This window comes from Phyllostomus discolor, chromosome 2, assembly GCF_004126475.2.
Source record: "Phyllostomus discolor isolate MPI-MPIP mPhyDis1 chromosome 2, mPhyDis1.pri.v3, whole genome shotgun sequence".
NCBI classification, from domain to species: Eukaryota; Metazoa; Chordata; class Mammalia; order Chiroptera; family Phyllostomidae; genus Phyllostomus; species Phyllostomus discolor.
The window spans coordinates 49,946,003-50,018,091 of NC_040904.2; positions in this window are offsets into that span (position 1 = coordinate 49,946,003).

The following is a 72,089-nucleotide window of genomic DNA, read 5'->3' on the forward strand; positions in this document are numbered from 1 at the left end:
AAAGCACCAATTCCCTTCCTGGCCTCCATGGCTTACAGACCAGTGAATAAGAAAGTAGGTCCTCCACCCTGGCTGGCGTAGCTCAGTGGATTGAGCATGGACTGGGAACCAAGTGTCCCAGGTTCGATTCCCAGCCAGGGTACATGCCTGGGTTGCAGGCCATAACCCCCAGCAACCGCACATTGACGTTTCTCTCTCTCTCTCTCTCATCTCTCTCTCTCCTCTCCTCTCTCTCTCTATCTCCTCTCCTTCCCTCTCTAAAAATAAATAAATAAAATCTAAAAACAAAAAAGAAAGTAGGTCCTCCAACAGCAGTTAAAAGAGACTACTCCCACTCATCATTCTCTCTACCACTTCTTGTTTCACATTTTTCCTTCTCCTTTATCACTTTGTTTTTTCTGTATGTCTCTTTATAATGATCATTCTCTTTGCCGCCATCTTTCTTTTGTCCTCTCCTCCTGGTTTTCCCCCAAATGCTTGGCTTCTGTTCTAAACTATAGCCATGCAGACATACATATATTAGGCATAGTGTCTAAGAGTTACCAGTCATTAAATGCTGTATAGGCCAGACACAGTCCCTAGTAGTTTTGTGTGTATTTATTATTTTATTCTTACAGCATTCCTATGAAGAAGTACTATTATTTTCACATTTCCATCCAGGAGAAAACATGTTTGGTCACATGCAGGTTTGGTCACTATTCAAGGTCATAAAACTAGGGAAATAGCAGAACTTTGCCGTTCTGTATTTTTAACCTCCACATTCATTCACTATACCATAATGCCATTTGTAGTTTACATTGTAATTTTTACCATAATAACATTGATGTTCGTTCTTGATAATTTCAATCTTGGTTAATATCTCAATAGGCTGCAAAATATTATGTCAGCTTGACCCACATACATAAACAAATAGATTTTTATATCTATATAACTAAGGTTTTATCCAACTTTTTCATCTTTTGTCTATTATTATATTCTATTTTAAATAACTTTTAACCCTTGAAAATTTCTAAAGTTTATTTACAAACAATACTTTACACTTTGTTTTAAAAGACCAGATGTTAATGGTAGCTAAGATTTCATGTGAATTGGTTGAAACAAAACTCTCTGAATCAAAGACAGCTGTAGGTTTGTGCCTGGGACTTTATGACTAAGTACACAGCTGAGGGTTGGGGATGGAGGGAAGCTGTTTATCACCCTGACTGTAAAACTCCTCATCTCGTACTAGTACCTCTAGTTTTCTGAGCATTTGTAAGAGATTGAGTAGATTACACTGGGAAAGAGTGGTTAGTTTTCTGCCTAAGAGTAAAAATAAGGTGGTCTACTTGACATTATCACCATAGCCAAGGTAGCTGCTGTGATGAAGAAGTCCCGGATCACAACCATTACATGTAGATTTAAATAATCCCCATCCCACTTACAAATCATGTAAACTAGATCAACTCTTATCATAATTTTTGTCTTTGATTTGTACATCTATGTCAGGAGCAAAACCTCTGATAATATTTATGTAAAATACAAATTTTAAATTTGATCTCCAAACACAAATAGTGACCTACTTACTCTCTTCCACAGAGTTTGAGAAACAATAACTTTAATTTATCTTGAGTTAAGTTTTCCATTGTCATTATATTATTGACAATTATCTTGGGTAAACAGTTATTCTCATTCAAATAACAGGGAAAAAAATTACTTGTCCAAATGCCCTGATGCTTAAGTTATTTTCTTATGACAGAATTTCTTTACTGAAATATAAAAAGTCAGCATATTTTAGTAATATATTGTGAATTCAAAACAAATTGGATTAGAAGGCCTTAAGGCAGTTTTAATTAAACAGAGCAGGGACACTTTCAAAACCTAAATTCAGGGTTATGCTCCCCTTCAACTTCCTCTTCTTCTGGTAGAGACCTGACTCTGAGAAGATACAATAATTTCTGAGATATAAAACACCAGCAGCAACCAATCTAGGGAGTCTTCTCCAGGAATGCAAAACCTCAGATAGGGGTCATCATAACCCTTTGCAAGAGCAGAAAATAATTTACTGTTCTGTCTAGAACCTCAGAATGCTGGAATAAGAGAAACCAGTCTTTTGTTGGCAGGGCTCAGGCACATGCTTAGAAGCCCAGGAGGATAGGTATGAGCCCCCCGAAACCCTAGGAAATGGAGTCCAGGGAGCTTATATGACACACCGTGAGTCTGGCAGCTATGCTGGGTCTCCACCAGGTAGGGACAATATGCTTTACTATGGACCCTTTCTATAGCCTGATCTATTCAAAATTTTCAAAGTGGGGGAATAAAAATGTTAATTTTCCCTTTCTCCCTTCTCTGGCTTTTTATTTTTTTACCTGTGCTTAAATACCTCCAGGGACTAAAGACTCCCATCTATTAAAATAGCAAGTCTAAAATAGGATCCTTCTTGTTATTCAAAAGTGTTTCTTCATTCTGAGAATATCTACATATAGGGGTGGGTTCTAAATACTGGAAGCCTTAAAGGCCTAGGAGAAGGACCTGAGAACAAGGTTAAAATTATTGGCATTTAATTTACAGAGAAAGGATGAAAGGATTCAAATGACAGAAACATTTAAACGTAGAGATCAGGTACTTGAAAACCAGCAGAAAAACATTTGTAACCTAACCATTTTACCAAGGATAGTCTTCATACAGTAGTCTCAAAAAGAATGCCCTTTGACTCTACTTCTCAGACTTCTCCAGCTGGTCAACCCTGCCTTTATTTATATATTACAAATATCTTCCAGGTTTGTACTGTGGTCAAATCATAGATGTATAAAAATTGATGAAAATTATTTAATATTCTTTGAAATTGAGTATCCTGATAAATCATTATAATTGCCCAACTAAAGGAAGACAGAAAAACCTGTCAAGTTATATCAGAGAAGGAAACATGGTGAGATATGGTGAAAGGAGGAAAATATCTAGAGTTAAGAGGTCTTAGTCCTCACTGCAGCTCTTCCAGCTACCAATTGCATGACCTAGCCAAGTTACTTCACTGCTCTGCACATCTGTTCCCTCACTTGTGAGATGGGTACCAGTCCACACAGGGTTGGTGAAAGCATTGCCGCATGGTATAGTCACGCCGGTAGTCACGCCAAAGCTCAGTGCAACCTACAAAGCTCAGTGCAACCTACGAAGCACAAATGTTAGTTATCCTTTTTTTACTTCTTATTTTCTTCCTTTTTTTATTTCTTTGTGACTTTTTCTCTCATTTCTTTATCAGTTATGTGTAATAAAGAAATGTACCTATGGGTTGGATCTTCTTCATTAAAACAGGTATTTCTGGATGCAAGTAAACAAAAAAAATCCTCCAATTAGCTCATGGAATAGGAAAAGAAAGTGTTTGGAAATGGGGAAACATGAGTACAAATATGAAATCATGTCAATCACTCAACTTTATTTTTACATTCATAAAATGTGATAAGACCTCAATGAGTTGTTATGAGTTTAAATAAAATGACATGCAACTACTTCCTGGTGTTGAGTCACATAAGTTCTTTATATGTTTTGGAAATTAAACCTTTGTCTGATGTATCATTGGCAAATATGTTTTCTTATATAGTCGGCTCCTTTTTCATTTTGATGACAATTTCTTTAGTCATGTAGAAGCTTTTTCATTTGATGTATCCCCATTTGTTTATTTTCATTGTTTCCCTTACCCTAGAAGACATATAGGTAAAAATATTGTTGTATGAGATATCTGAAATTTTACTATGTTTTCCTCTAGGATTTTTATGTTGTCACAACTTATATTTAAGTCTTTCATACATTTTGAGTTTATTCTGGTATATGGTGTAAGTTGGTGGTCTTGTTTTATTTTATTTTTGCATGTACCAGTCCAGTTTACCCAATACCATTTATTGAAGAGACTGTCTTTATTCCATTGTATGCTAGACAAATAACCCAATTAAAAATTGGGCAAAGAACCTGAACAGACACTTCTCCAAGGAGGATATACAGATGGCTCACAGAGATATGAAAAAATGCCCAATATCACTAGCCATCAGAAAAATGCAAATTAAAACCACAGTGAAATATTATTTCACACCTTCCAATGGCTATCATAAATTAACAAACAAGTGCTGACAAGGATTTGAAGAAAAGGGAACACTTCTGCACTGTTGGTGTGTTGCAGACTTGTGTGGTCAATGTAGAAAACAGCATGGAATTTCCTCAAAAAATTAAAAATAGAATTGCCTTATGACACAATGATCCTACTTCTAGTATATATCTGAAGAAATACAAAACACTAATTCAAAAGAATATATGCACCCCTATGTTCACTGCAGCATGATTAACAATATCCAAGCTATGGAAGCAATGCAAGTGTCCATCAGTAGATGAGCAGGTGCAAAAGCTGTGATACATTTACACAATGGGATACTATGTAACAGTTAAAAAAAAGAAACCCTGACTTTTTGTGACAGCATGGGTGGAACTGGAAACTATTATGATAAGTGAAATAGTCAGTATGTGAAGGACAAATATCATATGATCTCATGTATATGTGAAATTTAGTGAACAATGGTGTGGGATTGTCTGAGGGAGTGGAAGGGGGCTAGGTCGAGAAGAGCAAAGAGGGGAAAATTTGGCACAACTGTAGAAGCATAAACAATTAAATAGTGTAAAAATGACATAGAACTAGTATTTAGCATATGCTACATTTAATATTCCAGTTTATTTCTTTCTCATTTGGCTGAAAAAAAGATTAATATAACAATTATACCTTCAAAACCATATAGACCTCTAGTCAATGTTTTTAACTTTTTGGCTTTGAGCCATTCCCAAACCCTTAAAACTTAAAATAGATAGCAGAATATATATAGTAAAATAAAACTTTAAAACGACATAGCCTCATTAAAAAGCAATAGATATTTTATGACACAAATCAATAAAGTTTGTCCTGGTTCAAGATCTAAAATCGCAGTCAGCAGAAATTCTGCTCTTGAACTACTGTATCCAACAAAGCTCTCATTTAAAATGGAAGGTGAAATAAAGAGCTTTTAAGACAAAGGAAGGTTAAAAGAGTACATCTCCACCAAGCCAGCACTGCAAGAGATGCTAACGGGACTGCTTTAAGAAAAAGAAGAAAGACAGAGAGAGAGAGAGAAACAGAGAGATAGAGAGATAGAGATATAGAGATAGAGATAGATAGAGAGAGAGAGAAGAATACAGGTTCAAAGGGAAAAATTACAATAAAGTACCTATCAATAATAACCTTAAGTATAAATGGATTAAATGCTCTAATCAAAAAGGATAGAGTAGCTGAATAAATAAGAAAACAAAATCCATATATATGCTGTCTACAAGAAACCCACTTCAAAACAAAGGATTTACACAGGTTGAAAGTGATGGGATGGAAAAAAATTTTCTAAGCAAATGGACATTCAGAAAAGAAGCTGGGGTAATAATACATATATCAGACAAAATAGACTTCAAAACAAAGGCCATAATAAGAGACAAAGGTCACTACATAAAACTTAAGGGAGTGGTCCCACAAGAGGATATACTCTTGTAAACACATAGGCATCCAACATAGGAACACCTAAATACATAAAGGAAATCTTGGAGGACATTAAGAAGGAGATTGACAACAATACAGTCATCATAGGGAATTTTAACACCCCACTGTCAACAATGAATAGATCTTCCAAACAAAGAATCAACAAGAATATTGTGGCATTGAACAACATTCTAGATCAAATGGACTTAATAAATATTTATAGAACATTTCATCCCAAAGAAGTAAGGTATACATTCTTTTCAAATGCATTTGGATCATTTTCAAAGATAGACCTCAGGGTAGGACACAAACTAAGCCTTAGCAAACTCAAGAAAATTGAAATCATATGAAGCATCTTATGGGATAACAATGGCTTCAAACTAGAAACCAACCTCACGGGAAAAACTCAAAAACATTCAAATACATGGAGACTGAATAACTTGCTATTAATTAATGAATGGGTTAAAAATGAGATCAAGAATGAAATAAAAAAGTATGTGGAAACAAATTAAAATGAACACAACAATGACCCAGAACGTTTGGGAACAGTGAAGGCAGTTCTGAGAGGGAAGTTTTAACTAAGCAAAACAAGCTTAGTTACAGAAGACATAAAAATCCCAAATAAACAACGTAACCCTACATCTAAAAGAACTAGAGGAACAACAACAAACACAGCCCAGAACAAGCAAAAAAAGGAAATAATCAAGATCATAGCAGAATTAAATGACATAGAAACTAAAAAAACAATTCAAAGAATCAATGAATCCAGGAGTTGGTTCTTTGAGAGGGTAAACAAAATTAACAAACCTTTAACCTAACTCACCAAGAAAAACAGAGAGATGACCCAAATAAATAAAATCAGAAATGAAAGAGGAGAAGTAACTATTTGATACCACAGAAATACAAAAGATTGTAAGAAATTACTATAAACAACTACCTCTCAAGAAACTGGACAAACCAGGCAAAATGAAGCAATTTCTGGAAACATACAATCTCCCAAAACTGAGTCAAGAAGAGGCAGAAAGCCTGAACACACTGATAACAACTAGCAAAACTAAAGCAGTAATCAAAAAACTCCCAGCACACAAAAGCTCTGTATTGGATCACTCCAGAGGTGAATTTTACCAAACATTCAAAGAAAAACTAACACCTATCCTTCTCAACCTACTCAAAAAAACTCAAGAGGGAAGACTCCCAAACTCTTTTCACAAGGCCAGTGTTATTATAATTCCAAAACCAGGTAAAGATACAACAAAGAAGGAAAATTACAGGCCAATATGTCTGATGAACATAGGTGTTAAAATCCTCAATAAAATATTGGCAATCTGGATCCAGCAATACATTAAACAGATCATAGACCACAAGCAAATGGGATTTACCCAGGAATGCAAGGATGGTTTAATATTCACAAATCAATAAATGTAATACATCATATAAACCAGAGGTGACAAACACAAGGCCCATGGGCTGAATCTGGCCTTCCACCTTGTTTTATCTGGCCCAGCACCTTGTTTCTACCCAGCAGCAGCACCAAGCTCTCACTTAACTATTAAGGAATAGTTACATTTATACAGTCCTAAAATTACCTCTGGCCCTTTGAAGGGCAACCACGAGGTTGATGTGGCCCCTGGTGAAAATGAGTTTGACACCCCTGACATAAACACAATGAAAGACAAAAATCACATGATTAATTCAAAAGAGGCTGACAAAGCATGTGAAATAATCCAGCACCCATTTATGATAAAAACACTCAGCAAAGTGAAAATAGAGGGAGCATACCTCAACATAATATAAACCATATGTGGAAAACCTATAGCCAATATTATATTCAATAAAAAAAAAACTAAAAGCATTTCCCTTAAGATTAGGAACAAGGCAAGGGTGCCCACTTTCACTACTCTTATTCGACATAGTACTGGAAGTTCTAGCCACAATAATTAGACAAGAAAAAGAAATAAATGGCATCCAAATTGGAAAGGAGGAAGTAAAACTTTCATTGTTTGCCAATGACATGATAATGTACATAGAAAACCCTATAGTCTCCACCAAAAAACTATTCAACCCAATAAGTGAATTCAGCAAAGTAGCAGACACAAAGCCCATAATTAGAAATTGATGGTATTCTTACACACTGAAAATGAATTATCAGAAAGAAAAACTAAGAAAAAAAATTCCATTTAATATAACAACAAGAAAAATAAAGTTCTGAACAATAAATTTAACCAAGGATGTAAAATACCTGTGCTCAGGAAACTATAGAACACTGAAGAAAGAAACTGAGGGACATACCTATAAATAGAAGCATATAACATGTTCATGGATTGGAAGAATTAACATCTTTAAAATATTCATACTACCCAAAGCAATCTATAGATTCAATGCAATTCTTATTAAAATACCAATGGTACATTTCCAGATACAGAATAAATATTCCAAAATTTTATATGGAACCAAAGAAGATTCTGAATAGCCTCAGCAATCTTGAGGAAGAAGAACAAAGTTAAAAGGATCACAATACCTGATATTAAACTGTACTACAAAGCCACTATAATCAAAACAGCCTGGTACTGGCATAAAAATAGACACACAGATCAGTGGAACAGAACAGAGACACCAGAAATTAACTCATGTCTCTATGGCCAATTAATATTTGACAAAGGGGGCATGAGCATACAATGGAGTAAAAACAGTCTCTTCAAAAAATGGTGTTAGGAGAACTAGACTGCCACATGCAAAAAAGTGCAGCTAGACCATCGACTTACACCATACACCAGAATAAACTCAAATTAGATAAAGGACTTAAATATAAGTTGTGTTACCATAAAAGTCCTAGAGGAAACCATAGGCAGTAAAATTTCAGACATTCCACATAGCAATATTTTTGCCAATATAGGGCAAGGCAAATCAAGGGAAAAATAAACAAATGGAACTACATCAAATTAAAAAGCTTCTGCATGGCTAAAGAAACCATCATCAAAATGAAAATGGAACTGACTGTATGGGAAAACATATTTGACAATGATACATCAGACAAGGGTTTAACCTTCAAAAGATATAAAGGACTCCTATGACTCAACACCTGGAAAACAAATGATCCAATTTAAAAAAATGGGCAAAGGACCTGATTAGACACTTCTCCAAGGAAGACAGGCAGAGGGCCCATAGACAAATGAAAAAATGCTCAACATCACTAGCCATCAGAGAGATGAAAATTAAAACCACAATGAGATACCACCTCACACCTGCGCAAATAGCTACTATTAATAAATTAGAAAACAACAAGTACTGGTGAGGATGTGGAAAAAAGAAACCTTAGTGCACTGTTGGTGGGAATGCAGACTAATGCAACCACTCTGGAAAACAATATGGAGTTTCCTCACAAAATTAAACGTGGAACTGCCTTTTGAGCCAGTGATTCCACTTCTGGGAATATATCCAAAGAATCCTGAAACACCAATTCAAAAAAATACATGCACCTCACTGTTAATAACAAGGTTATTTGCAATAACCAAAATTTAAAAACAGCCTCAGTGTCTATCAGTAGATGAGTCCATAAAAAAGAAGTGGTACATTTATAAAAGGGAATACTATGTAGCAGTAAAAAAAGAATATCTTATCTTCTGTGATAGGACAGATAGAAATGGAGACTATTATGCTAAGTGAAATAAGCCATGAAATGAAAGACAAATACTATATGACCTCACTTATAACTGGAACCTAAGGAACAAAATATACTAATGAGGTAAGTAGAATCAGAGGCACAGAAACAAGGAACAGACTGATAGCTGTAAGAGGGGCAGAGAGAGGGTGAGACTGGTTGAAAGAAGGTCCAATGGATTGGACAATGAATATATGCCTCAACCGTAGACATGAGCAAAGTTGCAGGGATTGACTATGGGAAGGGGGCACTGGGTGAAGGGATACTAAGGGGAACAATTGAGGCAGCTATAATAGCATAGACAATAAAAGTTTTTAAAAATTGAGAAATATTTTATAAAAAGAGGCACAAAAAAAAGATGAGATATAAAAAACATACCTCTTAAAAAAAACTGATTCAAGTGATGAACTCTAGAATGGATATAGTAGTTGAGCAGACTTGAAGAAATAGGAGATAACATCAAGAAATTCACTCACAGGGCAGAGATAAAAGAGATTTTAGAAAATAGAAGAGCTTTTAAGAAATACTTAAGCAATATTATGAGTCTCTAACAGATATGTACTGTCATATATGTCACATATGTTTGTCAAAGGTGAGAGGATGGGGAAATAGAGAAAAGGTGAAGGGGATTAAGAAATACAAATAGGTAGTTACAGAATAGCCATGGGGATGTAAAGTACAGTATAGGAAATGGAGTAGCCAAAGAACATATATGCATGACCATGGGTATGAACAATGGCATGGGGATTGCCTGAGGAGTAGCGGGTGCTAGATGGAGGTAGGCAAAGATGGAGGTGGGCAAAGAGGGAAAGTACAACTGTAATAGCATACTCAACAAATGTAACTAAAAAAAAACAAATAAAAAATTAAAAGCTGTAAAAGTATGTAAACTACATTATTAGTCTCTAACAGATATGTAGATATGATATTCAATAATATGCATCACTAATTTTAATTAGAAAATCACATTGCAAACTTAAAATAGAAGGGAATTTCTGCAATATGATAAAAGTATCAAAGAAGAAAAACACCACAAATATGTAGTAATAAACCTTTAGAAACATTTACTTCAAAGACAAGGTCACCACCTATGACCCACTCCTTCTTTCAACTTTCATGGTATGATGTGACAATACATTTAAAAATAAACTGACATGATAATTGGATAGACAGAAATAAAAGTAACCTCACTTGAAGTGGATATAAGCAACTATATAGAAACCAAAAGAATCATGGGTGGAGAGGAAGGAAATAAATAATGGAGTTTGACAAGCTTCCTCAAAGCTATATTAATATACTCGAATCAATAATCCATTGGAAAATGTAATAGAACAAGTAACATGTAATTCAAAAGGCAACATTCAAATAATAATAATATTATAAACTTCTTAGGAATAAATCTTAATAAAAGGTGTTCAAAATATTTCTGAATATAATGTAACTTAGTTGAAGCAAAATAACACCTCAATAAAATATTCCTTCGATTAAAATACGTTAATTCTTAGCCCTGGCTGGCATAGCTCAGTGGATTGAGCGCGGGCTGTAAACCAAAGTGTCACAGGTTCGATTCCCAGTCAGGGCACATGCCTGGGTTGCAGGCCATGGCCCCCAGCAACCGCACATTGATGTTTCTCTCTCTCTCTTTCTCCCTCCCTTTCCTCTCTAAAAAAAAAAAAAAAGTTAATTCTTTAAAGATTAACTTATACATTTAATAAGTCATATAAAAATAGTAATGGAATTTATATGAAAAGGGCCAAGAGTCAAAAAAATTTCAAATAGCAAAATGCTGTGAGGAAGTTTTACCTACTTCAACATCAATATTTATTGCAAATATAAAATAATTTAAATAGTGTGTTTTATTGGTACAAATATACTTCCTTTTATACCTACCCTCTGAAGTAGCATGGGTTTCTCTTTTTTTTCTATATATATACATATAATTGCATATGATAAAAATGTCATTTTAGGTTAAAGGGAAGATAATACATACTTCATTTTGGGGGTCAATTTACTATCTATATTAGAAAATAGATTTATACCTCATTACCCTACACTACATGTATACATACACACACAGAATGACACAAACACAATTTCAAATAGATTAAATTGCTAAATGCTAAAAACAAATATTTAAGCATGTAAAAGGAAATAAAAGGATATCACTAGTTGTTCTACAAAGGTTTTCTTGTACTGACTTAAAAACCACTTATAATAAAGGAAATAGTTAATATATTTGAATAGATTAAAATTAACAAACTATATGACAAAGCATTGCATAAAAAAATAAAACTTGAAAAGAAATCCAGGCTAGGAGAGGTTATTTGCATAAATATCTGGAATAGATGAAAAAACTCCAGCAAATCAATTAGAAAAAAAACTAATCTAATAAAATTTGAGAAAGTAGAAAAACTAACAAATATCTGATTAGGATGCTTCAAAAGATATATTGATGAATATCAAGTTCCCCTAAAGTATAATTGCTTAAAACAAAAAGCATTTATTATGTCACTCTTTCCTTTGATCTGAAATTTGAGAGTATTCCAATTCAGGGTTTCTCATGAGCTTTCAGGTAAAATATCAACCAGGGCTACAATCAGAAGCTTGATTGGATCTGGAAGATCCATTTCCAAACCGGCTCACCTTTGGAAGAAGGCCTCAGTTCCTTGCTAAGTTGTTGACAGGGGCCATCAGTTGTTTGCTGCCTATTGTCGAAAGGCCTGTTTTTTTTTTTTTTACTACACAGACTTCTTCATAGGCTGCGTGAATGCACTCACCATGTGGCAGCTGGCTCTGCTCCCCTGCTCCAGCCCCGCAGCGAGAGATACAAAACAGCATGTAAGCAGGAAGCCACAGACTTTTATACCTGGCCTCTGAAGTAGCATAACATTTTCTTTTTATTTTTTTTTTCTGTTAGAAGTGATTCACAAAGTCTTTCCACATTTCAAGAATAAGGAAATTAGGTTTCATTTTTTAAAGGGTGTCAAAAAATGTGTCCACATATTTGAAACCACCTCTGAAGATGATGACTCAAAGCTCATATGATACCATCAATATTTAACTAATTATTAATGGGAAAGGGGAGCAAAGGGACTTAGACCTTGAACTTAATAAACTGGGAAGCATAAACCTGTTTGCTTTACTATGAAACTACAGCTTTTTGCACTCCAGGGACACACAGCTCCACCAAGGGGATTAACACTCCTCCCTCAGCCCCCTTTGATACTGGATTATTGGGGGGCATGGGAGGAGGTGCTGGACCATAGAGGTCTGCCAGTCTAACTAGGGGGTGGACCTATCCAAAACCTGAGAAAGCTTGGGCAGTTGATTGGTTCTTTTGAAAAAGCATCTGGTCTCCCCAAACCCAGGCTAATATAATCCCCAGGGGAACAAAGAAGCTCTCTCCCTCTCTCTCTCTCTTTCCCCTCTCTCCTCTCCTTTCTCTCTCTTGCCCAGGTGACCCATATTCAAATGTCCTCTCTCCATAGCCATGTGGCCTTAGCAGCCACATGGCCAACAGCGACATGGACTCTGCCACCAGAGCAGCTGGGAACAAGCTCAACTATCTGGATGGGGACTGAGATCACTTAGCAGCTGCCAGCAGGCTCCAAAGGACTCAGCTTTAATATGAAGCAAAAACTCTGGACATTGGCTTTTGCTTTGGCCTTGCTGAAGACAAGATTAGATCGTTTCCATGGCAAAATGATGAAAATGGGACATTGGAAAGTCAAGAGGGAAACCCCCTTAATCCCCTAACTTTATATCATTAATAAACCATACCACAGAGCCCCATCCTCTTATGTTGGTCTCAGGAAATTCTTTTCTCTCAGCACCATGAGAACTAATTTTCCCCTGATAACACATAGACTTGAGAAAACATGTACCACCTTAATGGTAATCAGGAAAAGAAAATCACACAAGACAACATCATTTCATATCCATCAGTTTGACATAAGTTTAAATTTCTAAAAAGAGCAATTGCTAAGAAGTATGTAGAGTATACTACTGTGAAGTGTTACAATTACTGGAGTTTAAACCCACATACCTTATGACCTACCAATCTCTCTTTTAGATATATACCTAAAACTCTAGCACAAGCATACCAAAATAATATGTATAGTATGTTTATCATGGCGTTATTTGTAATAGCAAAACTGAAATAACATAAATATCTAACAATGGGAGAGTAGATAAATTAATAGCAATGTACCCATGCATATTATTACTATACAAGTATAAGAATTAATTAATCTGAGCTACATTTATCAAGATGGACATAATTTAAAAATAAGATGTTAAAGTTTTTATTCTAAACCTAGATGCAGAATAGTATCCTCTAGTAAAGTTAAAACAGTCAAAACTACATATAAACATATATGAATTGGCATATATGTGTATGTACAACACAAAGGCATATAAAATATGTGTGATGTACATGTATACATACATATGATTCAACTCATACATGTGACATCAAATATAAAACACCAATGGAACTGATAGAGTCCAACTTCAGAAGAGTAGTTCCTTCTGGAAAGGAACTGTTTCTTCCTTCTGACAAATGGAATAAGTCAGTGAAGTTTATAAATAAATTTCAGGACTATCTGAAGTGGTTTCCTTCTTTAAAATTTAAATCCTAAAAATGTTAAATACAATAAATGTTGAAATCAGTACAGTCAAAACTACTTTTTTTAAGATTTTATTTATTTATTTTTAGAGAGGGAAGGGAGGGAGAAAGAGAGAGAGAGAAACATCAACGTGCGGTTGCTGGGGGCCGTGGCCTGCAACCCAGGCACGTGCCCTGACTGGGAATCGAACCTGAGACACATTGGTTCACAGTTCGTGCTCAAACCACTGAGCTATGCCAGCCAGGAAAACTCTACTTTTTTAAAATATTCATAATGCAAATGTTTTTTTAAATATTGAGGAGGAGAATGAGAAATTGTTGCCAGTCATACTACAAATTCAAGAAAGATAGGATTTGAATTTTGGATTTGTCACTATTTAGCTGTGTAAACCAGGGAACATTATTTTCTATCTTCAAACTGTAGGTTCTTCATTTTAAATATGGATCTTTTGTGATTATAAAATGACATAATATTTGCAGAGTATCCAATACATACTATATACTAAATAAATGTTTACTAATATTAATTTAACCCATGTCCATTTCTCTCCTCTTTAAGTGTCATTCATTTTTCTGTAGTATTGGCAAAGATTCAATTGGAATTTGATAATTCTAACTCCCTGAGTTATCTAGCTGACAATTGCTTCTCAGCATCATGCGTTCCACCAATCATGTCACCTATTAACTATCTGAAACTCATGATTGCAGTCATTCTCATGGACTGCTGCTGTACATGCATCTCAAGGTTTGCTGACTGGTTGGGATAACTAAATAACATAAAAAAGGTTAATCATAGCTGTATTATATTTAACTTTCCCATAATCAAAAGGAAAGTTATCAAGAGCATTAAACCTTTCACTGGGGGAATCTCACAGATGTCTCCAGTTCCTAGCCTGATCTTCTGTCGTTAGACACCATGTGGAAAGAACTCACACACAACTTCTAACTCCCTCACTATAAACCTCCCTCATCTTTCTAAGGAAGCCTACTGTGTGCACCCATTAGAACTGGTTTCCCTCTAGACCTTTTTTTCTTGAAAGTTTTATTTACGCATTAAAGAACACTGCATGGTTGTCACCAGGACGGTCTATGGTGGCCTTTGGCATTCCTAGACCCACGAGATAGTGCAGGATTGTGAGGTTGCTTGGATACCCCAAGACTCAGGGAGCATTCCAGAGCAGGCATGAACATGCCAAGTCTGCTCTTTTTGAAAGTGTGAACTGCACACAATTTTGGTTTTCTCTGTGGCCAGCAGGTAACCCATTTGCAAACATACATACTTACACATGAGTAGCTCGTTTCTCAAAAACATGTATAAGAATAACATTTAAATACGTTTTATGGCAAATATTTTCCTAAAATCCTCCCAAATATGTGAGCCATCTGCATCACAATAAGGTTGGTATTTCACATAAATGTTTAGATTGTTAGCATTTTGCATTTCTCTCACCCCTCCCATTCTCAAATTGCACACTCATGCCAGAATTAAGAAATAAGCCTTTTGCTGGGCCAAATACTACTTGGTGATTTCTATTTTAACTATGAAAATACCAAGCTGAAGATTTAAAGAGCTTATAAGAACACTTATAAGAGCTTAATTTGTTAGATAAAACTTCTCATACCTTCTGCTGGTGGTGGGGAAAAGAGAGAGGAATGCTGGGGTGGTGGAAGTACGTTCTTTAGTTGATTGTTATTACTGTTGTTTTTATGGTTGTCACTTATAAAATCAAGATACTTTCCATTTGGCTTTATGGAAAGATTTCTTATAAATATTATGCAATGACTTATATTCAAATTAGTATTTTATCTTTACATATGAATAGGCCTAGAACTCTGTATATGATGATCACTGAGTGGGATTAAAGAGATTTACATTCTAATTACTTGGCTTGGCAAATCAAAGGAAGAAAAAGTATTCTTATAATCTTCATGTACCTACAGTAAAAAAGAAGAGGGAGAAAATTAGAGAAAAACAAGGAGAGAGAATGAAATGCGAGGATTTGATGGGAAACAATGACATGTTCATTCTTAACCAAGCCAAGACCTGGTGTCAGTTTTAAAGCAAATTGCTATCAGCAAAGAGAATCTGTTCACCAAAAGGCAAACTAATGAAAATCTAATGGATTAGGTTGGACGAATGCCACCCTAACTTGGGCACTTCCAGTGCAGTTACTCAGGTACACCACCCAAAATATCACAGCGAGAGAGCAAGAGCTCAAAAATTAGACTCTGATTCTAGAAATTTTGGCACCTAATCATCCCTTTTTTAAAAAATAAGGTGTTCTCCTACTTAATAGTTTTTTTCCTGCAATTCACAAAACAAACATCTCTTTAAATTAAATTATTGTTTATCATGATAAAGTTAATTGAAAAACATGTTTTTCTAACTAAATGGAAGCCTGCATCATGCAGGCAATAAACATTCTTGCTTGAAAGGAATTCTTGCTCCTTCTTCTAAGACTGCCATGGGAATAAAATAGAAAAAGAAAGAAAGGGAGGGGTGGGGGGAAAGCCTTGCATTGCCCTCAAGTTGTGTCTGGCTTAAGAGCCAAATGGGATTTTGTAGCCTAAAAGTTTTCTATTCACTTTTATATTTAGCACGCACAAATTTCTCTTTTGGCCAATCGTGTTCTCCAAACCCAAGTGCTAGCCATTTTTGAGGAATGCTTGTGTCGGTTGCTCCTTGTTAGCAGCCAGAGCTAATCTGCCCCACTGGACATTTGGCAAAAGTGTATTTTATAGCACCTGGAGGCCCATACAATGTAAGATGAAAGTTCAAGGAGCAGTTGGTCTATAACACCAGTACATTCAGTGCGGATGGGAACACCAGTACATTCTGTGCGGATAGGAAATATTTTCAAGTGCAGACTGTGGGTCAGGACTCAGAGGAGGGCAGCCTTTATGACATAGGCCTATCTTTAAATAGGACACTGTTTGTTGAGTCTTTACTTCTCCTGTTAATAGCAACAATTTCCTGCAGACAGAAATTTACACACCCTCCCATGTGCTATCATAGCATTTTTCTTGAACCCTTCTAACAGCAGATTATTAAACCCTGCCTTACAACTTTGTGGCTTTTTACTCTTATGTCTGTCTCATCTACTTGTCAGTAAACCCTTGTTTTTGTTTTCTTTAATTCCTAAAAACCTCACAAAGCCTAACATGGGGTTTGACCTACTGTATATATTCTGGAAATATTTTAATGAACTATGTTTTCCTCTTTTTCCTACAGATAATCCCCCAAGAATTTGTGTTTAGAATGGAGAAGATGATTCACAGGTAATGTCCTTTTACAAATCTATAAGCAGGTGAAATCTGCTTGGAGTGAAACGTGGTGCGGTTGGGAAGGGGAAAGTAAATAGATTCACATTTGCTTGTGTTTTCTCTGTGCCGGGACCATTATATAACTTACCTTCCCCCAAATCTTGTAGATGTATAATACTACCTTCACTCTTTTAAGTAAGAAAACTGAAATTTAAAACAAAATTACTTGCCCCAAACACGCAACTATTTTATGCTATATATGGGATTCAAGCCTACATGTATGACTCCAAATCATGTGATTTATCCACTAAAAATGATGTGGAGAAGAAAAAAAGTTGTACAATAACTGACATATAAATAGAAGCAAAAGATTTTTTTAATATATGAAAATCTATGTACACTGAATGGGAATCTTCCTTGAATTTTTTCCCTATCAGTAGAACATTTTTAAAATTTGAAAACAGAAACTGCATTAAAAACTGCTAAATTTTACACATTTAATTGCTTAGTGTTTAAGTGAATAAAATCCACCTTACTTTTTTATAAAGTAATTCTTTCAACATTGATTTAACAAAATATGATCTGGTGCCACCTGATTATTTAACAAGTGTTCAGTAAAAGAGATATTTTTTAGCATTCAGAACAATCTCATCAGAGGTTCCTCTAGATCATATAGTGTTGAGGCAGGAAATAGGAAGGAGGAAAGTCCAGAGGTGCCCCAGGGCTAAGATAAAGGTCATCCATACAGGACAGAGACCCTGTTCTAAGACCGGTTGTGCACACTATCTGGACAAGTGATGAATCATGGTGATTCATGACTGCACCTGCACAGAAAATGCTACATGACCCCTGCTTCATTATAACAGCATTATAATAAATTAACATTGTAGGACACCCTTCCCCGGTGGCCAATCAAGGAAAATCATGGGAGACTGCATTCGCAGTAGCTTTAAAGTAATATAACTACTTGAACATGCACAATAAAACCCCTTCAAAACTAGCCAGGAAATATCTGCCCTTTAAGAATAGAATCCCTCCAGCCCCTGATGTCAATATCTGCTTGGAGTTGGCCAGCTCCCATGTTCTGGGGAGTGTATTATCACTTAATAAATTTGTTCTCTCTCTTTGTGCTATAAATTCTCTGTGTGTTCAGTTCAATTCTTTGTACGTGATCACCAAGAACCTGGTTACCTGTGCCCACCTGCAACAATGTAAGGACACTCTCCAAATCACCCCACTTATATAGAATAGAGGAGGAGCTCTTTTCTCACCACTTCTAGAGCTTTTACCAAGAGTCTGCTTTTCAGTGGTCGGATTAGTATTGTTGTACAAATTATTGATAAATTCTTAAATAATCTATTTAGGTGACTAGAAATCAGTCTATAGTTGACATTTTTGTATAAATATGAGCAAAATGCACTCATCTATATGCACACATATAGAGATACAGTCCCTTCATAAAGGACTAGTAGGGAAATTAAACAGATTATTTAGAGAAGATCACAGAGCAGATGTTAGAGATATAAAATAGCTAAGATCTTGGCCCAAAATTTCTGTTCATTCTCTCAAAGTTTTCTTCAAAATTCAGTCTGTATAATAACTCTGATTTTAGAACACTTGTGCCAGTCATAATGTCTCATTCCTGTAAATTAATTTCACTTTTCATGACTAAAGTTTACAGAAGAGATTTTTCTTTTCTTTTGGGGAAAAAAGTAGAAGATGTGTAAGTGAATAGATAGATAGGTGATTGATAGATGATATATAGATAATGTATTCTCAACAGAGCTATATTTCGCCCCCAGGAGGTGAAAACTAATACTTCAGGGGATAAAAAACTCCTACCTTTATTGAATGAAGTCAGATATACAAACGATGCATGAATTGTCATATAGTGTATGCATGGTACTAAAATTTCATGGAAAAATAATTAGGAAAATATCTAAAAAGGCTCATTAAGGAAGAAATAATGTTTAAATGGTGGGGGGAGATAGGTATAGATAGATACATATGGAGTAGATTGAGTAAACATTCAGATGGTTTACTAGATAGTTAACCATTTTGTTATTTTGCCACACTTCGAGGTATAAGAATTTCCCCTCAGCTTTGATGAAAGACTGAGGAATAAACTGACCTATACTTAAACAGATTCCAGTTGCTATGGATTCATGCTCTTATCCCAATGGACAACCAAGGTCTATTTGAAAAATTAGTAAGAGTGGGTTTGAGAAGAGAATTACCTCTGAGGGAAGTAGGAAGGCAAAATTTGGTCACAAGAAGGAATAAAGAAGCTTAGCTGAACTGAGAAAATTTGCTCCAAATTGGAGGAGATTTACATATGGATTTATTGAAACCCGCTGTAAGAGATGACATTCAAGAGTTCAGTTGCCACGTTGAGTTGCTTTTCCCATTTGTCTGCTATTATCTTCCTGTCTTCATTATTTGGTGAACCTTTACTTATTCTTCAACAACCATGTGAATATTCCTTCATGAAACATTAATAGACCTCCCACAATGGACCTTGATTTCTCACTAATATATGATCAACCTGCAATACTCACTTAGAGAGGATTTATCATATCTCATTACCATTGTTTATGCTCTAAGAGAGTGACCTCCTTGATATATGAACTGTTTTTTTATTCATCTTGGATTATTTGTTGACTACTACATATCTTGCACATAATGGATGAATAACACATTTTTCACTTGATACCTGTGCAAGTTAAATAAATTATGGGCAGGGGGAGTTATGTTTAGCCCTAAACTCCCTAACCTATCCATAATAGTCAGTTAAATTAAGAAATGTTAACTCCAAAGTCTTAAAGAAGGAAAAGTGGCCTATAATTTTTGAGGGTGGTGCAGACAGCACAGCAAATAGGGGCACCCACAGCCTGTGCCTCCAGCAGGACACTTACAGTTTGAGCATTCTCCTGAAAAGATAAATATACATGGTGATGGGTGCAATATCAAGGTTTCCTTCTGAACTATGTTCTAAATATAGGTCCCCATATTTAGTTGTATATTTAAAATGCAAAGCATAAGAATTCAGTTAGGTTCAAAGCATCTTTCTTATGGCAATGTTCCATATGGTGAAATTACAGTATATTTCTCCCCCCTCTCCCCCCCACTATTTGTTTATATGCCATAGGGACATGATATTCACTAAAGCATTTCTTCAAAATTTTAGGTTACAAGTAGGTGATTATTTATCATTGGCTTTTTGCTTGTGAAAAATCATTTATTGTGCAATGTGGCCCTAACTTTTATTAACCAATCTGAGCTTGGTGAAGCAAAATTTAGGGCCACAAGGAACTAAATCCTTCTTGCAGCCAGAAATTTTTAGAAATATAATATTATTCTTTATTTTCCCTTACAAACTTAATATTTATTCTATTGTCTTTACCTCTTGAAAATCACAAATTAAATTGTAGAGTTTCCTAATGGTACATATAAATGTAACACAAATACAAAAGTAAACATGAGAAAGGAAATAAAGAATTCAAGTTACTAGTGAAAGCTGGGGAAGAAGAACAGGAAATGGAATCAATGCTGGGTACAGATGTGCTCACAAACACATTTCTAGTTTTCACCCTATAATGAAGATCTGAACAAATGATAATACTTAATGAAGCTGGGGGATTGGGTATAGATGTTGTCTATATCAACACCAATTCTTATCTATGTGTGTGGAATCCTTAACCATAAAAATAAAGTTTTCAATAAAATAAATTCCTTAGTGCATTATGGCTGGTACTGCAACTTTATAAATGGCCATTGCCTCATCTTTCTGCCTAACATCACTAACTGTTGTTCATTCTCCTTTGAACAGCCTTGTCCTTCAGATAGGCTGGGTCTCTCCCCATCTGTAGGTAGTGAACCTGATCACCTCCTTACAATTTGGGCAAAGGAATGTAATGCAGTTTTGGCCAATGAGAGGGAAGGGTCATCTGAGGGAATTCTGGGAAAGTTTTCTGATTTTAAAGTCATGAGAATTATCCCTTTCCTACTCCTGGGCACTGCTATCTGATGTGATTCCTAGAATTGCTGCAGTCATCCGGATACCTGGGGACACCAGCCTTGAGTGATAAGTGAATATACGGAGAAGGCGGAGCAAAAAAAGGTGAGGGAAAGAGTAGGTTAGTAAATTATTGAATTAACTAACTACACAACTCTTGTCTTTCCACTTCTCATAATGTGAAATGACAAATATTTTTAAAGCTATTTTTTGAGACAGCTAAAAACTTTCTAACTAATACATGCTTGCTTGTGAGCTTATTCTTCCATTGGATCATTTACTTAGGATAAATTCTGAAGTTACCACCCTTGATTTCTCTTAAAGTATATTTTTGAAATAATTTTTGATATAATAACTTTATAATTTAATTACCTAGGAAAGTGTAAAGACTATAAAAATAATGACCATAGTAATAATTGTTATGGGTAACCATGTTAAGAACTGTTGAAGAAAAAATGTCCAGGAGAAAATCATGGATGGACCTGAACTTCCATGACCCAAAATTTCAGGGACAGAGAAGTCTCCTGATGTCAGTTCATTTTGAGTTTTAGGTTGGAAATCCATGGTAAAGAGCTTTAAATAATATAAAATACTTCAGCATCAATGATTTCATGTAATGGTTGAATATGTTGATTTTTAAGAAAATTTCATGCCAACTCTTATTTTTATTAATAATCATCATTTCTATTCCAGCACCTGGTTGGGCTTTCACGTTAATGTAGTACAGCCCTACTGCTCAGAATCAAAACCATTTTATTCCTCTGCACTGGATTTCTTCTAAACTTTTTTTTATCTTCCCAATCAAAAGTGTCTTAAATGAGTACTGTATTTTCTCTCAACTCTTATCTCTTTAAGCCAAACAGGGTGGCTATAGAATTGTTGGCAAATACCAGGCCTTTTTAATTATCATTAGGAAATTGTTGAGAACAGAGCAGATAAAGGAGCCTCTAGTTGTCAGAGCCATTAATGCTGATTAAAATAGGCTGTGTGGGTCCATAGTGCAAGTTTGTTTATTTTGAAGCAGTCACACTCTAGAGAATCCAGGCCAGACTTTTTCGTCGCCATGGCAATATTCAGGACTTCTTGCATATATGATGGGTGGAGTATGCTCTGACAATTAAAACATTAATCTGGTCCAAAATTATACTCAAATAACAAGGGAGGCAAATGAAAAGGCATGTGCACTTATGAACATTTAACCAATTTAGTCTCTTGTAGCTATTAAAACAAACATTATATATATAGACATTCCCAACCCTTCCTTCACATATTTATTCCCATGCACTAATATTAATAAACATTCAGACTGTGCTGAACAATCTCTCTAGTCTTTTTCCCTGTCTGTACGATGAAGACCTTTTATCTTTTCCATTGACTTTGGTTATTCTTAATATAGTAGTTCTTAATTAAGAGAGACGGACAACCAAAGAGACAGTGAACCATGCTGCATGGGGACAATAAGAAAATGCAAAGTGTTAAAAAACTATTTGAGCAGGTACCACACACACAATGTATGTTAAATGCTAAACTCTTTGTGTATGTCATTTAACTGAATCACTTTGAATAACTCTGTGAAAGAGGAAATGTTACACTGATTTTACATAGAAGATTATAACTTAGAGCCCCTAATTAGATAGTTCAAGCTCTCACAAATACATACAACAAAATTAAGATTCAAAATTACATCCTCAGTGTACTGACATGTTTCTACATTTAAACACATGTTATATGTGTGTGCATCTTACATCTTAACCTCTATTAAATGTACATGCATGTATTCTGTACATATATCCTCTTCTCCCTTTCTCAACTCATCTTTCATATCAAAATCTCTTTTTATTGCAATATAATTGACATATAACATTATATTAGTTTCAGATACACAGCAGAATCACTCAATATTTGTATACATTGCAAAGTGATCACCACAATGTGTCTACCATCCATCACCATCTATTTATAAACTTTTATTCTTGTGATGAAAACCTTTAAGATTTACTGTTAGGAACTTGCAAATATGCAATACAGTATTATTAACTATAGTCATCATTCTGCACATTACATCTTTTTAAATCTCTTTTTATTCATACAAATGAATCTTCAATGTGCACACATCTGTAGTTAAGTTACTCTCTAAATTTCATAGAATGATTTATCTCACAGGCTGTAAGAATGTAAGTTTAAACATTGCTCTAATAAACTTCTAATAACATAAATTAAGTCTACTAAAATTTGGAGACTCACTTTTCCTTTTAATTTAGAATCTAATAACCATAATGCATATGAGCATTGCATTTTCAAACTAACACTGAACTTTAGCATATTAAGTTTACATATACCAATGTATAAATTTGCCTTTTTCTGATTTTCCTGCAGGGGTCAAAATGAATCTGTAAGCATTTCTCTGTCATCACCCTGCTCTTCTTAATGAAAAATGTGTTTCTCTACAAACACACACATGTCACCTTTTAACATTTTATTCTTACTTCAAAGATGCAGATTATTGAAGAGCATTTGCATTCAGATGATTCTGATTCAGTTTAGGGAGGGAGATGCTGGTTTAAATATCGAAACCCTGAGACTAATGGATCCAGCTGCTCCGGTGCAGCGTGGACTAACTGAGCACCTGAAATGGTGGGTCTATTGCTGAAAGACTTCGTCCCTCTTCACACCTTCCACACCATTTAGGACAATGCTTTACAGAGCAAATCATTATGTATGGGTTTTCATGTTTCATTAATTTAATATTTCAAAAAAGTCTTCCTCAAAAAATTTCCTTTAGGACGAAGAACAAGCAGTACTTCTCTCACACTTTCCTGTATGTTTCTTTTCACGCATATACTCAGGATACAGAGGAAGAATTGTCATGTCTTTTCTCTAATTCACACTACACGAAGCCAGAAATAATGGCATTTTCTGCTTGAATGCAACCCAATCATTTATCTGGACGTCCCTGAAAGGACTTAATTTGCTCAACTTGTCAGTATTCCGTCTCCGTTAAAGGCTCCCAGACGCACACTTGGACTTTTCTTTTAACTCACGTTTCTCCCCCTGTTTACCCCACACCCCACCTCCTCAAGCTTTCCCAAGTGAGAACTGCCTGCCAACCCCTCCGCTTCACCTCCTTCAGGCTATTCTTCTGTGCTCTAGTTACCACCAGTGCTGTGTCTCAAACCTAAGGGCTCACATTTGCCTAAAATAAATAATAAGCAGAGGGAACAGACAACCAGCTTGTTTTGCCACCTTTTCTGAGAGCATGATGTAATGCTGACCTATTCACGAAGGGCCGCAACTGGCTGACAGACATTTAGAGAATCTCAGTGGTGGGAGATGAGGAATGTCCCAGCGAGGCCTGGCAGCGGAATTCAAACCAACACACAAGAGGCTTTTTAAAGGCACAGTGGAAAGAATTTGTAATGTTTCCATTCAGAGGGGGATTTAAGCGCACATTGACAAACCACCTAGACGTTTTGTTGTGCTTGAAGCTAGAATGTGTCTTTTCTTTTTCTTGGATCCTTACACTATTCTGCACAACCCTGAACAGGATCAATACTATTAAACCTCAGCTTGTTCTATTGACATTTCTCATTTTCTAGCCTGGTTAAAAGAAAAACAGAGAAAAGACAGAATTAAAAGTCTTTGAAGGGGTACATTTAAGTGAAATGATCTTTATTATCAAAAATGACTGGCAGATATTATCTGTTTATGGTTTCAGGGTCTTTATAGAATTATTTTGTAAAGATCTCCAAATTAATTCAATATATTTGTTAAATAAATAACACTGCATTTTAGGACCAAGGGAGATGATGAAGGAAACACAAGAAGGTGACCAATTAAAAGAATGTATTCATATTACCTACATATATGGCATGTGTATATAAGCATACATATATATTTATGTAACATATTTATGTAACACAAAAACATACCATATTTTTCAGAGCACAAGACACATCTAGGTTTTAGGAAAGGCAAATAGGAAAAAAATTTTTGGAGCAAAAAATGCGGTAAAATATTTAATAACATATTTCACCAATGGAAATGTAAACAGAACTCAACAGCAGCACTAAGAACCATTATTCCTCCCAAATTTGGGGGGGAAAGTACATCTTATAGTCCAAAAAATACAGTATGTATGTGTTAAATATACATCTTTTTAACTATATCCTCAGGTGTGAAATCTCATATCATTCCCACTTTTCTCACTTCTCTATATCTCAGACTCCCTGCTGCAAAACAGGATTGGCAAGATAAAGGTCTCCAAAGTTCCTTTCTAACTTTATAATGAATACGTAAGCGTTGAAGAGTTTCTGTTCCACAGATGTTCAAGGGGAGAAACTGATACGGGGTGGCATGACTTAAAACATCTTTATGGAGGAAGAACTCAAGCAGTATATTTAAGAATAAATAGAATATGCCAAAAACAGTAGAATGGGAGGAAGTGGGCATTTGTATGATTAAGTTTTTGAAAGTTTTCATCTATTTGGTAGTGACAAACACATAATTTAAAAATTCAGTTAACAGAGTGGGGCAGCGAGTGACTGCCCTGGTGAAGATTACCTGTTCTCTGCCCTTTGTCATGGCACCCAGGGTGGTGTTAGGGTTTCCTTGAGAACTGGTTGAAACCCTGAATTCCCCCCAAGGAATAAGTTGTAACCACAAATTGTTTGTGTTCTTGGTAAGGATACCTGAGAAGTTTGAATTATTTTTCAGCTAATGGTCTGGTTCTGGATCAGGAAACCAGAGATTGCAAGAGTTGACTGGGCTTTGTGATCAAGAATTATTTCATAAATTTCAGGGATTAACTGAATAAGCCTGTCTTCTCCCCAGCTTTACCGAGATATAACTAACATATAATAATGTGTAAGTTTAAGGTGTATAATGTGTTGATTTGATACATTTATATATGGCAAAATGACTACCACCACAGCAATAGCTAACACCTCTATCTTTTCACATGATTTCCATTTCCTTTTATTGTGGAGAGGAGAAAACATTTAATTTTTACTTTCAGCAACTTTGAAGTATATAACACAATATAATTAACTACAATTGTTATTCTGTATATTGGATTCCCCAGAACCTTTTGTCTTACAAGTGGAAAATTGTACCTTTGCATCAACATCTCCCCATTTCTCCTAACCACTCCCTAGCCCCTGGTAACCATGGTTCTCTCTTTCAAATGGTCTTTAAATCTACTGAATATCTCCAAGTTGATTGAATCTCTGTAGTACATAGTTTGTCTGTGCTCTTTGTTTTTGTGGTTCATCAAATCATCTTAATTGAACACTCTTAGTGAATTTATCTTAAAAGAAATAATCAGTAAAGAAAGATTGGTGGTTATTAGATGTATTATATAACTTAAGAGTGATTTTTTTTTAAGTGAAAAAGAGCAGATCACAGAAGACAGAGTACTTTATGACTATGTATAGACAAAATATATAGATCCTGTAAACTACCAATATTAACATGAAATTGATAATAATAGGATAGTATGAGATTTCCCAGAAGTAGGAAATGATGATAATGAAAAACCAATATGGGATAAATTAGTTGTATCAGCTAAATTTCATTTTTGATAATTATGAACTTTGTAGATATGTGGTTCTATAAATAATTACCAGAGACATAATAGAAGTATAGAAAGAATATTGGACTAATTAGGAATTCAGAATAGTCATTTGGTCTGTGGACCAATCAGGTGCTATCTGTAAAAGCAAATCCCAGGCCAACGTTTAGACCCTAACAATATGAACAAAGATGTTCTAGCCAGACAGTAAAAACATGTCAAATTGAAGTGAATAAGTGTATTCCCAGAGATAAATGCAAAAGTGGGTGGTTGATGCTAATGGGAACGAAGGGAAGATAAAGGAGAGAGGCTGGCTGAGCACAGGCTGCTGAGAAAATTCTTCCAGAAAGTCTGGCATTGCTTCCGCTTATTTCTGAATGTTCAATATGCAAATGATTTAAAAGCTCTGACCACAGCTTCTGGCAAAGAGATGATATAGGTGTAATATATCCAAAATTTAATAAATATTTCATTCTACACTTGAGACAAGCCAAGCAAGTAAAGACTGCATCAACATCCATATAGGTGAATCCACAATTAACTGAGTATCCAGGAAGTGGCTATTGAATCTTCACATCGACCTGGAGGAAGTGTTCTTTGTCGCGTACCTAGCAGTCTATGCTTACTACTGCCCTGTTCAGTGTTTTTAGAAATAACTTGAATGGAACTATTGAAAAAGAGAACTAAAATACAAAAGTAGACTGTAGCAATAGGCAAAATAAAATATTATGTTTAAGATAATAAGAAAATATTCATGATTCTGTTGTAGGATTCATTTTTGAGAGACATCAGAAAGATCTAAATAACATGAGTGTTACATCCATGGTTAAAAATGTTCCATATCACAAGGATATCATTTGTATCCAAATTCATCTATAGACAATACATTTGCAATCAAAATGCCAGAAAATATTCTTTTTCCTTCTGGTATTTCTTTTAAAAATTGAAAATTGATTGTAAAATATGTGTGGGATTGAAAATGATCTAATATCCAAAAGTAACTTGGTGTACAACAGAGCCTATACTGACCTTGATACAAACAAGTACTTACAGTATTAAAAACAAGAAATGCACATACATAATGACACTATACAGTGGAGGGGGGGTGGCGGAGAAGTATACACCCTTTACATACTTAGTGCTGGTTCAATTCGTAAAAATACAAGTTGAATATTTATGTTTTTAAAATACATGAATGTTGGTCATAATCTCACACCATGCCCAAAGTTCAGCTCCAGAAGAATTGCAGACCTAAAAGCAAAACAGTAAAATAACAATAAGAAAAAATCCTCTAGAAGATAACATAGAAGAGAAGCTCATGTCCTTGAAGTAATCAAAATTTTCTTAAGCTGTTTTCCTAAACGTTAACCATAAAATATTAATAAATTAGGCTTTCTTTGTTAAAGCTGAAATTTTGATTCATCAAAAGACATTACTAAAGGTAAGAAAAATCATTTGAAAGACTGAGGAAATATTTGTAATACACATGTTTAACTTGTATTAAAACAGAATAATTTCTATTAATGAGTGACAAAAAGATATAAAACTCGTTTAAGAAATGGACAAAATACTAAACAGCAGAGAACTGTGCTGGACAATGAGTTCTTTGCTTACAAAAGGCAAGACTTGCTCCAGAAATCTGAGGTCTGTATGGTAATTTCTTATTGGGGTTTTCTAGAACCTCTACAAATCATCATGATGTAGTATGAAGGGATATACTGGGTCAGATGACCCAATAGAAAAAGCAGCTTTCACAACAGCCTGGTGAGCATTGCTTTGTACCCTACTCGAAATAGTAAGCCATCCAAGTCACTCAATAATTAGTTAAAACAATATTTCTAAGTGCAATATGTGCTTCCTCCAGAATCCAAATAAATGTGTCCCAGTGGAGGTGTTCCATCTGACCCCTGGCCTTTGGATACATAAATCATTCCTGATATGGTAGACCTCTCAGTCTTTACAAAGATTTCCTCTTGCCCATATGATTCCTACTAAAGCTTCAATAATCTTTTATATACAGTCAGATAAAGTATCATTAATGTTGCTGTACAGCAGGATATTCTGTAGAAAACCAACATGACCAAAATTTCTGCAGACTTTGGTATAATGAAGAATAGAAATTGGCATAGACATTAGGCAAGACAGTGAATGTATATGCTTTTATTTCCATGTAAATGTGAGCTATTTTTGAGCTTCTTGGAGGATTGAATGTAAGAGGCAGGTGGGCAGGGGAGAGCAATGGGGGACAAATGGAGACAACTATAACTGAACAACAATAAAAAATTTTTTAAAAGAAGATTGAGAATAATATGTTCCTGAAGCTAATAACCACAGGCCAAATGTTGGGTGTTTTGTAGATTTCAGTAAACACACCAGAGAAGCCACATTTGGGACTGCCAGTTGCTTAAGTATATGGTAGTTTACTGTGATCTGGCACAATCCATTTGGTTTTGTTGAAGCCTGAAAGGTAAGTTAAATAGCAAATAATGAGGACTCCAACAACTGTGTCCTTTAAGTCTTTGTAGAACTAATTTCTTTAATTATTCCCAGGATACATTGTTTCATTTTTACTATATTGGCTAGAAATCTGGAGTTGGAGGAGATGGTTTCAGAGACTTTCACTTAACCCTGTCCACCATTATGGTTCTTACTAAACACGTCAAAGAACATGAAGCAAGTGAGGGAATAAGCAGTGAAGAATCTGGGGACAAAAGCATTCCAAGGTAATTTAAAAAAAAAGACCTTGATTTTTGAATATGTTTGGACTGCCTAAGAAATGCAAAGGGTCCTGGTTGGTTGAGTAAGTAAGGGGAGAGTAATAGTGAAGATTTTATTCCTCATATCACAAAAATCTAGAATTATGCAAATTCAAGAAAGCATTAAGAACATAGAAGTTTAGAAAAACAATAAACTTAATCTAATATTCATGTATATTCCCTTTTACTAAACTATTGGTAAATGCACACTAACTTAAGGCAAATATACAACATTCATAAAAACTCATGACCTACCTAATAAATGATAAAGAAAACTTGCTTTATTGTAAAAATATCATGGAGGTCATATTCTATGAAACTGAAATATTGAAAAGAAATTTATCAATCAAAAAGCACATTTAAAACTTTGAAAAATATTTTAAGTGATGGATCAATTCATACATTGTTAAGATTAAATAATGCTTAGAGCTTGATGGTATAATGGGAAAGACTGTATAATGAAACAGTTAAAGCAGTAATGTAGAAGTAGAAATGTAAAGTCTTAAATAACTAGATTCAGAAACAAGAAAGATTAAATATTAATGAGTTGTACATTCAAGATAGACTAAAAAGATAAAATAGAATAAACCCCCAAATAATAAATAAAGGTAAGAAGAGAAAGTAATGAAGTAGAGAGCTAGCCTACATTTATGAAGATGAGTAAGTCAAGCATGATTTCTTAGAAAAAACTAATACAATATGCAAATATCTGAAAATATACATGAAAAAAGTCAGATTTAGCAAAAAGCTTTTTTTGCATTATCTCTGATCAAAGGGTAATTTCTCAAGAAAGCAAAGAGTTTACATTTAAGAATGGTATATACAAAAGCCTACTCAATATTTTATTGTTCATCCCCTTTGTGGATGAAAAATAGCTTCTATACTAAATCTAACAAGTTCAGTGACCAAAAGGTACAAGGTTACTTATCAAGGTGATCTGATAATAAATTCGTAACTGGGCAGGTCATGGTAGCTAGGCATGCCCCAGGCCTTTAAAAATTTTCTTTGCCTTAAGCAAGTCCTGACCAAGTTCTTGTACATCTAGGTTAAAACACCTTGGAAATGACAGAGTAAATCTTTTTTTTGTTTTTTAACCCCTTGGAGGCGTAACTACCCTTAAGGGATCATATAATCTTGTTAACTATCCTGTCATTTTTTTCCCTCCTGCATGTAATCTTCTTTAATTTCAAATATATAAAAGAAATTGCAAACTGTTATTCTCTGGAGTGTTTGAGATCTTGCTTTCCAGCACTGTTCATCAGTTTGGCTCAGGTAAACCCTTATACAAATTCTCTACAAGTTGGGACATTGTTGACACTTTTGTATAGACATTAATTGGGTTTCTTAAACTTAAGAATTAAATTTTTCTAATGGGCTGATTTATTATTAATGAAGATACCAGAAGTATACAGAAAAACTTTGTAAAAATATGTTACCAATTTAGATCTAAATCTCATCAACTGAACACATAAGCAAAAGTGTATATATATAGTTCTTACCATCAGAAAATTTAGAAGACAAAATTTCTTGAACAACATTTCAATTATTTACTCTTTAATTTTAGCTAATGTTGAGAGAAGATCTAATTCTTTTTTTTACATCAAGAATAAACCTTGCAGTCTTTAGGTTCAAAACTGAATATTGCAGAAGAGAGTATTTTTAAAAATTACCAAGCCTCATTGTCTATAAAAGGAAGCATATATTCTTCACCAGTAAAATCTCATTATCTATTATTTGCAACAAGAATTAGGTCCTGGCCTGTGTAGCTCAGTGGATTGAACACTGGTCTTTGATTCCAGGGTCAGTGGTTTGATTCCTGATAAGGGCACATCCCTGAATTGCAGGCTAGGGGCCCCAGTAGGGGGTGTGTGAGAGGCAACCACACATTGATGTTTCTCTCCTTTCTCCTCCCTTCCCCTCTGTCTAAAAATAAAATCTTTTTTTTAAGTAGTATACACTAAAATTTTAAGTTAGGCAGTGAATTTATAATGTCTTTTTTTCATTTCAAGTAAACTTTTATTGAGTGCCTACCTTGTGTTAATAACTGTGCTAGATGCCAAGAACAGAAAGTTGCATATCATAGTCACTGTCATTGAATAATTTATAATCTTGTGGAGGAAACAAATATACCTACTTAATTTCTTTCCTGTCCCATGTTGTACTTTATTTTTTTATCTTTTTTTCCCTTTTTATTAAATTTATTGGGGTGGCACTGGTTAACAAAATTATACAAGTTTCAGGTGCACAATTCCACAACACATCATCTGTACACTGTATCGTGTGTTCATTGCCCCAAGTCAAGTCTCCTTCCAACACCACTTATCCCCCCATACCCTCCTCCATCTCTCCCCATCCTGCTTTCTCCCAGCAATCCCTACTCTGTTGTCTTTGTCTATGAGTTTCCTCTGTTTTTCTTTTTCTTTTTTTTGACACTCCACCTGCCCCCCAACACAGCTGTCAGCCTGCTCTCTATCTGTGAGACTGACTTGATTTTGCTTGTTCATTTTGTTCATTAGATTCCACATATGAGTGAGATCATATGGTATTTGTCTTTCTCTGATGGCTTATTTCACTTAACACAATGCTCTCCAGGACCATCCATACCATTGCAAAGGGTAAGTTTTCCTTCTTTTTTATGGTTGAGTAGTATTCCGTTGAGTAAATATACCACAGCTTTTTTATCCACTCATCTACTGATGGACACTTAGACTGATTCCAAATATTGGCTATTGTAAACAACATGGCAATGAACATAGGGGTGCATATATTCTTTTGAATTAGTGTTTTATTTTCAGCAGATATATTTGCAGCAGTGGAATTGCTGGTTCAAGGCAGTACGATTTTTAATTTTGGGGGGTAACTCCATAACTACTTACCACAGTGGCTACACCAATCTGCATTCCTACCAACAGTCTACAAGGGTTCCCTTTTCTCCACATCCTCACCAGCAGTTGTTGTTTGTTGAGTTATTGATCATAGCAACTCTGACAGGTGTGAGGTAATATCTCATTGTAATTTTAATTTGCATTTCTCTGCTGGTTAGTGACATTGAACATCTTTTCATATGTCTTTTGGCCATCTGTATGTCTTCTTTGGAGAAGTGTCTATGCAGGTCCTCTGCCCATTTTTTCCTTTGCTTTTTTGGGGGGGGGAGGGGATGGCTTTGGTGTTGAATTTTGTAAGATCTTTATAAATCTTGGATATTAACTCCTTATCAAATGTATCACTGGCGAATGTGTCCTTCCATTCAGTGTTGTTGTTGTTTTTTTTTTTTTCATTTTGTTGATGGTTTCCTTTGCTGTGCAAATACATTTTAGTTTGGTGTAGTCCAATTTATTTTTTCTTTTGTTTTTCTTGCCCAGGATGATATATCAGAAAAATATTACTATGAGAAATGTCTGAAACTTTACTGCCTGTGTTTTCCTCTACCATTTTTGGTTTCAAGTTTAGCATTTAAGTCTCTAATCTATTTTGAATTTGTTTTTGTGTATGGTTTAAGAAGGTGGTCTAGTTTCATTTTTTGCACATATCTATCTAATTTTCCCAACACCATTTACTGAATACACTATCTTTACCCCATTGTATGCCTTTGCCTCCTTTGAAATATTAACAATAAAGTCATGGGTTTATTTCTGAGCTCTCTATTCTGTTCCATTGACCTAGATGCCTGTTTTTATGCCAGTACCATGCTGTTTTGATTAATATGGTGTTCTAGTATAATTTTATATCAGGTAGCATGATTCCTCTAACTTTTTCCCCCCAAGATTGCTATGGCTACATGTAAACCAAAACTGTCCCATGAGTGTCCAGAAACAGCAAAAAGAATGATAACACTCTTTATATTTCTTTTGTGCAGTGAGTTTATAAAACACTTTACAGACTTTGTGTCATGAAATTCATCTAGTTCAATCTATTTAACATCAATCAAGAGGGAAAAATAAGTTAAGAACTCTGTTAAAATCTTACGGTGGTCTCCACCCAGGCCATCTCTGTGATGGGTAAGGTCCACCAAAACAAGTGAGTCAAATCTAAAATCTCCCCCTACTACCTTCATGTCCAGAAATTCCTCTTTCTTTTTCCTTTCTCTCAGTGTTCTCTTTTTGTGGATTCTAATCCTCATTCCACTCCCCCCACCCCATTCTCTCCCCCTCATTTGTGCACTGCCCCCAGGGCTTGGAGTAACTCCAAGCACAATAAAATCCCAAAGAGATCACCACCACCATCCCAGTTTAACACTCATTCACTAGCACTGCCATCCAGTCCCCATTCTCCCTCCCTTCTCCTCACTATTTAAATTTAGTTCTAAAATGAAATAAACCTTGGCATTGGTCATCAGCAACCTTTCTTTCCCTGCCCTCCACATTTTACCACTGCTGCTCTTCCACTCCAAGTTTTTCCAGTGCTTAGAGGCTTATGAGAGGAGATTAAACTAATCCCATCCACGGACAAGCTCACTAAGCAGTCCCTGAGTAATGTCCAAAATTCCTGCCAAGTAATAGAGCTAGGGGAAAAATTAATGTAACAATCAGCACATTATAGTAATAGCTTTTCTATGAAAATTCTTTTCCTTTTAATAATCCCATACAGAGTCAGGAGAAAGACTATAGCTTGGAGTGTGTGTGTAGGGAGGGGGAGTATAAAGACAATTAGTTTTTCTTTTCTTTTTCTTATTAAATATAAATGAAACAACTAAATACTTTGGCACCATTGCACTTTTTTAAACTAATTTAACCTACCCTTTTTCTTAATAAAATGGGAATGAGTGTGTAAATAGCCAACCTGTAAGTAGTTTTGGATTGGTTCATTTGCTAATTAATACTTAAGAAAGTAGAATTAGAAAGACTGAGCAGAAGGAGGGCAGTTTCAGACTGTTTTGCCTAAAGCATATTGATGCCTTCACTTGTAGCTCCAATTCAGAGAGACAAGGAGAGCCAAAGTTATCATTCCATCTCTGGGGGGGTATAATACCCTTCTCTCTTTTGTCATTCCACTACCTGGGTTTACTCACCCAGTAAACATAAGGTTTTCTAAAACAGAAAGCCAGAAATATAATATAATAGGCAATATTTAAATCACTGTCTCAAATCCCTTCATGTTTACTAAAGTTAGAACTCTATTTTGATTTTTTTTTCAAGGAACTAATGAAATGAATTTGAGTCTCAAAAGCTGTGGTAGGCAGAGGTAGTCTTTGCCAGTGGCTGTGTAGGGGGTAAGAAATTTCTATTCAAATAAGAGTGAATGCAATTGGTGATGTTTAAAAAAATATGGGAGGGATTCAGGGGAAAGTTTGGCCTCCAGGGTAAATCCATGGTTTTTATTCTTGGCATTTATTATGCCAAAGAATCCATGTTAAAACAAAATGGAAAACAGTTTTAAAACTAAAAGAAATAAATAGAACATCAAAGGCACAACTGAAAGGCTGAAGCTACAGTAAGGATAAAACTAATAGAAATATTAAATGGTATCTTCTAGAACAAATAGAGGAAGGTCCTAACCAACTCTGCTAGCCTTTAAGAAAAGGTGCTTCTAAATGCAGCCCCTCCAACAAAGAAAGTTGAATGTGTTCAGACTGATATTGAAATTACAGTTCTGAATCTCTGACTTCCAAAGCAATGGATCTTTCTGAAAATATCCTTATGGTTTCCTGAGAAACTTTAGAAGATAACACCCAAACATGAAATTTATTATTCACTATTTTATATATAAATACTTATATATGCATATAAAATAATGTGCAAATATATATAAATAAAATAAATGTTATTGTAAATCACTAATGCCTCTTGGGTATTGAAAAGAGCAAACAAAAACCTTTACCATTTCAAGAAACATTTATTGGACACTTATTTTGGGGAAATCACTGTGTTTAACACAAGGTCCCTGAACCCAGGAAGTACAGCTATGTAAATACTTTTGTGTTCTGATTGTTTTTATAAAAATGTCCTTTCTTAAGTTTAAATATATGAATATTGCTCCTACTCTGAATCGCGGTTGTATGGTTGTATAGAGGTAAATTATATCATACTCTATGGATCATTTCAGACATATTTAATATGATAGACACATGGGAGGAACAATGTGTTCTTTATTTTTTGTGCGATGTTGTCACTGATATTCCAGCTGTGAAATTGAAGTACTATCAGCCACATAAATTTACCTTGAGCAACACAATTCGAGGTGTGTTTTCACATGCAGGGCTCTCCTTGAGCCCCACGACAGTTTCTAGAATAGGAAGAACATGTAATAATTGTTGATGAGAACACTGATGGCAAAAACACTGATGGCTAGAACATTATATCTTTTTCTAGGTCTTCTGATTTTATCACAACCTACTGAGTAAGAACACAAAATTAGATGGTCTTACTACTGTCTTATTGATCTTTTTAATACATAGAGCTGGCTCCAATCCTAGTAATACCTCACTCTTAGGAGACTACATGTGGCAGCTTAACTTTGGGTGCTCCCAGGAAGAAACAGGAGAGGCATCAGGGAATGACACTCACTCATGTGTATGCTGTATTTCAAAACATGCTAGATACAACAATGAACACAAAAAAGATCCCCCCCTAACAGAATGAATACACATAGATAACAAGCCAATCAATACATAAATGCAAAATTTTTATTGACAAATATGGACACAAATTGATAGAAAAGAGTAAGACATGTTAGAATGATACAGTTTTGAAGTGGTCAGCAAAAGTTCCTCTGCTGAGGTGACATTTGAAACAAGACCCAGTGAAAGTGAAGAAGGAGACATGGCCAAGAGGCAGATAGTACAGCAAGCACATGTCAAGAAGTAGAAGCATGTTTCCTGGTTTTGAGGAACAGGAGGGGGCTGGCATGGCTTGAGGGGAGTTAGTGGCAGAGGCAGGGGTATGGGTTGAGTGCAGAAAGAGAGCAGAGGGCAAGATCATAAAGAGCCTTGTAGGATGTGGTAAGAACTGTGACTTTTACTCTGAATGGATGGGGAGCTACTGAATCATTCTAAACCAAGGAGAGACATGATTTGATTTGTACATTTTGGGGGTCACTAGGGCTGCTGACTAGAAAATAGCCTAGGAGACAAGTGAAAAGCTATCAAGTTGTTTGTCAGGGGGCTACTGCAATACTCAGGTGAGAGGTGATGGTGACTTGAACCAAGACAATAATGATAGAGATGGAGAGAAATGTTTTGATTCTGGATATATATTAAGTTGAATCATTTGAAATTGATGCTTTTATAGGTGAAAATGATCAAAAGTTGACAATTTCATATGGGTGCTCATAATATTTGGAAGTAATGCCAAAAGTAACTTGTGATGTATTGAAACTCCGGGGTGAGAAAAAGAGGTACATGAGGGTAATATGCTAGGTTTTTGACCTAAACACAAGAAGAATAATTCTTAACTGAGAGGAGCACGACTGTCAGAGGATGGGTTTCAGTGGGCAATCAGCAGGTTCTTTTTAATATGTTAAGTTTGAGATATTTATTAGACATTCAAGTAAAGATAACATGTAGGTAGCTGAATGTCGTCAGACTTGTTTTCCACCCTTTGACACACAAGTGCCTTCCCAGTAAGTCTAGAGAGGTCGCTACTTCTTGCACATTATGTCCAGTCACCATAATGTCATCAACATGATGGACCCATGTGATTTTTTGTGACAAGAAAAGGCAATCAAGATCTCCGTGAACTAAATTATAATATGGTGCTGGAGAGTTGATATACCACTGAGGTAGGGCACTAAAGGTGTAATTGCAAGCCTAGGTGGCTTAGATTAAACAGCTTCTTGTCATATTAGTAGGTATGAGAAAAAAAAAACATTTTCCATATTAATAGCTGCATAAAAGGGGCTAGATGATATGTTAATTTTATCAAACAATGAAACGTTTTCTGGTACAGCAGCTGCAATTGGAGCCATCAGCTGATTAAGTTTGTGATAATCTGATGTCATTCTCCAAGACCACCTGTTTTCTACACAAGCCAGATACACAAGCAAGTGGAATGAGGATGTGCTGGAAACCACATTCAAGTCCTTGACGATAGCACTAACCTCTATGATCCCTTCAGGAATGCAGTATGGCTTTGGCTTGCTATTTTTGTAGGTAGAGGTGGTTCTAGTGGCTTCCACTTGGTCTTTCTTACCATAATAATCTCCCCTCCATGAGTCAAGGAAATAATGTGTGAATTATGCCAATTGCTGATTATGACTACTTTACTTATGGATTCCAGTTCTGGGAAAATAACCATAGAATCAGTTCAGTAATATACCGTGTGACAAACTTGAATAAAATTCTATTAATCACTTTGCCTTCATAAATCATACTCTGGGGGACTATAGTGACATTTCAGGTTTCCTTGAATGAGTGTCAGTTCAGAGCCCGTGTCCAGTTATCCCTGATTGTTTCCCTTTCCCTGGTCAAAAGGCTGTGGGTATCTTTGGGGAAGGCTGGGAGAAAGATTAACAGATTTTTGACAGTGTAGCAGGGTCCTTTCTCACAAGGACCCAGTCTCCTTTCCATTCAAGAAGTTCTGGGTCTCTGGTAAACTGACTCTGTTGTGGGAATTGATTGATTGACCATGACTCTCTTTTTATAATTCAAGTTAGACTTTAATTCACTTGACCTAGAACTCCCCTGCTTATATAGAAAGAATTTAGTAGATTGTCCACCTATTTCACCTCTAGGACACCATTATTCACTACTTAGTATCACAGGTCTCTGCCAGTCAGACTATTCTGATTGCCACTTTGATTCTATGGACCAGGTGGCAACCACACCCACCTTGCCTTTAGGAATTAGTGCTGACACTTGGCCCCTGACACCCTAAAATTGAATTAGTCTCATTGCATTTACGTTTCCTAATTCAATGGCAGCAAATCTGACTCATCTTTTCTAGGATCCTGGACTCTCCTCACAAATTTATTTGTCACAGTCATTTTATAAGGTGTGAACTCTTGACCCTCCTGGAGTAAAGGAACAGGTCTTACATGATAAATACTCTCTAATAGTCCAATTTTCCAAACACTTTAGATGCTTTTATCATACACCAAGGCAGTTTTAGCAATTCACCTTAATTGTGTATAGGCCACCTTTTGGTCTACCTTTCAGCCACCCAACTAACCAGCCTTTCTAACCCTCTCAGCAGCAACATTAAATTTGTCACTTCTGTTTGGTAGACCCATATCAATAAATTCAGCCTAACCCAACTTTATGTTCCTTCTACCCTTACCCCATACTCTCAATATCAGTTCCCACACATATTTCCTCATTTCTGTCTGTATAAATTGAAAAAAGCATGTAGTTCTTTTGGAAGGTAACACAACTCTTAGTGGATCACACTTTGTAACTCAACTCAAGGTATGCTGGGATTTTAGTTTGGGTCTAAAAGGAAAGAAGGGATGGACAGAGGGTCTTAAAGAGAATCTTCAGTCTTTTGCAATTATTTAAGGGAGGCCATTATAGTGTTCTTAGGCAAAACAGAGTTGATCTGACATGTGGGTATAATGGCAGCTTCTACTGGCAAAGCAGACTCATCACAATTTAGAGTGTGATGTCTCCAGCATCATGAGGAGCTTCCATATGTGCCCATTCCCATGTTGAGGATAGCATTTTGTTCCCACCAATGTCCTCATTTTAGCAGCAGAACTTTGTAAGATTGGGAATTTGATTTGCGTTATAATTCAGCCACTCTCAGGATGAGGTTCTGTGTTTGGTTTCCAACAGTTTCACCTCTGCCATTACACAAAATCAGGGTTTCTTTCAGGGAAGACATAGATAGTTTCAGGTTACTTATGAGAAGCTTGGGCTGAGAATTTAAATTCTGAGCTTGAACTTTCCTTTCCCCACTTGTCCAGCACAATTAGGAGTAACCCACTGGTTTTATTATACTCATTATCTTCACAACAACGCTCTAAGGTATCAAATACACCTTTCCTACAGTTATATGCACACACATATACATCTCCCCTCTTCCTGTATGTATACATATGAAACTTCAAAAAAATGTTTCCAATCCTTTATTTTTCAAGGGCATAAGGAAAAATCCCTTTTGTTTCCTTGGGCATTGTGTGAAAATGCTTTCTAAATTGCGGCAGCCATTATGTAACTAACAGGGGATGTGCCCTTACAGGTGGGAAGAACCCTGCTGCTCCATGACATCTTCGATCGGTTAAATTGAACAACCATTAAATCCCCAATCATGAGCCCTCATATCATGTGAAATTAGAAATACATTGTGCAAGTGTTTTTGAGTTGAGGTTTCAGTTACTTGCATTATAGTATTTTAACTGATACACATATTATAGAGAATTGACAGGGAGTATTTGAGTCAACATGCCTCAGTGTGGGAGAAAAACCTGTGGCATCATATGCGTTCATATAATGCACTTTTAGGAAGCAAGCTTGTGGCAGCGCCAGGACTAGAATCCAGATAATCCTAACTGCAAATTCATTGTTCTTTTCTTTGCATTACTTGGAGCATGAAGAGCCTCAATATCTTTCACCGTTTGAATATCAAGAGTCTGCTATCACCTGGTTTCCTTGAGTTCTTACCTAAAAAATAACCTAAAATGATTTTTCTTTAAAAATGCTTTTTTCTAATTAATAACTGTGGTTTCTAGATACAACATATTTTTATTGCACCAAACAGGTTAATTCTTTTCCTCCATATACTGACATTATATAAAATAAAAATTCTCTAAGTGAACTCATATTGTTTCTTAGCTATCCATCTCCCAGATGGGTTGTCCCAAACTATTATCTGTTTCACATAGAACCCATCCATCTAGTTCTATGAAAGTTGCAAAGCATAATCCAAGCTGAATTGAAATTAGTTCTTTGTCATAGCTTTCCAATCTGTCAAATGTTAAGGATGAAATATGATTGGAATATAATGTGGCTTGTCAATTCCTCAATCAAGCCCAGTAAAATCTGGAAAGGTAGAGGTTGTGAACATTTTTGTGTAGTGTATTTTACTATAAAAAAACATTGAAAACTTTAAATGGTCATAAATATTCAGCGTAGTTGTCGTTTTTCAGAAATTTTAAGAATTTTTGTCTGTTCTATTAAATTTTCCCTTTTTGAATCTCACACAAAAAGGAAATTACGGAATATTATATATTCATTGAATGTTAGAGTTTATGAAATTCAAGCCCAGAGACACTTATGGTGGCATAAGAGTAAAGCAGAGGATAGTTGTGGACACAGTAGAGGAGGAGGAGGAAATGCAACCAAGAAGGTAGAAACCGAAGTGATGCAGACACATTGTAGTGTCGGTAGATGCCAGAACTGTCAGAGTTGAGAAATACCTTCCCCACCACAGCTTCTGAGGGGAGAATGGCCCCGACAGCAAGTTCATGTTGTCCAGTGATAGTGATTTCAGGCTTCTGGTTTCCAGAGCTGTGAGGAAATAATTTTCTGTTGTTTTAAGCCAATGAATATGTGGTAATTTGTGATGATAGTCTTAGGAAACTGATATATAACTTTTACTATTCTACATAGTTGTGTGACTCTCTCCGGCTGCTCTGGTGTAGTCATGGAAATGATAGGTGGTTGAGTTATATTTGCAAGGATGATGGAGGCAAAAGGGGAATGGAATCCTGGGTGTTTCCAAAGAAATGACTGTAATAGGGAAACATGGATTCTAAGCTGGTCATGAGAGAAAATAGGGAAAATGGGTAATGAAAATCTGAAGGCATTAAAGAATGGGTCATGATTTGATTGAGAATCATGGCAAGCATACAGTAACTGTTAAGCAGTCATTAAATGTTGAATGAAATTAAAGTAAATATCAAGTTAAGAGTTCTTGTGTATTGCCAACCTCAAAACTTAGCACTGAATAGTATTCAGTGGAGATTACAAAATCACAGGTGTTAAAAATTGGAATCCTTACCAACGAAACCACTTCCCAGGACTACATCAGAGATTTTACCACATACAATGAAAACTGGATTATTAGAATCACAAGCATATCTACTTTATAAGATGTTGGATTCAAGTACTCATTGAGAAATTAGCAAAATTAAACACTTTGGCCAATATTTTGATTCCCTCCATACTCCTTCCGCAAAAGTGAAGTAATTCAAATTTTAATGTTTCCCATACTTCCAGTCATAAAACAAATAAATTATGGGATGTAATGTACAGCACGGAGAATATACAGTCAGTGATATTGTAAGATATTCATACAGTGACAGATGTTGTTAGACTTACCATGGTTATCACTTCATAAGGCATATAGGTGTTGAATAACTGTTGCATACATGAAGTTAGTATAATGTTGTATGACAACGAAAAAGGCAGAAGCCAAATGTTATTCACCAGGCACTGCTTTAGCATAGTGGGACAAAACATGAAATACTGAAAATGCACAAGAAGGAGAACTTTACATTTGGAAAGAGTTGAGTTTTTCTAATTTCATTTTTTCCAGAAAATTAATCAATAAAATTGTGTTTTAGGTATAAACAGATACATACCTCTGAGACTATATATAAAATTTCTAGACAGTTTGGTCCTAAAAACATTCAAGACCATCAGATTACTTTTGTTCATAAGCATTAATTAGAAGTACACTATCTCTATGGCCATTAAATCATTTTAGTAAAGTTCTCCACCAAGTAGTTCAGCTCAATTCAATTTAACACATCAACATAAAATATTTACTGAGCTTCTATTCTGTTCAAGGCCTATTCTAGATCTGTTGGGGACCGCCCTGCCTGGCCTCAGGAAGCTGTAACCCCCCGTGACTTAGGCTGAGTGAAAGACCTCTGGACCAGGAGCCACTAAGGAGACAAAACTTATTTCCCTGGCATGAATGCTGCTTGTTCTGATGCCTGGCTTCCCTTTTGCATGGTCGGCAGTCAATGACAGGTAACAATTCTCTAAGAAAGAGAACAAATCTAAGACAGATGCAATCACGTGGGAATGCCCTAAGGGAAGAGACTCAGGGGATTGTGGAAATGATGGGGTGATCGACATTGACCCCTGCCCCTAGGCCTTTGCCAAAACCTGAGTCCTTGAGAAATCCAAGTCTCCCAGCTGCCTTTGTCTCCTCTGCCTGACTCAGACCTGTGGAAATAACTGGGACGGTGCAGCCCAGACCAGAAATGGTGGAGCCCCAGGGTAATCAGGCCTGAGACATAGAATATGAAAGACCCTGTGAGATCTGCTTGCTGGAGGATGCTCTTTAATTAAAATATGAAAGCACAGGGAGGAAACAAAACTAAGTTTTTAAGTCCTGTAGTCTTTTTAAAGGGTAAAACCCCAAAAACTCTGGCTTAGGTTCCCAGCAGGAGATCTGCCAGCACCTTTCAAAGTTAACTACTTGTAATTTGCAAAGGGTATTGGTATTCAAGAATAAAAATCTGCTTGGGAAGGGAGACAGCGAGCCCTCCAGGAGAGAGGGTGGCCATGGCACTCTCCCCACCAGAAGGAGTGGCCATTCCATTCCTACTTCCCCACAGGACTTGGTTGTCTCTGGGTATGTTTTTCTCGTGTGTTGACGAGCCATCCACAGCATCCCCTGGTCACTGCCGGCTGGTGATCACAATATAGACCTAAAGAAATTTTCCAGGGCATTTGACTCTCTGACCATAATCTTACACTTTAGTGAAAATGAACCTTAAGGAATATGGGATTCTCTAGATTAATAATCTCATAAATTTCTCTCCATCTGGGTCCACTATCTTTATTCTTCCTGTTACTCCACAGGATCAGTAAGAGAAAAGAATTTACTGTCAAACCCAATCTAGGGGTTAATATGCTTCAGAGCTGAGACTGCAAGGAAGAATAGATATTAAGGTATTTTCATTCCAAAAGAAGATGGATACAAGATTTAGGTTGGGTTATGGAGTCAGCGTCTTATAGAGTATCCAACCCTGAATCTCTTGTTCTGTTCTCTAAATATTTCCCCCCATTCCCAAACTCTAAAGGCCTTTTACTGTCATTTCATTATCAAAGTTTATAGCCATAAAGAAGCAGCCTGGCTGGTCTGCTTTAGGATGCTGTGTCTTGATGTTAGTATGTGCAGGCCCAGGGTAAGGTGCTGGGACTGAAAGTCCACCTCAGTAAGTAGAAGGCAGGGAAAGACCGAAGAAAGAGGCTGGCCACCCCAATCTGGTAATTATTAGAGTTTATTAAGGGAAACTTATGTAGAAGGCATGTCTCACGCAGCTGTAAGGTGAGATGTATCCCCGATGAGATGTATCCCCTCACCACTTGGCAGACACCAGAGAATTACACAGAACAAAGCAGGGTAGTCATGGGTACTTGTTCATGACCAGCCCTGGGTAGGGGTAAATGCTTTGCATGCTTGAACAAGTTAGGACAATGGCCTGATCCAGGAACCAGTAGTGGGAAGCATGTCAGAATGAACATGGATTACAATGTCTCCAGGGGGGGTTATGGGAAGCAGTCTCCCCCTTCTGGCCAGGTCCAGCGTGCAGGTCAGGCAGCATTCGTGTCATGGAACAGTGTTTCATCCACACTAGAAATCTAAAATTTCTTCCTGAAGCTAATGATTTGCTAAATACTTAACCGATGATTCAAGCCCCAGCTTGTAGGGTCCTCAGCATTATGAATTAGACACAACCAATTCACACGGACTACCAAGTCCTGTGGAGGAAAAGGGATGGAGCAGCTTCTCTCTCAAAAGGAGAAAAGCCTCGACCCTTGCCTTGACAAGCTTTTATTGCTTTTCTAGGCACATTACATGATGGTCTTCATTTTCATATGCAAGTTCAATTTAGGTGGTTATCTTTTACAGAAAACAAAGGAGAGGATGCCGCTAATCATATCACAAAAGAAGGATATTTGCAAATGCAAAGGAAAAGTGGTTGAACTGGTTACACTCATCCTTGGAAGGTTTAGCATGAATTTTAGGAAGTTACTTTAAAGATATGCTGTAAACATTTGCTGTCTCAATTCAGGGTGAGGGAGTTTTAGCAAAAGCAAGTCTCAAAGCGGCCTAGGCACAATGCAGGCCTGATTCCCCATGGGAGAACCTATACTTGGGCCTGGGTCCTATCTGGGCACACACCATGCAGAATAGTTTCCCATAAACCAACAGCTCTGTGGTGATGAGTTGAGCTCCCTTTTCTAATATTGTCCCATTTCCATCATGTAAATACCCCCAAAATGGCTTATTTCAAACTGCCAATGTGAAGTCACTAAAGGCAGATTTGTAAAGAGACATGCAGTAGTTCACTATTATCTAGGACAGGTGACTCTTGAATTCTTTTATATATCTTCCTTTGATTTTAGCATATTTGCAACATTGTGCAACCATAATCTCAATATATTTTAGAACATTTCATCACCTTAAAGAGAAACTCCATTCTACCTTGGCCAGATTTCTCAGTTGGTTAGAGTGTTGTCCCAAGCACCAAAAGGTTGTGGGTTCAATCCCCAGTCAGGGTGACTACAAGAGGCACCCTCCTGTAACACCAATCTATGTTTCTCTCTTTCACATCTCTCTCTCTCTCTGTCTTCCCCCTCCCTCTCTCCTTCCCCCTGCCCTAAAATTGATGAACAACATGTCCTCAGTCCTCAAGTGAGGGGCAGGGGAAGTCAGTTGACCATAAATGTGAGGATCCTCATAAATGTGAGAATTTTTTCTGGATTCTCAATTCTATTCCATTGATCTATTTGTCTGTTCTTATTCCAGTACCACACTGCCATGAAAAATCATAAAACCAGATACTACACAGACTAATGGAGTATCTTGGGAATTCAGAAACAAACCCTCACATTTACAACCAATAGGTTTTTGACAAGAGTGCAAAGAAAATACAATGGAAAGAGACTTTTGGGTCTCTGTGGGCAGTTTTGTTCTTTCTAATTCAATGTCTTTATTTGTTATACATTGTTGGGAACTTCCCTGCCTGGTATCAAAAGCTGTAATCCCCGCCAAGGCTAAGGCTGAGGGAGCGACCTTGGACCATAAGCCAGCAAGAAGACAAAAGCTTATCTCCCTGGCAGGAGCTCCACTTCTGCTCCTTTTACTTCACCCTGCCTGGCCCCCATTGCTTAGTCAGTTAGCCAATGATGGGTCAGATTCCCCAAGGGGGGAACCACCTAAGACAGGCATGATCACGTAGGAGGCCCCCAAGGAAGGACTTTGGGGTGTACAGCAAAAGGGGTGATGGACCCCCACCCCTCAGCTTAGACAAAACCTGAGTCCTCATTGTCTGTCAGGAAATCTCCTAATCTCTTGCCTGCCTTACTTCCCTTGCCCCACCTAAGCCCGAAACAATGACAGAGGGTGGTACAACCCTGTGCTGGAAAGGGTGGGTTCCCTGGGTGATCAGGCCTAAGAAAGAATATGTAATATCCTGTGAAATCTTCTTTGTTTAGAATGCTCTCAATGAAATGATAAGGATCCAAGCAAGAAGTAAGTTTGTTCCTCAAAATTTTACAGCTCTTAAGCTATCTGACCCTGACTCAGAATAGGCCCTCAAGAGTTCTTTGTTATCTATTGTTTGATCCTTACTTCCTTGTAATGATTAATGACCTTTACCTGAATTCCTGTGTAAACAAACCCAACAAAAGCCTGCTCAGGCAAGAGAATGGTGTGTTCTCCACTAGAGAGAGTGGCCATTTTGTACCTATTTCCCCATAGGACTCAGTTGTCCGTGTGTGTTTTTCTTGTGTTTTGATGAGCATCTGCAGCCACGATGGATACCGCTGGCCTGGTATCCTCCACTATACATAAATGCATAATTTATTTTTCTTCTTTAGTCATAGCCACAAATTAAATAACATAGGTATAGGTATAGTATACCTATGTTATAAGGCATAAGTTTTTCATATTCTCTTTTGTGATATTGTTATATATAATACATGTATATGCTACTAACCCAATAACACATTGTTATAATTATTACTTTATATAATTTTATGTCAGTTAAAGAAACCAAAAAAGAAAAGTATGTATTTATAGATTTTTTTATATTCGTTTTTCTCATTTACTATTTCTGGTCTTCTCATTTATTCCTCTGGATTCAATTTACTATCTGGTGCTATTTTCTTTCTCTAATATGTTTTTGCTCCCAAATACTTTCTTTGTGCTGTTATTTCCAGTAAAATACATGTTTATATGTTATAGGCCCAACATTACATTATATGCACATTATTTTATACAATTGTTTTTTTAAGGAATTGGGAAAAGGAAAAAAGAAGAAATATGCCTTTATGTTGTCTTTTACAAATACAAAATAACCTTTAATAGTGTTCTTCATTTCCCATGTGTATTTAAATTAACATTTGAGGTAATTTGCTTTATCTCAAAGACGTTTTAGAATTTCTAGTTAAATATTCTTTTAACAAAGAACTCTCTAAGCTGGAAATGTCTTTATTTGTAAAACATAGTTCTCCTAGATATAAGACTCTTGGTTGATAGTATTTGTCTTCCAGTTCTGTAAATATGTTACTCTGTTGCTCTGCGGTTTTGATCATTTCCATAAATCAACTAATTCTTTTATTGGGGTTCCCTTGTACACAATGAGTCATTTTCCTCTTGCTGCCTTTTCTTTGTGACCTTTCCCATTTTTACTATGGAGTGTCTGTATGTGGGTCTTTATTTATCCTACTTTGACTCATGGAACTCCTTGAATATGTAGATTGATGTTTTTTATCCAAGATGGAAATTTTTAACCAATATTTCTTCTAATATTGGTTCAACCTTGTTAATTTTCTTCATTCTCTGTAATCGCACTCTTCTTCAGATTGCATAATCTCACTCGTTATACTTTCTAGTTTACTGATACTTTATTCTTCCAGTTCAAATCTACTTTAATAAATATTTCATTTTGGATATTGAACTATTTTGAACATATATGTGAAAATACATTGGTAATTTCAATAAGTTCCATTTGATTCTTCTGTATAGTATCTGATTATTGCTATTCACTGTTTGATGAGATATTGCCAGCTTTGTTACTTCTTTAAACATGGCCTCCTTTGATTGTTTACTGTGTTTGAGTATACAATACTTATGATGCCTGCATTAAATTCTTTATTAAATCCTACATCTAGGTCCTTTCACAGGCAGTTTCTGTTCCCTGATTTTTTTTCCCTGTGTCTGATGTTTTAGATAATATATTGTAGCAATTTGGGATACTAATTCTCTTTACCCCTTTCTGGGATTTGTCTTCTTGTAGTTGGCTTGTTAATTTGTTTAGTGAATCGGTTAGATTATTTTAGTGAAGTCCATTTCCTTAGAGTTGTAAACATTCTGATGTTGCTCCTGAAAGGGTACAGCTCAGAGCTTTGGAGGTGACCCTGGGAAGAGCGCTGTTTTAGCAGGGTTCTCTGTGTCTGATGGCCAAGTCCCAACTGTCTGTCAAACTGTCTGTGTAACTTGATAGCCTGCTCAGATTTTGAAATCCTCTAACTGTTGGCTGATTACTCTATTGTTTTCAATACTGCCCTGGGGCATAAATGGGATTACAAATTGATACAAACAAATCCAAGCAGAGGCAGTTTTTGAGACTCCTTTGAGGTTTGTTTGTTCTGCCCAGGAAGGGCTCTTCTTAGCTGTCTCTTTCCAGGTTCTGTCTGGTAAGCTGGCTGCCATGCAGTTTAGCTTTTTATCTCTCTCAAAGCTACCAGCTTACTGATAACTGCTTTGCACCAAAAACACCGTTGCTTTTTTCTTCTCTTTCTTGTCTTGCTCCTTGCCAGCTATATCTGACTTTCAGCCTGAGAGTTCTAAGGAGTTTTTTAAAGGGAATGTCAGATTTTGCCTTTTCTGACTCTTAACGTGAGTTTTCTTGGCAGCAGGTTCCTCGGCTACTACTTCTGCCTGGGTGTACCCATCAGTTGTCCATTAAAGAAAACCAGGGCTCAGCTGCAGATGACCTTTGTGAAACTTTTAAAAAGAATGAAGTTATATAAATTTTATTTTGCACGCACACACATAAGCTTTCTTATCACCCTTCAGTTATCCTTTAGATGGAATTTGCTGAGTTGGCAAACCAGTGAGAATGGTAAGGGGGAGGCTGGGGTGGGGACACATCCGCCTCTGGTTGCCTTCAAAGGGCTGAATGTAATTTTAGGATTGCATAAATGTAACTCCTTACTCCTTAACTGCTAAGGAGTTGAAATTATATATATATATATATATTTACTAGCTTCTCATGGAATGTAACCCCAGTATCTCTTCCAGGTGGTTTGAAATTTAAGATATTCTCTGTCTTAGGAAGATTCAGAATAAGATCTTTATCAGGTCCCTTAAATAAGAAAAAAGAAACTGGCTAAAACTCATATATGTAGTGATGGAAGTGGAAGTGGTATCTTAATGGCTGGTAAGACAGCACCCTGAAACCTAGGGCACTATGCAGAGGATGAGGCTGGTAGCCACACTCTGAGAAGTCTGTGTGTGTGTGTGTGTGTGTGTGTGTGTGTGCGCGCACACGCGTGTTGGGGGTAGGGTGAAGGTGTAGAGAGAAATGGAAAGCATTAGGAAAAGGCTGAAAGTCCACTCTGAAATGATCTTGAGTCGGGATGCTGGAGCTCTTGCCTATCTGCCCTCCATTACTGACTATGAAAACTATGAATGAGAATCACGTGCTCTTTATAGCAGGCACACAGAGCTTGCCTTCCCTATAGGTCAACCATCCAACCTGACTTACAAAGCTCTATTTTCTACCTCTCTTCTTCCCCATGTTCCTTGATTTACCTCAGTCTGAGGTGAAATGTGGGGATATGGAGAAACTCCATTTCTTACTGTTTTTCCTTCTGAGAACTTTGTGGTCTACCTGTCCCAGATATCAGGTGCATTCTTGATTCAGCTCTCTTGTGAATGCTTTTGTCAGTCCCAAGGCTGCTTAGTGACAAGAGAGTACCTACCAGTGTGGTGCCTGCCAGCCGCCTCGTAAGCATCATTTGGGTAAAGACACTTTTACACTAAACCCCAGTGTGAGTAAAAACTGCTCACTTGGAACATTTCCATCCTCTATCAGTAGTTCAAGTCTTATTTTCACTTTACTTTTTATGTAGGTTTCTAAGTGAGGAGATTTGCCATATAAATTATCTAAATAATATATTTCATACTGTGGATTTAAATCACTGTATTTGCGTAGTTATTTGGTTTTCTTCTTAGCCCACTTTTCAAATAAACTGTAAAATGGCTCCACCAGGTGGTTGAAATATGCATTTTGTCCTCAGAAATCCAACACAGCAAAAAGAGTGAAGAGTCCAGTTCATGCCACTCGTAAAGTTGTTCAGCAAATATTTATTAAGATCCTACTATGTGCGGGCTATGTTCTTTGCACTGGGACACTGTAAACAAAGCAAATGAAAACACTGATTCCTTAAATGTCACATTCACAGTTCACCTTTGCTTAAGAAAACCACAGCAAACATTACATATAAAAACACATCTTTCAATTGTTCTTATTAGAAATAAGAAATGGGTGAAAAGTAGTTTTTTCTTCTGCCTTTGTCATTGACTGTGTAAAAGTATTCACTTTTCCTCTCTGGGACTCAGCTCTCTATAGCTTGACTTCTAACTCTGATAACATGATAGAACGATGAGGGTGTATTTCTCAGGGGGAGGAAAAACATATATGAACACATTCCAAAGTTTGCATACAAGGTTGGGGGCTTACAGCCTCCCTAAATATTATCTGTGATTTCTGTGAGTCCACCAACACATAAAAGTTAAAATCTATTGGGTTAGATTATTTCTATTATCCCTTCTAGCTATAACAGTATTTGGTTCTTTGGCTAGGAATAATTGATACAAAATACTAATTCCAGGATAGAGAGAGAATTTATATTCAAGCCTCCTGTCTTCTAAATCCTCTCAATACATCTCCCGAATGCTATCATTACTGCATTTTTTCACATCATTGCAACCTCCCCTTCTCAGAAACAAAGTTCTGTGTGCGTGAGGTGACCATATAGTATTGTCCAAACCAAGAAAGACACTTTGGGAATGCAGTGGGGAGAGGCGGCTTGCATCCATAACTATTCACCTCATAAGTTTATTGTAAAAATTAAAGTAGTCAATGCACTAAATGAGCTCAGAATAGCAGCTGGCACATAGTAAAAACCCCATCCATAGTACTTCTAATCAGTAACCATGGGCATCTAGCTGCATCTTTCTACTAGTTTTTCTATCATATTCTCTCTTCAACTCACCTTCCACTCTGCTTCAAAAAGTGTGTTTGTGAAGTGCAAATATTTGATTCCTTTCCTTCCTGATGAGCCTATTAATGGGTTTTCCATTGCAGACAAAGGCATGCACAAATCGCTTTAATTTGGACTCTGGCTATATTTCAGACTGTTTGTCCCTGTGTATCCTCCCAACAGTCGTCTTCAACTCAGTTGCAGTTCTTGCAAGCCCATCTCTACTCTTCTCCCTTCTCCGTGCCTTTGTATCCCTTTGAGATACTGCTCCTCCAAACTTGAACCTTCCAAAATCCTTCTTGCATTTTAAGTTTTTGTTCAGGTTCTTCTAGACATCAGACAGAAATTTATCTTTCCTCCTCTATTCTAATAGTTATATTAGTAGGAGCTATAATTTATTTAATGCACATTAAGCATCGGGAGCCTTTCTAAGTAAGCTCTTCACATGCCATTATCTCTCAGCATGCTGGAAAGAGAAACACAGAGACACTTATCTGCAATTCAACACACAGAACAGTAAAACTTAAACAAAAGAAGTTACAGCTGTGTTCAACACAAGGCGGATTCAAATGGCAGTTGACCATGTGGGCTCTGAAGTTGGATGATGTGTGTTCTAATTCTGGCTCTGTGACTTATTAGTTGTGTGACTTTGGATGTGTATTTTTTTTAACTCTCTCTGAAACTGTTTCTTTGTTGATAAAGTTGGTGACTGTGACAATTTTCACTTATAGGATCATTGTGGCACTTAAACTGTGAACATCTGAAACAGAAGATTGTTTCCCACAATGTAATCTCAATGCACTGCCTACACAAGAGAGGTACTTTTTAACCCTCTCATCCAAATATTCAGCCTATCACTATGGGCTCACATTATATATTGATGGAGGGATTTGTGGATGTTTCCTGGGCAGGCAAATAGAAATAGCTAGGGGAAAAAGAGAATCTGTCTTCAAAAGGAAAGCTTATAAATTCATATGTAATTAGATTTAGGAGACACAGGTGTGTGGACTCGATTGCCCTAAATGTGTGATTTCTTCAGATGATTTTTCTGCCCTGCATGTGTAGGTCCAATTGGACAACTGCATCATTTATTTTTTTAGAGAGAGGGACAATTTTCTGAGAAGACCATAAAATGATTCCCAAAGGTTATGAAGTCCTTCACAAACTCATTAAGAACAGACTGAACAGAAAGAACTGCAATTAGTTGACAAATGATTTCAGAACTACCCTGTGACAACAGTATACTGTGAAATGTCCTTTGTCATTTAGGCCAAAGTAGGGCCACAACACGCCAGGCAGCTGCAGTGGCAGGATGTGCGGTGAAACTCTTCTCGACTGTGGAGGTTAGGTCTTTAAGATCTTTATATAAATAAAGACAATTTGAGTGTGTGAGTTTTTTTTCTTCTGACTTTTCAAAGTACTGGGCCTTCCCTGACTTCTGTGCACATCTGCAGGTGTCCTGGGGAAACATCCGGGAATGCTCCCTAGTGTGTTTTGCTCAGTGAAAGCAGCTTCCTTCCCACTGGGTTTCCATTTTCCTTTCTCACCACTCGCCTTCCTACAATACTAGGGTAAACCTTCTCATGCAACCCTTGATCATGATACAATTCTCCCTACAAATCCCGTTGCCTTCGAGTCAGGCTAAAGCCATCTAGACTAAAGCCATCTAGACTAAAGCCATCTAGACTAGTGGCATTCGGGGTTTTCTCAGTTGAGACTGCTGTCCATCTTCCCCAGTTGCATTTTCCCTACTCTCCCTGTCAGTATTTTACATTCCAGCCCTTTTTATTTTCCTCTCCCTGATATCACACCTCCACATTTTTCTCCTCCACCCTGAGGCCTTAATTATACCACTTTTTTTTTTTTTCGTTTTAATTGATTTTAGAGATGGGAACAGAGAAAGAGAGAAAGAGAAATATTGATTTTGTTGTTCCACTTATATATGCATTCATTGGTTGCTTCTCGTATGTGCCCTGACTAGGGATGAGACCTGCAACCTTGCTGTGCTGGGATGATGCCCTAACCAACTCAGCTAGTCCGCTTCTTTTATCTGGAATGTAATTGCTGTTTCCTAGCTTTTCCTATGCTGGGTGGAGTAGCTTTAACAATTGAAAAAGGATAATATCCAAGTATCCAGTTACACTCTGTGAAATCACCTTATTAGAAATAATCATTCAAATATTGGCAATTTATTAAATTTCAGCATAGAAATTTACAGTATACAAGGCGTTTTCACAAACACTATTTCATGTGATCTTCATAGTAACCTGTGAAATGGGTAAAATGGAGATTCAGCAATGCTCATTTGTGAGGTATCATTCTGGTGGTAAGGAGTGGGGGTAAAATCTGAAACCGGCTCTCCTGAAACCATATATTCCAGTTTCAGAGACTATACTCTTCCCACAGTGGAGCACTGCCATCTCTCTTCCTGGAGGACTTTCCAATGTTCCCAACTTGTTTTAATTCCTCCTTTATATTTAAGACCTACATAATGCCCTTATAATATTTAAGTTATAAAATCCAATTCAGTATTAATAAGTAATGCTGATTCACTCCTTAAATAATTAAGTGCATCTTTATTTTCAAATTTTAACTTAGCCTAAATAAATCCTTTGGGTACAATACATAGTACAGTATATTATGCATAAAGAAATATTGTATGTGCTTCTAGGGAAATTTAATTAAACTAATAAAATTGGGTAGCATATTTAGATCAAGGAAGAAAATAAAAAAGACACCAACAGGAGCCATCCCCTTCTATTCTCCCCGTGATACTGACCTTCCAGCCATAACTTCTAAAGCAAACTAAGTGAGTCTCCCACTTGTCCCTTTGTTCCAGGAGCAGCAGTGCCACCAGTGTCACTCACACTGAAAGATAGACTATGAATATATCTCCCACTCCCCAGAAGTATAGAAGACTTCTACTGAAAAAGAAGTGGCCCTTGCATATTTACTTAAATTGTTCTTGTCTCCTGCTAGGAATCTAAACCAGCTTCACAGATTTCATATTTTTATGCAACTGGTATTTATAATTTTAAATAAGCTTTATTGGGGTATAATTTACTTACAATAAAATTCATCAATTTTAAGCGTACAATTCAATGAATTTTGATAAATGTTTACAGTAATGTAATCACCACCAAACTCATTATATAGAATTTATCACCCCCAAAGTTCCCTTATAGTCTTTTTTCAACTGAGATCCTTTCCTCAAAGCTGGCTTATGGAAACTATTGATGTGTTTTCAGTCATGTAGTTTTGCCTGTTCCAGAATTTTATGTAAATGGAAGAATACAGTGCATGGTATCTTGTGTTTGGGTTCTTTCACTTAGTATGATGCTTTAAAAAATTTTTTTTGCATGTATCAGGAGCCCATCCATTTTTACTGCTGGTATTTTATTACATGTATATACCACAATTTGTTTTTTCACTTATGAGTTAATAAGACATATGATCATTTTCAGTTTGAAGTTATTATAAGAAATAAAGCTTCAGTGTGAATTTGAGTACAATCTTGTGGGAATGTATATTTCCATCACCCAGATAAATACATAGAAGCTTACACCACTGATTTTTTTAACTTTTTATCTTTACTAAGTATTTCAATGCTAGAAATGACCTTCTACTTACTTCCTGAATTTCATTTTAATGCTACACATTTTTATATGCTTTGTTTTCATTTTTTATTTAACTATTTTTAAATCATGTCTATAATTTATTTTTGATTCATTCATCTATTATGTAGGAAGGCATTGCTTAATCTGCAAATATTCAGGGATAGTCTAGATCTCTGTGATGTTGATTTTTACTTTAGTTTTATGATAGTCAGAGAACACATTTTAACTTAAACCCTTTCAAATTTAATGAGGTTTGTTTTATAGTCACATATGCAGTCTGTCCAGAAAAAGCCCAGCCATTGTTAATATAACAAGAATGGTATTTATAACACTGATGTAACCTGCCAGCAAAGGAGGATGGACTAGAATGCATATGCATGAACAATGCCAACTTCACAGTACTAGTTAGGGGCTGTAGATGCCATTGAGTGAGCATGTGTACTGTGTGGCCATCACATTCAAAAAGACTGAGCAAGTACAGCAACAAATTTGCATCAGATTTTGTGTTAAGCTTGAACATTCCTCTGTGGAAACTATTTGGATGATTCAGAAGGCAGCAGCTATGGGCAACTGATGATTGGCAGCTTCATCACAACAATATACCCACTCATGTATCACATCTGTTGCAGTGTTTTGGTAAAACATCAAATCACCCAGGTGACTCATCCCCACTAAAGCCCAGATTTGTGACTTCTCACTTTTTCCAAAACTAAAATCACCTTTGAAAAGAAAAGATTTCAAACCATCGGCAAGATCCAGGAAAATACAATGGGGCAGCTGATGGCGACTGGGAGAACTGCATGAGGTCCCAAGGTGCCTGCTTTGAAGGAGACTGAGGCATCACTGTCCTATGTATGATGTTTCTCATATCTTGTATCTTCTTCAGTAAATGTCTCTATTTTTCATAGGGTATGGCCGGATACTTTCCAGACAGACCTTGTATAGGTCAAACAGTGAATGGTCCACATCCATACAAAAATCCTGATACCCTGTTAACACCAGATAGAGTGATCTGAAAAGGACTTTTTGGTCAATTTGCTAAAGTTGTTCAAGTCTTCCACAATATTATTGATTTTCTACTTACTTGTTGTATAGTAAGAAAAAAGTTTGAAAATTTTAAGTATGGTTTGATTTATTTCTCAACCATTTTGCTATATGTTTTGGTTGTCCTATTCTTTCTTCTTTTTACTTTTTTTCTGCCTTCATTTGGATTTAGTATTTTCATGATTCCTCTTTATCCCTATTATAGGCTTATTAGCTATATATCATTGTTTTATTTTTAAGTAGTTTTTTAGAGTAAAATCTTTATCTTATTATTATTTATGTACAATATTTTACTTCATGTAAAATATAAACATTTTATATTAATATGCTTCCATGCTTCCCTTATTTTTTTGCTATTATTATCATGTATTCTACTTCTATAGGTACTAGGATCTCCACAATTCTTTGTTACTCATTTTATTGGTTATGTTTTAAAGAGATTAAAAATGAGAAAATATATTTTATTATTTCTGGTGCCTTTCAGTGTTTGTGTGTGTGCGCACACAGATCTAAATTCCTTTGTCTGATGGAATTTCTTTAATATGTTTTTCTTGTTGAAGCATAATGCCAATAAATTCTCATTTTTTTTTTAGATTTTTATTTATTTATTTTTAGAGAGGGAAGGGAGGGAGACAGATAGAGAGAGACGTCAATGTGCGGTTGCTGGGGGTCATGGCCTGCAACCCAGGCATGTACCCTGACTGGGAATCGAACCTGCAACACTTTGGTTCGCAGCCTGCGCTCAATCCACTGAGCTACGCCAGCCAGGGCTAAATTCTCATTTTTATGTGTCTGAAAAAGTTATTTTACTACCAATTTAAAAAATATTTTACTGTGTTTTTGTTTTTGTATTGTTTTGTTTTGTTTTTTTTTTTAGTACTCTGACTATGTCCCCATGTTATCTTCTGGCTTTCACAGTTCTTATGAAAGGCTTCTACCCTGGGTGTCTTTGTTCCTCTGTATGTAATGGGTCCTTTTTCTCTGGCTGTATTAGGGATTTTTTTCTGTATTGCTGGTTTTTAATCAAATCATATGCCTTAGAATGAGTTTATTACTATTTTTTTCTATTGGGGATTGCTAAGCTTCTTTGATCTCTGAGTTTATAGTTTTCACCCACTTTGGGGAATTCTTAGTTGGTATGTATGTGTGTATAGCAATATTTCTATAGTGTCTAAAGTGATATTAATTCTATCTAATGTAATTTTCACTTCAGATATTGTTTTCCTATTGCTGAAGTTTCCTTTGGTGTTTTCAAAAGATATCTTTTCTTTTTCTTCTAATTGTAGTTATTTTCCTCTATCTGCTTAAACATTTGATTCATATTTATAATAGCTCTCTTAACAATCTTAACTGTTAGTTTCCTAAACCTATTATTTCTGGATTTGTTTCTATTGATTTGTTTTTACTCAGATGTTGGCAATATTTTTCTACTTTTTGCATGTCAAGAAACTTTTGATTATAAGTTTGCCATTATAAATTTTATGTTTTCAGTTATTTCCTGTAATCTTTTATAAAGACTGTTGGATTTTTCAGGTGCTTAGTTTAGTTACTAGAAATAAGTTGGAACCTCTGAATGCTTACTCTTAATCTTTCCTAATGAAGATCCAGAGACGGTTTTAATTTGAAAATAATTAGGCCGTTCTACTAAGGTGAAATCCCTCTGATGATACTCTTAGTTTTCATGTGTAAAGCCTTTCCAGTCAGACTGATGTGACCATGAACTATTTCCAGCCCATTGTAGGATCTGGTCCTGCATTCCCTTCCTGCTGGTTTCCTCCTACCTCTGCTTGTTTCCTTTCAGAAGTATACAAGTAATACTCAGCTGAAGACTCAAGAGGACCTCTGTAAAGATCCCCTAACCCTTCACCTGTGCAGTTCCCTCCTCTCTTATACTCTGTCCCCAGCTCTATGCAGTATGATCTTCCTGAACTTGATCTTTGTTCAGAGGTCTGACTTATTTCCTCGATTCAGTAGGGACATCTGATTCCATATGATTTCTTTTTCCTGCTAGGCATTAAGATAGTAAAATGTCATGGTTTACCTGTTCCCTTCTCTCAGGGATCATAACTCTGCACCGTCCTGCTTCATATATTTTGTCTGATTGTCAGGTTGTTTAAGTGTAACGATAAATCTGCTCTTGGTTACTCCATCTCAGCTGAAGTGGAAGTTTGCATTAATATTTTATGAGGTTTTTAAAAAATTAGGCAGTTTTAATACAGTTTTTATGGAATTTTCTGTGTATTATGCTAATTAACATAGCTTGCTTGTACACTCTGCTTAATTTTTTCTTAATTTTATGAGGGTGTGCTATCTCTTTCTGTACTAAATAGTAGCGTGTTGTGTTATGTTGTGTTTGCTATAAACATGAAACAATATAACACAGGACACAAAGTCCAGAGATTGTAGACTTTTCTGCTCCGGGTCACCTGGGTTTGTGTCCCAGTCAGTCCTGCTTTGGCCAGTTGGAACAGTGGGAAGATATAACAAACTTAACTAAAGAAAGGGAATGAGAAAAGATAAAGTGTAGGAGGGAAAGATGTAGGAAAACTAATATACTCTGAGTTCATGAAAGGCAGAAAACTAATTCTGTATCCTTCACATTGCCTACCACAATCCCTTGTGTATAATATTTGGTTAAATGGAATTGAAAATAGGAAAAAAATAATTTACTGATGATATTGTGGTTTTCAGGGAAAGAGCTTCATGTACTCTGATTTTAATAAGTGCTTTAAAATGAGGATGGTACTGGTATCTTACTAGAAATGAAATAGGCTTAATCACAGTTATAATATACTTTGAAGTGCTTTACATACATTTGGTCTAAGTGTATGATTTGAGAAATTCTAATTATGAAACTTAAATTTCTTTAACTTATGACTTAATGGATATTTGCATCTTAAAAACTCAAGAGGTATGGCACTTGAGGAATAGATAGATAATAGATAGATGATAGATAGATAGATAGATAGAGTTTACATGCTTTAAAGTAGTAATTAAATAGTAAGTAGCAAAGGGAAATTTCTGAGAATTCCCATATTTATAAGCTACTTCATATTGCTTTTGTGGTTTATAATTTGCTAAGAATGATTATAGCTATGTGTTTATTTTTCCTTTTATTATTCTTTATTTCTCTACTGTAAACTTTTGAATACATAAAACTTTTATGATCTCATAGTAAAGGATGCTTCCTCTATTCATAGCAGTATCAGCTATCACAAAGAAAACAAAGTATGTTTTGCCTTGCAAATGTGTGTGGCATATCACCTAAAGCATGATCTTTGAATGAAAGATTCAGTCTTGCTTTGGGTTAGTATTTGTAATCATCAGAATTCACTCACCCCTCTGTCAAGACAAGACAAAATGGCATGAAGCAAATTCAAAACAAACAACCTTTTCTAAAATATAAATACTTCTGATGAAAGGGATAAATAAAATGTAAAGACAGATAAGGATCATGGATGTAAAATAAGAATGTAAAAAAGTGATCTTTATTTCAGTTTCTCCAGTTCAACTCCTCAAGCACTGAGCTACCTTTTTTAAAGTTTTATAAATATGTCCAAACCACAATTCAACAACTTCTGTTAAAAAACAGAATCAGATACAGAAACACCAAATGTAATCCACTAACATTAAATATTATTGTCTGTTCCATTTATTCACTTTTAATCTTTTATTTGGTACTTACTAATTGCAGGTATCTGCTAGATCCCTTCAATATAATGTTCTACAATGCTCTCAGTTTCTCTTCTCTAGTAGATTTTAAATCTCCATGAGGTCACAGACCATTTACCATCTTGTTGGACTCATAACATCTAGCACAAGGCTCTAAATTTATCTCTGTTTTTATTTACCTTTTATTCAAGGGTTCTTCTTGCTGAGATTACAGTTTCCTTGAGGATGGTAGAGTTGTATGTTTTGTTTGCTTCTAAATTCAAAACATAGAATAGAGCCAAGAAAAATTTGGACATATATCAGCATTCAATAAGTACTTATTAAATAAATAGATGAATAAATGTATTTCTCATAAAAAATCTTATAAATGTGTAGCTCATGTATTAAAAATCTCTTCTTTACATGTGGGGGCATTGAAGAAATAAGTGATTTTTCCAAGGCAATAGAATCGGTTAGTTGCTTTGTAGTAGAACCCATGGCCCCGTTCCTAGCAGCAAACTCTTGTAGTAGCAATAACTTCTAAAAATTTTTTTAGATAAATTTCACTACTTTTGGTGCCTAGTCTGCAGAGAAGAACAACTAGCACCTACCATGAAACTGAGCTACTTCTCTCAGTTACAAAAAAGATGAATGAAGCATGCTGCTTTTGTTATATAACTTTAGGCAAGCCATTTCCCCTCTGTAGACTGTTTTCCTTATCTGTCCGTAAAAGAGAGAGTGGTAAAAATTACTACGCTAGGTCTCTTTTTGTTTTAATATTCTATGAGTCCTTGATCCCTTTTATTCAATTTATACTTGAGGAAACAGCTATGAGAGTAGAAGAGATCTGAAAGGTGACTCGTCTAACACTATAGAAGCTTACGGAGAGAAAAATAACTCCCCTGAGGGTCGCAGAGTAAGTGGAAGAAATCCTTAGTCTTTTACCAGTTAGTCCAAGATATCTTCTGTCACACTGCAGCACCATCCCAGCAATCACCTTGGTGAGCTTCACGGGTTGTATTTTGTTACAGCTGGTTTAACGGTCCCCTTAAGGAAAATTACTGTACTAGGTTACCTTATTTTTAAAGTGAAACATAGTTAATTGATCTCTTAGATGATATATTAGGAAAGACAAAGTCCCATCCAACTATAGCTATTTCTGAATTTTAATTACATCCAAACTTTTAAAATTGAACCTAGTGTCTCTTCAGAAAAATATAACTTATATGGCACACTGAGCACTGGACTTGGGGTCAAGGGGCCAGGGTGCTAATCACTGAACTCTGGGTTACTAGCTATTGACCTTGAGCTACATTTGCATCCTCTCTCTGTCTCTGTCTCAAAAAAAGTTACCCATCAATCTCATAATGTGGTGTTTAAGAGTACATGAGGCAGTGAATGGGAAGAATGGGAAACAGCAGTTTGTAAACTTCAAGGTCTTTTTTCTGAAATTAAACCAAATTCTTAGAGGCATTTGATATCTAATGCAAAATATAATATAACTCCATAAAGGCAAGTTTATTATAAATAGTCTGTAACATGGGTTAGATGTTCTTAAGTGTGTGAATATAAACTTTAAAGAGACTTGCACCACTCAAAATTAAATTCTTTTTGTCATCTGTTACTCTATAAATTCAAAATATTGAAGGCACAAAAACATGCTTTCAATTCCAAACAAGTCAGAGATTTTCAGTGTCCCTTAAGATTTTCACCCTACATCCTCAATGGAATGTATCTGTCTATAAATTTTCACTTTTGGTCCATATTTACAAAGTAATTTCTACATATAATCAATAGATCTCATTGGTATGATTCTGTTATAATGTGTATCTCTATAAAGTATGTAATTAATTCAACCTTTAATTAGTTGTATGTATGTCTCCCTCATTAGGTTTTAATGACCTTAAAGAGAGCATTCATGCATTTTTAATAAACCTATTTAAATTAGCAATTTAGAAAGTTTGGAGGTAATTTAAACCAGCTCTCTTTCTTTTATAAATTAAGAAACTTAAAAAAATAAAATGTCAAATGGCAGATGCTGACTATGTACAAGGAGGAAATTCTACCTTTCAGAACCCTGATTTTTTTTCTATTTATCAAATAGCAATATGCTCAGGAAAGATGAGTCATCTTCCGGCCCAAGAGGTGAATGTCAATTCTAAACCAATCTTTATAATCCCTTTTCTTTGCCAGTGGTTAGTTCAGACATATGCAGAAAGCATAGTCCTGGTCAGTAATTTAGAAGAGAAATTCTGTTAGCATGCTCTGGACAATAATTTTTCCCAATCATAACACATGAGGAGATAGGGAGATAAAACTGTTATCCCTCTTTGTTCTCCTTTTCTCCCTCTCTCTACCTAGCAGGATTTTATTACTGAATTAACAACCAGCTTTATCTCCAGAGTTATTGTTCCATAAGTTTATAAATTGTTTGGTTTTTGCCAGTTTAGTTTTGCTCTTTTTTTAAAGAAAAGATTTTATTTATTTTTAGAGAGAAGGGGAGGGAAGGGGAAAAAGTGGGAAAGAAATACCAATGTGTGGTTGCCTCTTGTGTGCCCCCTACTGTGGACCTGGCCTAAAACCCAGGTGTGTGCCCTGACTGGGAATCAAACTGCCGACCATTTGGTTTGCAGGCCATGTTCAGTCCACTGAGCTCCACCAGCCAGGGTTATTTTTGCTCTTTGGTACTACTATCCCAAAGTGTTCTAAAAGGAATTTAAATGACAGTGCAGAATTACATTATTTGTTGAAGAAGGTACAGGTGCCTTATAGTAGATGAAATAATTTTATTGTTTTTGGAAAAAGGATGTATATTGAATTTGGACAATTGAGAAGAATGGCTAAAGCTGATATGTATTATTATTTTTTTATTACCCAGAATCATATGTCCTTCCTGTCTGAGGAATCCTGCTTCTTAAAAAAGCAGAGGCATTTTCCTGCAAAGGAAGCCCAAAAAAAATTAAAAATCCCAAATACTGATTTCCTCAGCTCCCTTATTAAACAAATTAAACTATGGGCAAATGACCTTTTGTATTGATCACACTCTAGGCTCAGAAACTAATTTTATAAAGAAGACAAAGAATCCATTCTTTGCAAGAAGACATTCTGGTGAAAATAAATCAAGAGTCCAGTACTGATGGTGTTAATGTTAGAATCTGTGGTCTCTCACTGTGGAGTCATGATAATCATTCTGTGACATGATTTCAGGCTAGTTTGGGCTCCTTAGTTCTAACACTAGATCTCCAGTCTTCCGGAAGCTATAAAATGTCACTTTGTCACTTTATTTTTCAGCTTAAATTAGTCTTATTTAATTTCTGTTGCCTGCAAAAAGGCTCTTAACTGATATATTAAATGAATTTCCAAGAGCTTCACAGGAAATTATTCACAGAACTCGAATACTCAGATGAAAACCTGACTCCTGCTTTAATTTAATTGAACCCAGAGGATTGTTTTTTAAAGGCACAATCCCAGCATTTAAAGAACTGATTCTGTAGATGGAAGGCAAGCCCTGCATACCAGCACCAGGAATGCAAGGCAGTGTGGTAAGCCTGAAAAAAGAGAAGTCTGGCCTATGGCACGTGCCAACGTGTGTGAAATCACGGGAGAAATCTCATCCCTGCAGAGATTAGCAGTGGTTTCCAGACGGACCTGGAATTTCGCTTTGAAAACCTTTTGAAATGTCTAATTGCACAGGTTTAGTACAGATAAAAATAACTACTGCAAAGAGACAAATTCATGGGAAGGCTGATTTACAGTGGCTGGATTAAGATGTCTGGGTATTCTGAAGAAACATAAAATAATTACCCTAAATTTTCAAAAGTTTTAAAATTATTTTTACCTGTCATTTTCCAGCTTCTCCCCATCTCCATCCCTGACTTGTAACTCCTTGAATACAAGGAGCTTGAATCTTGAAAGAATCCACTTATTTAAACCATCGACGTACTAATATGAAACAGTAACTATTAAACTCAGGACAGTTTTCTAGTTAGTATTTTAAAACTTTTACTTCATAAGTACTTTGAAGTACCTCTTTCAAAACATCATGACACCCAGGAAATTATGCAATTCCCCATTGAAAAGGAACTCATAACCTGGTGCATCACAGTGCAGGATCATTTTACACATTAAAATAAACCCTGCATAGTCTAAGGATTACAGAAGCTCAGAGTTGGAAAGGAACCTAAAAGTCTTCTGGTCTATTGGTTCCCATGACTATCTGTATATTAAAATCATGTTGGGAGCTTAAAACATTCTCTCACTCTAAATGAATACAGCCATGTGATGGATACTGGCCCGTGGTCTCCATCTCTGCTGCAGATGCTCGTTGAAACACGAGAAAAACATACACAGAGACAACCAGGTCCTGTGGGGAAATAGGGACAGAACAGCCACTCTCTCTAATGGAGAGCACCCTGTATCCATTCCCAAGTGGATTTTTATTGAGAATACAGACTTAGTTTGTGGATTCACAGTCTGGCAGAAAAGATCAAAAGAAGTAGGTGACTTACAAAGGTGCAGACAGAGCCCCCGCTGTGATTCTGGGCAGAGCTTGGGGTTTTATCTAACAGGATTCAAAGGGCTAGTTTTGGTTTCCTGTCTATGCCTTCAAATTCTAATCTAATAACATCCTCCAGCAAACAGATCTCACAGGATCTTGCATATTCTATGTCCCAGGCCTGATTACCCTGGGGGTCCGCCATCTCTGGTCTGGGCTGCACTGCTCCTGCTATTTCTGCAGGCCTGAGTTAACAGAGAAGACAAAGGCAGCCAGGAGACTTGGATTTCTCACATCTAAGAACAAGGACTCAGGCTTTGACAAAGCCAAGAGGGCAGGGGTTGATCTCCATCACCCCTTCATTTTCACAGCCCCAAGTCTCTTCCCAGAGGACCCTTCGTGATCATGCCTGTCTTAGACAATTCCCTCCATGGGAAATCTTACTTGTCATTGGCTAACTGATCAAGCTTAGGAGGTCAGGAACAGAACAGGCAGTGTTCATGCCAGGGAAATAAGTTTTTGTCTCCTTAGTGGCTCCTGGTCTTGGAGGTCTCTCACTCAGCCTAAGTCACGGGGGGTTACAGCTTCCTGAGACCAGGTAGGGCAGTCCCCAACACAGTCCCCAGGTTGAGGAACCACTAGTCCTGGACCCAGCTACAAAAACTTCAGCACATATAAGTTAAAAATGGCAACAACAAATCTCAATGATCACGTTAAAGTACAAATATGTAAGATCATTTTTGGTAAGCTCCTATTTACAATTTTGGTGGGTCCCTAAGAAGTAACATAAAAGAAGAGAGAAGGAAGAGAGTTAGGAAAACAGCTATAAAGTTGGAAATATACAGGCCACTCAAGTGTTTTTTTGTTTTTAACAAAATGGTAAGAGCCTCCGGCTCTTACATGTTTAATCTTTCTTGCATGAAAACACATTTAGGTCCTGGAAAACAAGTTGTGAAAGTCAAGAGATATCTAACCTCCCTTTTGCTTCTTTGGAAAAAAAAATCACGCTACAATATCAAACAGAATTAGAAATGGAAGGGAATGAGAGGATCAAGGTGAATTACATGGTTCTCTCAGAGAACACCGAAGTTGAACTGAGGAAGAGGTCAAGAGAATAGAAAGAAAACCACACCCTTCCTTTCTGTACCAATGTTTCTAGCTATATGTCATTTTTAGGGTTTTTCAGCCCTTTCATGTTACTCATTTTTAAGCCTTCTTGTTAGATACCTGTCCAGTTACTAGAATAGAGAAGAATCCGAAATACACATTAAATGTCAATGAATTTCTTTCCAGAAGGGTATCAATGATAGAATGCTAATCTCAATTTTTCAACAAATTCAAAGTATTCAAACAGAACTTTCCAACTATAAAATTGAGAATAGGATGATATGGGATACAATTTTCCAGAGATTCTCTAGTGTTACTACATTCCATTTTATTGTTCTAAACCCATGAATGTGAATAGGTAAGAAAATGATTACTTTTGATCATTGATCATATGCAAATAGCAGCTACCGAGTCTTCTGGCTGAGTTACACTAAAATGCTCTTACAGGACATAGATTTGCCTAAAGATTCATGGGGAAAGATTCAAGTATTGTTCTTAGAGGTTGACTTTACTGTGCATTTGTCAAATCTGCTGCATATGTTCTAGAAGTTCAGAAAGATGTGTTTTATGCTAATTAAATTGAATTAGAAAGCATAGATATAAAACAAAGAGCTATTTATTGAAAACCTACTATGTACCTGGAATACCTAGAAAGTCCTAGAAGTTTGTTATTAGACTACAAGCCAACATTTTTAACATGGTCCACACAGACTATGCCTGTCTGCTATTTAGATATCTTAGATCCCACCACCTTGCTCTCTGGGCTTTAGTAACAATGGGATTTTTTTTCAAATTCCTCTCACAGTAGGACCTTAGCACATATTATTCTCACTATATAATGTGTTCTTCCTCACTACCACATGTCACCACTTAACTCCTAATTATTCCTAGAATATCATATCATATTTTTTCAGGGAAACTTCTGTAACCAGACTGAGTTTCTCTGTTAGATGCTTTATCTGTCTCTGGTGTTTTCTTCACCTAGCACATTGCAATTCTGCATGTGTTTTTAGTGATTATTTCAGTAATGTCTTCCTCATCCACCAGATTTTAGCCTTTGTTAGGGCAGGTCCATGTCTATCTTTTCCTCCATTTTATCTCAAGTGTTTAGCACAAAATGTGGCATGTAGTAGACACAATAAATACTTGTTAAATGACTAGATAAGCCACATTTTTAATTTACCATATAATATTATACCTCTGAATAAATTCCATACTGTTTTCCACAGTAGCTGCACCAGCCTGCATTCCCACCAACAGTGCACTAGGGTTTCTTTTTCTCTACATCCTCTCCAACACTTGTTGTTTGTTCATTTATTGATGATAGCCATTCTGACAGGTGTGAGGTGATATCTCGTAGTGGTTTTATTATTTTTTAAGATTTTATTTATTTACTTTTAGAGACAGGGAAAGAAACATTAATGTGTGAGAGATAGTTTGCCTCTCACATGCCGCCCGCTGGGGACTCAGACCACAACCCAGGCATGTGTCCTGACTGAGAATTGAAACAGTGACCTTTCAGTTTGCAGGCCAGTGCTCAATCCACTAAGCCACACCAGCCAGGGCTCATTGTGGTTTTAATTTGCATCTCTCTATGGCTAGTGATGTTGAGCAATTTTTTATATGTCTATGGGCCATCTCCATCCTTAGAGAAGTATCTATTCATGTCCTTTGCCAATTGTTTAATTGGATTGTTTGTCTTTTTGGTGGTGCAGCCACTGTGGAAAACAGTATGGAATTTCCTCAAAAAATTAAAAATGGAACTGCCTTTTGACCCAGTGATTCCATTTCTGGCAATACCCTAAGAATCCCAAAACACCAATTCAAAAGAACTTATGCACCCCTATGTTCAAAGCAGTGTTATTTATAATAGCTAAGTATTGGAAACAGGCTGAATGCTCATCAGTAGATGAATGGATTAAAAAACTGTGATACATTTACACAATGGAATACTACACAGAGGAAAGAAAGAAAAAGGAATTCCTATCCTTTGCAACAGCATGGATAGAACTAGAGACTATTATGCTAAGTGAAATAAGCCAGTTGGTGAAAGACAAATATCATATGATCTAATGAATAAAATAAACTAAAGAGCATAACAGAACCAGACACATGGAAACATGGAGGGGGCTGACAGCTGCCAGAGGAAAGTCGGCCAAGGGGAATGGTTGGAAAGAGGGGCAGAGACTAGTCAAAGAACATGTATGAATGACCCATGGGCATGAACAGCAGGGTGGGATTGACAGTGGGAGCAGTGGTTGCTTGGGTGGAGGAGGGCAAAGGGGGAAAACCTGGGACAACAGTAATAGAAAAAAACAAAATGAAAACACATTATACCTCTGAACAGATTATGAAACTAGTGATTAAAGAAAACTGATGATTTGCCAACATTTTTGAGCTAATAAATATTGGACAAATGATACAAAGCCAGATTTTCTAAACCTAATTTCAGTGGTCTTTCTGTCACACAAAAATCCCTCTACTTAAGGACTCATATTATCATTTTAGGTTTTGGCATCTTTGGGTATAAGTAAACTACTCATTGTCAATTCTCTTGAGCCAAAGACTACCAGGGAAATATTTGTCTTCAACAAGTTGGTTTCATTACTTACTGCCATGAAGGAGAATACATATCATGAGGTGATGAAAAAAAAAAAAACTTAAAATGTAGGATTTAGGTTTTGATTTGGGGGATAGTTGAAAGACTTAGGAGTTTTAGAAAGGAGGACAATTCTGTGATTGTGCATCTTAATAAATCTTATCTCTAGAGAAAAAAGACTAGAATGATAATAAATTGTAATTGCTAAAGATGCAGCAGTTTAATTTAGGCCAAGAAAGGAGTTGGGTATTTTGTGGGTAGAACAGTGACTTAATTTTTGTTTTCCCTTATACATAATTATGAAATAACCTTGCTTTTTCCATTTATAATGATGTTATGTAACCTACTCTGGGGTTGGTTTCATTGAAATTGTTTATATCTAACAGGAGAATGACGGCTAATTGTGAGTGACAGGCCAGCTTGTCCGCATCAGGGGGTGCTCTGCCTCTCAGCAGTGCAGAAAGATTCAGTGCAGTTGGAGATGCGAGGGAATGCTCAAAGATGGAAATGTAAATTTCAGATTAATCAGTACAGGGTTGGAATTTTCTGATGGGTCCCACCCTCACGTTAGAAAGAGAGAGAAGACGAAATAGAAGGCAGGAACTATTGAATGGCATTCTCACTTAAGAAAGAAAAAAGGCTACGGAAGGCAGACAATGGCGTGTAGTCAGAGAAGTACATTGTCATTTTCAAAGTTTTGTCTTTGAACAAGCTTGTAGGAGAAGAATGTTATTACCGACTGCAGTACCTAAGACAATAACTGTGGTTGCTGCAGTGATTAGTTGCTGCAATGTCGCTTCAGGAAAACTGAACTTATTCTTTCAACTTCTGAAAATACTACCTTCTAGAAGAAAATCTTTAGTTGTTAGCTCTGTAAAGTGGTTTCATAGGCTGAAGAAAATTACCTAATCCCAGGTCAGGAGAAAGGCATCTTCGGGCAGCATGGTTTTAGTAACTGATGGGCATGGGGTTGCCTGCTCCTCTCACCTCCATCTCAGGACTACTCTGAACATTCATCTGTCTTTGAATTATGTGCATTTTGGCTGTAGCTTTTGTTTAATCTGTCAGAGAATAACCTTTTTCTCTGCCCAGTCCTACTTTCTTTCCTTTCCTCCACAAGAACTGATCTCAAAAACACCCCCTATTAAACTTCTTGCACACTAATCTCTGTGTCACAGTATACTTCCCAGGGAACCCAAGCTGCCATAGTTGGTAGCAGATGTGATTGGAGAAATCAGACATGGGTATGAGGCCTTAAAGCTGGATGGCGAAGACTCACCACCCAGCTAGCAATAATGAGCCCATCACTGATGGTAGGCAGTTCACAGAGAGCCCTGGCACACAGTAGAAGTGCAGTTGCTAAAAGTGTGCCCACTGGTGAACTGCATGTCACAATGTCACACCAATAGAATGCATTAGAATGGATTAGAACAAGGGTTTCCAATTTCAGCCCTACTGATGTTTGGGGCCAATTATTTGTGGTAGGGGACTGTCCTATTCATTGTAGGATGTTTAGCAGTGTACCTGACACCCATAGCACACTCTCCCATCCTGCTCCACCCTGTGAGTTATGGCAATGAAAAATGTTTCTAGAGATTGTCAAAAGTCCTTTTCACTTTTCACTTCTATGCCTTGCTTACTTAAGCCTTCAGCCTAACTATGTCTCCATTTCTAACTGTGAATTTCCTACCTTTCCTTTGAATATTTGGTCCAATTCCAACTCCACCTAATGTCATTTTAGATGTCCAAGATATAATTATTCTTGTCATTTCCCATTTACTCTTAATATCACTATATAATCTGAATCAATCATTCTTCACTAGTACTAATGCAGCCCCACTTACATTAATGTCCACTTTACTATGGCTGAGTTTTCACCTACTTACTTGCAGGAAATCCAGTATTCCACAGATTTCTCCTTGGTAAATGTTCCATGAAAGTCAAGGGTGCTTCTTTTATCAGTCTTTGTCATCTCACTCTATTAATGCTACCTGCCAGTGGATTAGGAACTCACTTTCTCCAATGACTATAAGTTCAGCAGCTAAGCCTCAAGGGCAGATGGATTGCTCACACATGATTCCAGCAGTTCTGCTCAGTGCCCCTCATGCTGACTTCTGTTGCTTGCTTTCTCAGTTCACTGAAGCCAATATTGCTTTTGTGACAAGAGGAAAACATTGTACCACTTTGAAGGTCTTCCAGCAAAGCTTGGGCAAGTGCATGGGCACTATGTCTTTTAAATTACAAACACATCTACTATTCCTCAGGACACATATGTGCCACAAGTGTGTCTGTGACAGAAATTATTTCATGATCAGCACTGTCCTAAACTCACCACCAACACTCATCCTTGGTCTTTCTGCCTGGTGCTGACTAGCCATGCTCTTTTTTTGCACAGAGAATTCCCTGCTCTGTTGTCCCACCTTGTCTTTGACTTCTCCAGGGCTGCCCTAGCACATCAGCCCTGTGCAAACATCCTTGAAACGTAAAGGTGATAAGTAGGGCACAGAAAGGATTCAGCCTGTGCATTCAGTCAGAATGTTCAGACTGTCAGAGTTGAGTCTCATTTTCTTTTCAGGAGATGCTTTGCTTCCAAATAGATGGTGATGCAGACAAGTTTGTGCAGGGAGAACTTTATTCTAGCTCCTCTTTCCAGAAACATGACCCACACTTCACATGGGGTAATGATGCTTAGCATGGTTTAATTTACTGTGAAGTTCTCTTATCCACTCAAAAAAGTACTGTCTCTGTGTGAAACTCACACAGTACTAAACATGTTGCGTTGTATTTGATTGGTATGCAATAAGCATTATTTTACACTGATTATATTAATGCTATTAGTTATATGTAGATATAATTGTTTTATACTCATATATTACTTATTATAATTAGGGTATGAGCCTATTTATATGAACATAATGACATATTTTACTAGAGCTTAATATATCTTTAAGATAATCATAGTAGGACTTTATTATAAACTGCAACTGATTTCCAGAGCTGAGGAGTGACTTGCCCAATATCTACTTATTGCCAAATGTGGAGCAAAATCCAAGTTTCCTGACACCGAGCCCAGGGCTCTTTTGTCTCTGCACTGGGCATCTCTCTTTTTCAGAATGGTCAAGTTTAAAGCTATGGTATCCATCTTTTCCTACATTACTTACCTTTAGAATAGTGAACAAAATATAACCACACCATTCAAATGATAAACCCTCTACTCAGTTTTGGATCAACTAGCATATCCTTTATTATTATAGATGTGAAGTGGAAAGAATAATGTGGAAGGCATGTTTCTGTACAGCATTCCACACTATAGTGATGGATAAATAGTAGAAGAACATATCCGTATCTGCCTTGGATTTTCATGACATTCTGTTTGTTTCACTATTATAATTTTTTTCTTCATTTCCTGTATCTATGTGAATCTCTTGAGAACAAAGACCATGGCATAGTCATTATACTGAATACAATGGATGGTATATCATTATTTATTTTAGTGTCAATAAGTAAAATTAAATGCTACAGAGGATAGTTAGTGAAGCTTGATTCACTTCTTAGTGAATCACTTAGTGAATCACTTCACTAAATTAGAAGATTCACTTCTTCTAATTTAAGACAAAACATCCAAGAATACTTACTTGAATAAGTGTATGTATATAATCACTTTAAAAAGTTCCCAAAAACAGTTTAATGATTTTCAATAGATAAAATAGGAAAAAGCATGTAATGATTTATGCATACTACCCAAGTCCTACAAAAAGATGAGAATTTATGAATTGAAACAAAACTATTTCTAAAAATGCTGGCAAGCAAATTAAACTACTAGTAAAGAAGATTTATAATAAAACAACAACAGCTGATGGAAACTTTTCATCAAGTTTCATCTACAAAAGATCAGGACCTACTGTTACCCAACTGCTTAAGTCTGGCCATAGATGTGAGGCTGTTCACGTAAACTTCCCTTTCCCAAGCTATAAAACCATGGGCCCTTCGTACTTCAAAAAGGTTCTAGCCTGGAGAAATCACTCAGACCTTAAGAGAACTGAGACAATTCTGTCACATACACAATTTTTAGTTTTGATTGTCTTTAAAAGTATTTACCAACTACTGCGCCTGATTAAAAGTATATAAACCCAGTTTTGTTGGAAAAGTTATTGATAATATGAGATCTATCAGTCTTTGTAAAAAGAGTTCTCTACCTGGGAAAGATGATACATATAAAATTATTCTGGAAGACAAATTTCAAATCTTATTACATAGATTCTATAGTAGTTTTAAGATTGCTCAAGATCTTTGAGAGCTCACAAATGTCTGGTTTTAAAAGTTTTAAAAATGTTTATTGATTTTAGAGAGAAAAGGAAGAAGAGAGGAAGGGACAGAGGGGCAAAGACAGACAGACATCATCAATGTGAGAGAGAAACTTCAGTTGGTTGCCTCCCACACATGCCCTGGACAGGGATTGAACTTGCAACCTTTTGGTATACATGATGACACTCCAGCCCACTGAGCCACCCAGCCATAGCTCATAAATTTCTTTGTAAGTTTTAAATTATGGTTTTTTAATGTGATTTTCAGTGAATCTTCACAATATTTAATTTTTAATTAAATTGACTCGCAGAATCTAAGACCTAAAAAGACCTAATTCAATTCTGGCATTTTATAATTTAGGACTATGTATATCTACACTAAAAGAGAATTTTTCCAGTCTACCAGAACTTAGATATAGCTTTGACTTGAACCTAGGTCTTTGGTTGGCCAGGAAAATTTCTTACAGTAGAGAAAACAAAGGTTCAGGAAAACACATGGCCACTTCCTTTACAGATGCAAGAAAGGCCAGACTGTTTGCAGTATTTGTTGACAAATACATTGTTTATCCCTGTTAGAAGCAGACATGACAAGCTGTGTTTCTCTCTATTCTGCAGTTTGTGTTAATCTCTGGCTTCAGTGTGTGAGACTTTTGAGGTTACTTGAATTTACTGGTAGTATAATATATTTCCTGCTCTGCGTCTAAAGGAATTAAAGAATTATAAAAGGCAGTGCTAAGGGGCAACATCTGCTTTTAG